Source organism: Dryobates pubescens, chromosome 31 (genome assembly GCF_014839835.1).
Source record: "Dryobates pubescens isolate bDryPub1 chromosome 31, bDryPub1.pri, whole genome shotgun sequence".
In the NCBI taxonomy this organism is placed as follows: domain Eukaryota; kingdom Metazoa; phylum Chordata; class Aves; order Piciformes; family Picidae; genus Dryobates; species Dryobates pubescens.
In genome coordinates this window covers 1,702,262-1,768,573 of record NC_071642.1, presented here as the reverse complement: position 1 = coordinate 1,768,573, position 66,312 = coordinate 1,702,262, and the positions used below count along the sequence as shown (strand labels likewise).

The 66,312-nt window shown below is 56.8% G+C and overlaps 1 protein-coding gene across 2 annotated transcripts; it reads left to right on the top strand.

Moving 5' to 3' along the window:
* Positions 1-56,219: 56,219 nt before the first annotated feature.
* NRTN (neurturin) lies at positions 56,220-58,465 on the top strand. Of its 2 annotated transcripts, none has more exons than XM_054175187.1 (3): positions 56,220-56,448; positions 56,877-57,038; positions 57,685-58,465. In XM_054175187.1, the coding sequence occupies exons 2-3, from the start codon at positions 56,888-56,890 to the stop codon at positions 58,131-58,133; spliced, it is 600 nt and encodes a 199-aa protein (XP_054031162.1). In that variant the 5' UTR covers positions 56,220-56,448; positions 56,877-56,887; the 3' UTR covers positions 58,134-58,465. The 2 variants fall into 2 exon arrangements, with proteins under 2 accessions (XP_054031162.1, XP_009909109.2); XM_009910807.2 differs by having other exon boundaries at positions 56,786-57,038.
* The last annotated feature ends 7,847 nt before the right edge of the window (positions 58,466-66,312 follow it).

Below are 66,312 nucleotides of genomic sequence, written 5' to 3'. Positions count from 1 at the left end.
CTTCTTTTGGGGCACCTCCTGGGTGCCATCCTATGAGGGATTCGGGATGAACAGGGGCTACGAGCAGCCCCTGGACTGCTTTTGAGCAGAAGCAGGGCTGGTTTGCAGGAGAAGCGGGGGGGTAGGGGGGCACCCTCCATGGGTTTCTGCTTTCTGAGAGGGTCTGTTGATGCTGGGGAGAGGGTCTGGCTCCTCTGCCTCTCCCCAGCTGTCACCAGGAGGAGATGCAGCTCTCTGCAAACCTGCAGGGTGCTTGGTGTGGGCTTTTTATACGTTTGGGGTTTTAGCTTAGCAGTAAACGCAGGGCTGGGCTGCGCTGCTCTGCCTGCCCTCCAGGGACTGAGCCATCTCCTGCTGCCACAGAGCTGTAAATCTGCCTCGGAGCTGGCCCCGGGGCAGAAATGTTGTTGCCGTTCCACTGGCAACAAGATTTTCCATGCTAGCCTTTGGAAACTGTTTCAGGTTCAACCCAGCTGCGGCACAGGAAGGCTTTGCCTTTCCATTGCTGGTGGCCCATGGGAAGCGCTGGTACAGCCTGGTACAGCCTTCCTTGCAGCTGTCTGTGTGCCATTGTGCCTCCTTCCTCCTGTGGGCAGGCTGTGGGGTGGATGATGGGGCCATGAGACAAGGCTACCTTGTCTGTGGGGGCTGGGGGTGTCCCCTGACGTTGGCTGTGGCCAGCATGAAGCTGACTCCACCTCCGAGGGGCTGCCACACATCCCGGATGGCTGCCTTGAGGCTGTCCTGCTGATGCCCCTGAGACTGGCTGGAGGGTAAAGTCTGCCCTTGTGTTTGCTCTGTGGGTGGGAGGCCAGGCTGAAAACAGGCTAGATGTGCCAAATGCGGTGTGTTTGTCAGGAGATGGAACACACAGAGCCCCTGCTCCCTCCTCTGGAGCCACCACATCTTCCCCAGGTGTCTGGGACACTGATTTCAGCTGGTCCATAGTCCCAGCGTGCCAGGAAGGGTCAGAGCCTTGCCTGTGATCTCTGAGCCCCTGCCTGGCGTGCGTGGGCCTTCAGCAAGAGAGGTCTTGCGGCGAGGGGCTTTGGTGTCTCGTGGGGTGTGATGTGTTCAGAGCTCTCCTGGATGAGGTTTTCCTTTCCAGCTCAGCCTCCCAGCCCTTCCTTTGCAGCTACACTCCGTCATCTGCACAGCTTTGTTTGACTCACTCTTGGCCTGGGCTACCAAGAGGGTGAGAAACAGCTGCCCAAATGGAGCCAGACCTGTGCTCCATCTTCTTTCCTGTCCCCCCCACCCTGCCTGAGCTGTGTCTGAGGACCTTTGCCAGGCCCTTTTAGCCAAATGAAAAAATGACCTCTTTGTTTCCAGGAGCCAAATGAAGGAGGCTGGAGAGGCAGTTTTCAGCCCTGCAGTGTGCTAAAGGATGCATGTGAGGGGAGTCAGGAAGTCTGAGGTTGAGACTGGATGTTAGACAGAAATCCTTAACAGTGAGGGTGGGGAGACACTGGAACAGGCTGCCCAGGGAGGTTGTGGATGCCCTTTCCCTAGGGGTGTTCAAGGCCAGGCTGGGTAAAGCCCTGAGCACCCTGGGCTGCTGGGAGGTGTCCCTGCCCCTGGCAGGGGGCTTGGGACTGGATGATCTTGAAGGTCCCTTCCAACCCAAACAGCTCTCTGAATCTTTGCAGGTACCGACAAGAGGAGGCAGAGAGGAACTTAGGAGCTTTACCTTTAGGGGCTGCTAGAAGCTGGTGAAGGAGCTGTGCTTGTGGTGCTGGGGAGTTATGGTGGTGCTGAGCTTGGTTGTGGCCATTCAGGGGTGAGGCTGCACATGGGGCAGGGTAAGGTTGCATGTGGGGCTTTGATTTTGGTGCTTTCCTGTTTTCTCGTTGCTTTCCTGCTGTCCTCTCCAGCTGCTCCACCAGAAATGTCCTTTGGGAGCAGCTGGGAGCCCCATGGGGGTTGCTTTGGGGTTTCTTTGCCGTTGCCAAGGGTGGGCAGGTTGTAAGACCAGGCCAGGCTGCTGTGAGAAGAGCTCTTGGCTGATTGGGTGTTAATTAGTTTTGGAGTGAAATATGAGGAATGCAAAATACTATTTTAAGCTTCAGCTTGGCTGAGGGAAGGAAGGAAGGAAGGAAAGGAGGCCCTGGGGATTCATGAAATGATTTCACTGATGTGTTTTGAGGGGCAACAAGCCTGAAGCCAGAGTGCTTTTGACTCGCTCTGCTCAGCTGAGGTCACAGGCTTTTGCATCTAATCCCTTCTCAGGGCACTGCCTCAGCAGCTTTATGAGGCTGTGCCTCAGGCAAGCTTCCCAAAGATCCCAGCAAAGGGGCTGGAAGTGGAGCAGGAAGCCCCTGGGTGCCTCTTGGGCACCGAATGGGAGCCAGCCGCAGGCTGCATGTCCTGCCCGAGGTGCTGAGCAGCTTGATGATGTTCATCACTGGCTGCCAAAGGATGGATGTGAAGGGAGTCAGGAAATCTGAGGCTGGAGGTGAGGAGGGAATGCCTTAGGGTGAGGGTGGGGAGACACTGGAACAGGTTGCCCAGGGAGGTTGTGGATGCCCAGGCTGGATAAAGCCTTGGGCAACCTGGGCTGGTGGGAAGTGTCCCTGCCCATGGCAGGGGGTCGGAACTGGATGATCTTGAAGGTCCCTTCCAACCCAAACAGCTCTCTGGATCTGTGCTAGGGACAGAGAGGTGCTGCTCTTGGCTGCTTTAGCTGCTTCACCCCTTGCTGTAGTCAGGTTGTGCTGGGGTTGGAAGTGGGGCCAGGGGGAGGCTGCACTGCAGCTGCCTGAGCCGGATGCCTTCCGCTGGCGAGAGCAGAGCCTGGATCTCCAGAGCTGTCACTTCCACATCCTCCAGCAGCACTAAAGCAGCTTTGAAGAAAATTGATCCCCAAGAACTCACTGGGAAAGGCCAAGTCAGGAAAGGTTGGTTACAGGAAAGTGTGAGAGAGATACAGAGGGAGAGCTAAGTCAGACAAAGTTCAGCTACTCCCAGGTCCAAGCTAAACAAGGCAAAGGCATTGATGAAAGTGCCCCAGGCAGTCAGATGTGTCAAGCCCCTGGTTCTGGCTACCACACCTGGGTGTTAGCTGAGATACGAAGCTCTGCAGCAGCCCCAAAGGTCACCTGCAGGGCTGTGGCAGGGAGAGTGCTCTGGGCAGGTCACCTTTGCTTGGATGCCTTTCAGAGCAGCTCTCTGCTGCTGCTTAATGCCACAGAAAGCAGGTGTGGGATCTGCCACTGATGGATGGGCAGGGGAGCTGGAGCTGGAAGTGAGCCCTCAGGTCCTATCCATCTTCTGGGCAAAGCAAAATCCATTCCTCCTGTCTGTTGTCTGCTCTTTTATCCAGTCTTGTTTTTAAAGCCCTCTGCAAAGGAGACAATTCCCACTGCTCATAAATCTACTATCAGGAAGCTGTTTCCAAGATTAAAGCTTAAATGTTTCCCCTCTCTGGTTTCATGCCCCAGCTCCCACTTCCCTCCCTGCTGTAACCACCAGGTCTCAGCTTCCTTCCCAGCAGCTGATGGTTCATGTGGACCTAGGCTGTGGGGGTCTCTGTAGCCCACCCCAAGCCCATGAGCAAGCCTCTGTGCCATGCTAAGCTCAAGGAGAGCAGTGCTGGGACACTCTGCCAATGGCTTGTGCTCCTCAGATGCTTGGAGATGGCTGAGCCAGGCTGTGTGAGGGGGTTTGGAAGGTTCTCTCTTGCTGCAGTTCCCTCTTGGCTGGTTTAGGAGCTGTGCAGAGAGCTGACTCAGCGTTTGGCCCATGGATGGAGCACTTAAAGGTCATTAGCTGGGCAAGGCCCCTGTGGTTTTGGGACAAGCTTTCAGTGCACTGAAGCAGGCTGGGGGTCAGGGTCTGTGGTGGCTATTGTACCTCCTAGGGCAGGAGTGGTTGTTCCTGACAAACCATGGTGCTGAGCCCTTTGGACCTGCAAGGTCTACGTGGTGTATGGGGAGGGATTTCTAATGGAGGAGGAGAGGAAGCATCCAGGCCATCTGGGCTCGTGTGGGAGTGAGGGAGCAGCGTGGGATGCTGAGATTCTTGGCTGTGGCACTCAACCCTTCATTAGTGAAGCTTGGAGAAGACCCCAGGTCTTTCCATTAGACCCTAAAATAAGACAAAGCCAAGGCACCAGCCACAGGAGAGGCTCTTTTCTTGGCAGAGGCTGCTCAGCGTGACACAAGAGGCAGGATGTGGCTTTCTCCAGCAGCCCTGGGTATGCAAGTGGGGGATGGCCCCAGTTCTTCTCTTCTGGGGGGGACTTTTCCCACCAGCCTTTGGTGTTCATCACCCTCAGCTCTCCCACTGCTGCGGCTGTTTTGGGGCAGCTCCTTGGCTTGGTAGGGTGAGAGGTTCCCGGGAGGGACATCAGTCTTCTGCCCTGTCCTGTCACTTCTGAGGTCACCTTGTCACTTCTCTGTGCAGATTGGTGAGTGCCTCGTGGCTCAGACCTCTCTTAAGAGGACTTGAGGGGAGCCAAGGAGTCCCCCATGGCTCAGAGCTCTGCTAGGACTTGAGGGGAGCCAAGGAGTCCCCCATGGCTCAGACCTCTCTTAGGACTGCAAGGGAGCTGAAGAGTCCTCCAAGGCTCAGTCTTCTCTTGGGACTTGAGGGGAGCTGAGGAGTCCCCCATGGCTCAGAGCTCTGTCAGGACTTCAGGTGAGGTGAGGAGTCCCCCATGGCTCAGAGCTCTGCTAGGACTGCAAGGGAGCTGAAGAGTCCTCCAAGGCTCAGTCTTCTCTTAGGACTTAAGGGGAGCCAAGGAGTCCCCCATGGCTCAGAGCTCTGTCAGGACTTCAGGGTTGTCTAGGAGTCCTCCAAGGCTCAGTCCTCTGCTAGGACTTGAGGGGAGCTGAGGCTGTGGCCAGGGAAGGTGCCTGCCTTGCAGCCAGCCTCTTGTAAAAGCTTTTTTTACCACCAGCTGAAAAAAAAAAAGGGGGAAAAGAAAGAAAATAAAGAGAAAAAAAAAACCCTCTTTAGTAAGTCTTTCTTTTTAGTTTTTACATGGAGGGGAAAAAAAAAAGAGGGGAAAAAAAAAGGCAACTCTGAGGTTTCCTTTTGACATTTAACTCAGGCAGTAAGTGACAAACCCAATAAACAATTCCTGCTTCCCAGGGACAGAGGCTCCAAGGTCCTGCTGCGACTCCAAGGCTTCATCATTTCCGAAGTGAAATCTTTCAGGGAGAGAAAATGCACTGAAAAAAAAAAAGGGAAAAGACCTAAAAATGACACTTTTCAATGTTTTTCTAATTATTTTCTCTCTCTCTCTCTCCTGGCTGAAGCCATTAGTCAAATTTGGCCTTGTTTGACAAACGCTTCTGGAACCTTCCACAACTTCTATTTTTGGGGTCTTCCTCCCCTCCCCCCCCCTTCTTTTTCCTCCCCCCTCCCCCAGTCATTGATGAATAAGAGCTTGATCCCTGTCCCCCCTCCCCCCCTTGCCAGCATGCTCCCTCCATGCCCCCCAGGTGTTTTCCTCTCAGCTCTGCTGCTGGCACCTGCGTTGGCACCCCAGCACCATGCCTGTCCCAGGCGGGCTGGGGGCTGTCTCTGCCCTTCCCCCTGCTGGGTGGACGTCAGGAGGCAGCTGTGGGCACCTTGGGTGTTCTTTGCGTGCTCAGGCTACAAACTCTTCCTCCCCTGTGTGTCTTTCAGATGGGGATGGAGCCCCTGTGCCCCCCAGAGCGGGACTGGATGCCACGGCAGCCTTGGCAGCTGCCCCCTGTGGCATACCTAGGCCAATGCTCTGTGCCAGGTTCCTCCCTGTCTCTGGCAGGCTCTGTTTGTTGGCTTCCAGGTGAGTGATGTTTTTCTGCCCACAACCTGGCTGCAGCTCAGCAGCAGTCCTGGAAGTGAGCTGGAGAGCAAGGCTTGGGGGGGGCCATTTCTCCCCCCCACAATCTTTCCCTCTCCTTCCTCCAGCCCCAGGAGGTGCTCTGCACCAGGCAGTGTTTGGCTCCAGAGATTCTGTCTCCCTGCAGCTGCCTTTTTAATGCTGCATCTCTGCAGGTCACCAACATTCAGAGGCTTCAGCAGCCTCTGGAAGGGCTCTGGGAACCCAGAGCAGCAAAACCTTTCCCTGTGTGGGGCGAGGGAGCAGCGGGGCTGAGTGTTTGCCACGAGAGGGGGGTATGAGCCTGCTAGAGCCAGCAGCAGTGGGTGCTGAGGGTGCTGGGGCACAGGGCAGGGTGCTGGCCGGGATGAGCATCACCCTCCCGCTGCACCGAGCAGCCTTCAGCCTTCTGGGGCCACCCCAGCCTGCGATGTTGCCGCGGGGATGGGCTGGGGAAGAAGCTTTCATCTCCTGCTGCAGCTCCATCCCACTTGCCCTGCGATGAAGGTGGATTGAGAGGAGGTCCTGCTGCATGCTGCTGGCTGGCAGAGTGGGCCGGGGGTGCTGTGCCCGCAGGAGCAGGGGGCTGGGGGTGCTGTGCCTGCAGCAGGGGGGTGCTGGTGGTGCTGTGCCCGCAGCAGGGGGGGTCACCTGCCACGAAGGGAGTGCTGAGGCACACTGACTGTCACAGAATCATTGTGGCTGGGAAGCCCTCCATGAGCTGTAGTTGTGGCCTCCCTAGGGCCGAGGAGAGGAGGAGGAGACCCTCCCCCAGCCTGCTGGCTGCACCCCGGGAGCCCACTGGCCTGGGCAGCCCGGGCTGGTGGAGGCTGTCCCTGCTCACGGCACAGGGAGGTGGATTCCCCTCCAGCCCACCCCCTGCTGTGGTCATGGCCACAAGGGCACTCTGCTGGCTCGTGGTGAACTTCTTGTCCCCCAGCACTCCCAGGCCCTTCTCTGCAGGTCCCCCCTCACCTGTGCTGGTGCAGGGAGTGCTTCCTCCCCAGGTGCAGGACCCTGCTCTTGCCCTCCTTGGACTTGATGAGGTTCCCTCCAGCCAGCTCTGCAGCCTGTTTGGGTGGCACTCAGGGGCAGCACAGCCTGCTGAGGTGTCAGCCACTCCTCCCAGTCTGCTGTCATCAGCAAACTGGCTGAGCACAGCCTGTTCCTTCAGCCAGGGCACTGAGGAAGAGGCTGAGCAAGACAACAGCACTCAGGATGACACAGCTGGAGCTGAGCAATTCTTCCATTCCAATACCTGGGTTTTTTTTTTTCCCCTCCACTTCTGTGCTGCAGCTTCTGTGCTCTTCTGGCTTCTGTTTCATTTGCTCCTGCTCCATCCATTGCCTCCAGCAATGGTTTACTCTGTGGCCCTGCAGTTCCTTCCCCAGCAAGGTCCTGGGCTCATGCTGGATGCCAGGCCATGGATTTGATGTTTACCTTCCCCACTCTGTGGCCTTTTGCTCAGCATTTGGAGCCTGGGGAGCTGTGGAGGTGCTGGGTCTGTGGAGCTGGGCTGGGAACATGCTGTGCAGCTGCTGCTCTTGCAGTTGAATTCTTCCTCTGTGAAGTATCCTTTATGGTCTGTCTGCTGCCCTGAGCTGAGTAATAGCCTCCAGTCCTCATCCATCAAGTGTAATTAGGTCCATTTCCTAATGAACCTTTGGGCTGCTCAAGTGGGAGCTGAGGGGGAGGCTGAGTTCCTTGTCAAGGGGCATCACTTGCAGGGAAGAGAAGAACCAATGGTGCTGGGGCTGGCTCCAGGGTGGGTTCCAAAATCCCAGCTGGGCTGCAGCCAGAGCAGGGTGGGCAGCAGGGCAGGAGAGGGGATTCTGCCCCTGGGCTCTGCTCTGCTGAGACCTCACCTCCAATCCTGCCTCCAGCTCTGGTGTCCCCAGCAGGAGAAGGACACAGAGCTGCTGGAGAGAGCTCAGAGATGATCCAAAGCTGGAGGAGCTCTGCTGTGAGGACAGGCTGAGGGAGCTGGGGCTGTGCAGCCTGGAGAAGAGAAGACTCCAGGAGGACCTGGAGCTGCCTTCCAGTCCCTGAAGGGATCCTGCAGGAAGGCTGCAGAGAGACTTCTTCTGAGGGTGTCTGGAGACAGGACAAGGGGGAATGGTTTGAAGCTGAGGCAGAGCAGGGTTGGACTGGAGCTGAGGAAGAAGTTCTGCAGTACCAGGGTGGTTCAGCACAGGGTGCAGGGACCAGGGTGGATGTCCAGCCAAGAGGACAGGGCTGGGCCAGCAGCTCTACTGGTGCAGGCTTCCAGGGAAGCTGTTTAGGTTGGAGCACCCTGCTTAGACCAATCTGTGTGCCCAGAGAACAGACAAACTGATGCCACCAGAGAGCCCTGCTCCTCCAAGTGCTGCTTCTTTCTCAGGGGAAGTTATTGTGGAGCCTGACTTTCCTCTTTGGCTTTGCTGCCCTGGGCTGCTGGCTGGCAGGCAGAATTAACAAGGGCCAGGGTTTGTAATTCCTGGCACAGAAACAGCTCTAATGGATTTGTTCAGTTCCCTTTTATCAGCCTTTCCAGCCTGCCTCTTATCTCATTACTTTAGGGAGGGCTGGAGATGGGATTAAAAGAACCTCAATGCCTGATAAGTGGAGATAGAAGCCCAAGACCTGGGGCAGATCAATGCAGGTCCAGAGTGAAGGCTGCTGGGGCTGAGTGGTTGGATGGATCCAAGCAGAAGGGGAATGAGGCTGCTGTGGTATGGTGCCAGAGCTGGGGGACCCCAGGGGAATGTGTCACAGCAGTCATGGAACCTGTTGGGCTGGGTGAAAGTGGAGCACATGTGAAGGCATCTGGCACTTTGCTTCCTGCTCATCAATCCTGTGCTGCTGTTCTCCTGACTCAGCAGTTTGCTGGAGGGCTGATTGCCATCTCTGCTGCATGAAACTTTCCCAGGCAGGCTTCACAGCGCTGCAGAGAGCTGCTCCTGCCTCCTGCCTCTGAAGAAGCCACTTGAGGGGAGGTTATTTGTGCTCTCTGCCCTCTCAGAGGTGAGCTGGGATATGGGGGCTGGGACCATCTTAGTCCCTGTGAAAGGATGAGGCTGAGATCTGGAGGGAAAAGAGGCAGATGGAATCCTCCTGTTTGGTGTGGAAATAAGGCTGCAAGGTTTGGAAACTTCTCCAAGCCATCTAACACGAAGTGAGGTTAGCAAGGGAGTGGAGAACAGGTCTTGTGGGAGCAGGTTTCTCTGCACCTGGAGCAACAGCATGAGGGTGACCTTTCTCCTGAATGCTGGGCAGGCTGATGCCATCCTTCTGCATCCTTCCAGGCTGGAGTGGAGTAGCTGTTTGTGGTAGGCTTTGGAGGCAGCCTTCTTGTCCTCTGGAGGCAAGGAGCAAGTCTCCCTGTCTGGCAAGGAGCCACCCCCCTGAGCTTCAGCAGCCTGCTGCCAGCCTGGCCACTGGCACAGCCTGGCCACTGGCACAGCCTGGCCACTGACCCAGCCTGGCTTGTCCTCCACCAGCAGGAGAGGGCTGGAAGCTCCCTGCCCTGCAGGGGTGCTCTGGGTCTTGCTTTGTGTGGGTTTGGGAGGCTCCCAGTCTGTAGGAAGGGTGTGGGGAAGGCAGTCCTGTGCTTCATGCCTGTTGGGTCAGGGTGGGGAGGACCTTGTGGTGGCTGTGGACACTGACACTGCTGGGTTCCAGCTGAGCTTTGCCCCAAACCAGCCAGGAGCCCAGGTCCAGCTTCTCCAGCTGGCTCCTGGAGCACAGCCCTTGTCCCTCCTCCAAACTGGTTCCTTCACTTCTGCTTGGAAGCTCTGAAAAGCATCCCAGGACCCTTCTGGGAACTCCTCCTCTTGAGGCCAGCTCTGCCATCCTTCATTCCTTTCTCCACACACTTTCTCAGGCTCCTGTGTCCCCAGCAAGAACCTGGGAAGAGCTTTCTCTTCACCTGGCATTGGTCACAGATCTTTGCCCAGTCTCTTCCTCCTCCCTGCTGTCTTCCCCTCCCCCTGGCTCTCTCCTTTAATTTGCCTTTGCTTATTTTGAATACAAAGCTCCTCCACTGCAGTGTTTATAGTTTGCAAAGCCTTGGGCCCAGTGCTTATTCCCCTTCTTATATCCCTGCTTAACCACCCTGGCTCCCTGTGCCCTTTCCCTGCTTCCAGAGTATCCAGGATGAATCACAGTCCCTGTCCCCAGCTGTCTGCTGCATAGTTCCCATATCCCAGGACCCTGGTTCCCAGACACTGCAGCAACTCAGTCTCACAAAGTCCTCCTCATTCTCAGCCCTTAAAAATTGCTGTCTCTGGAGCCAGCAGCAGACATCTTCACCTCTCTCATGAGCTTCCCGAGCTGGGAGCAGCCTGCAGGAGATCTTTCTCCTCTGCATGATGCCCAGTAGGGGCTGGGAGAGCTGGGGTTGTTCAGCCTGGAGAAGAGAAGGCTCCAGGGAGACCTTAGAGCTGCGTTTCAGTATCTGAAGGGGACCTACAGGAGGGTTAGAAGGGCCTGGGGTGGCAGGATGATGGTTTGAAACTGGAGCAGGGTGGAGGCCATCAGGAGGAAGTTCTGCACAGTGAGGGTGGGGAGATGCTGCAAGAGTTTGCCCAGGGATGTGGTGGAGGCATTCAAGGTCAAACCTGGTGTGGACCTGAGCAACCTGCCCTAGCTGAAGTCCCTGCTGACTGCAGGGGGGTTGGACAAAATGAGCCTCAGAGGTCCCTTCCAACCTGCTGTGGTTGTGTGTGGGCATCCCCCTGCTCAGCTGCTGCTTGGAGCCATCCCCTTGGAAGCTGCTGAGCCTGGTGCTGGCTGGCACGTGCTGGCTCTGGGCTTCTTTCCCTGGCAGCAAGTAAATGTCATCAGCTTGCTCTGTGGCCACTTTTCCATATCAGCTTCTCTCATGGTTTCCCTTTGGCTCTTCCCAAAATAGGTTGGTCTGCTCCAGAGCACAAACACCCAGGTTCCCTGCCCTGCCAGGGTGTGGTGAGGAAGGAGAGCTGGGCACTGCCCAGCTCTGTTCCCCTCCAGCAGCTCCTGGACCAGGGGCTTTAAGTGAACTGAATCTTCAAGCCCTGTTTTGTGTCCAAACAAGCAAGGTGAAGCCAATGTGCTCAGACCAAAGTCTGAGACCGAGTCAGAGCAAACCACGAAGCTCAGAGCCACAGAGCTGTAGGCTCAGAATGGGTTGGGTGGGAAGGGACCTTTGAAGCTCATCCAGTTCAACTCTCTTGCACTCAGCAGGGACATCCCCAACCAGAGCAGGCTGCTCAGAGCCCCAGACAACCTGAGCTGGGATGGGGATGGGGCAGCTCCTGCCTCTCTGGGCAACCTGGGGCATCAGAGATCTCCTTCCCTTCTCTGCGGTCTGAATCTCCCTCTTTAGGTTTTTAAGCCATCCCCTCCTTGTCCTGTCCCACCAGGCCCTGCTCAAAAGTCTGTCTGGGAGCAGCTTGTGGTGAGGTGAAGGCTGCAGAGCCAGCAGTGCACAGCCCCTGCCCAGCTCGGGATGCTTTGCCTGGGTGGAAACATTCCCACGTCCCCCGGAGCCTGCTGCTGCTGCCTGCCTTTGCCTCCTCTCTCCCCTGGCCTGTCCTCCAGAGACACAAGGTCTGGCTCATCCCATGCCTGTGCACAAGGAGCAGAGCCAGCAGGCAGCAGGAAGAAGCAAGCCAGGCCAGCTGAAAATAGATTGCAGTCGGAGTTTTCCATGAGACCTTGGAGACTTCTTATCTGCCTGCTGCCGTTCTGGCGCAGGACGAGTTGCAGATGGAGCAGCCTCCAGCAGCAGCTTTACCTCAGCCACCCCCAGAAGGCTTCCTGCTGCCTGGGCAGGACACGAGGCCGTTGTCCCAGGGGATGCTGCCTGCTGCAGGGTGCAGCCTCTGGTTTGGCAGGGCTAAGGGAGGGCAGTTAGAGGGGAAGGGAGGGGGCAATCGCTTCTCTGGTCCTGCTCATCACACTCTGCCTGATTCGTGGACTGAGGACGTGGTTGTCCCCCTGTACTCACTCCAGGAAGGACACTGAAGGGCTGAAGTGTGTTCAGAGAAGATCAGTGAAGCTGGGGAAGGGTCTGGAGAACAGATCTGGTGAGGAGCAGCTGAGGGAGCTGGGGGTGTTCAGCCTGGAGAAGAGGAGGCTGAGGGAGACCACATTGCTCTCTACAGCTCCTTGAAAGGAGGCTGGAGCCAGGTGGGGTTGGGCTCTTCCCCCAAGGAAACAATCAACAGGACAAGAGGAAATGGCCTCAAGTTGTAGCAGTGGGGAGTTAGGTTGGACATTAGAAGAAACTTCTTCACTGAGTGGTTCTGAAGCCCTGGCCCAGGCTGCCCAGGGAGGTGGCTGAATCCCCACCCCTGGAGGTGTTTAAAAGCCACAGAGCTGTGGTGCTGGGGGCCATGGTTCAGCCCCAGCCTTGGCAGAGTCAGCTGATGGTTGGACTGGAGGTTCTTAAAGCTCTTTTCCAACCCAAATGATTCTGTGATTCTCCACACTGAAGTGGAGCCTGCCTGGGGACAGGGGACATGGAGGAGCCTGGCTTTGGTGCCAGCAGCTTTGGTGCCAGCAGCTTTGGCACAGAGCTGTTGGAGATGGCAGCAGTCAGAGGATGGTCTTGTACCTGCCCTGCTTCAAAGTCTGCTCCCAGCAGTGCAGGAGGCAGCAGGGGCAGCCCGAGCCACCCTCAGCTGTGTGATCCTCCTCCTCCTCCTCCTCCTCCTCCTCCATACCAAGTGTGGTCCTGCTGGGGAGCAGCCAGAGCTGCTGCTGTGCTTGAGGGCAGGCTGTGGGGCTTGCCAGGCTCCCCTGCCCCGTGCTCAGGTGTCCCCAAGCTGCAGACATGTTTGTAGCCCCGGGGAAGGTTTGGCAGTGTGACCTCCTGGTGCTTTCCACAAGTGCTTTCCTGACCCTGGAAGGATTTTCCTGGGGCCTTAATGAGCCAGCTGGGGGCAATTAGTTTCCTGGTTTCCGACCTGCCTGGCTTTCCTCATGGGCTGTGGCACGCCGGTGGGGCTCTGCTGGTTCTCCAGCCGCATCTGGGGAGAAGGGAGGGCAGGCAGGAGGTGCTGAGCCAAGCTTTGCACCCATCCTTCCCCTCCCTGCTGCTCGTTGCTGCCCTGTGTGCCTGCAGCAGAGGCCAGGTCCAAGGTAATCCCTCAGGAGCTCTGGCGATGGAGGATCAGCCCTGCCCTGACCTCTTGCTCTCATGCAAGTCCTGAGATTAAAGTTGATCCTGCTTCCCACCCACAGCATCCTGAAGTTTCCTAGAGTAAGAGATTACAGAGGGGATTAGATCTAAACCTTTGCTGCTGCACTAAATCATCTCTTTCACTGCTGCCAACTATGCAGAGAGGAGAGACAGCCTTGGGCTGGCGTTTCCCCTGGCAGGGCTGCTGGCTCCACTCCTTTCAGGGTGACAAACCACCCCTTGTCCCTGAGCTCTCATCAACTGCTCCCTTGGATGGGCAGCCAAGCAGGTTAAAGAGGAAATAACAAACATCCTTCTTCTTCTCACTGCTTTTCAGGCTTTAGGGGGGTTAGGGCCATGTTTCAGAGGTGGTTTCCTCCATAACTCAAATGTCTTCACCTCGAGGTTTGGGATCAGTGCCCCCAAGGGCTGGAGCAGCTCTGCTGTGAGGAGAGGCTGAGGGAGCTGGGGGTGTGCAGCCTGGAGAAGGGAAGACTCTGGGGGGGACCTTAGATCTGCCTTGCAATACTTGGAAGGCTGCAGAGGGACTTCTGCTGGGGGTGTCTGGAGCCAGGCCAAGGGGGAATGGTTTGAAGCTGAGGGAGAGCAGGGTTGGACTGGAGCTGAGAGAGAAGTTCTTCAGTAGGAGGGTGGTGAGAGCCTGGCACAGGCTGCCCAGGGAGGCTGTGGATGGCTCCTCCCTGGGGGTGTTCAAGGCCAGGTTGGATTTGGTCTTGAGCAAGTTGGGCTGGTGGGAGGTGTCCCTGCCCATGGCAGGGGGGCTGGAACTGGGTGATCTCGAAGGTCCCTTCCAACCTCATGTATCTTGGATGTCTTGCCTTGTTGAGCAGTGCTTGCAAGATGTTTTCCTAAAGCCAGACTTGGTTCACCCAAAGAGAGAAGCCTGCTTGGATCTTCACTTCAGACAGGGTTGAAGGCAGATTTCAGCATCCCAAACTGCTGTGAGAAAGGAGTAAATCAATACAGGCAGCAAAAGGGGTGCAAAGGAGAGGGGGATTAACTCTGTGGGCAGGGAGGAACACACAGAAAGCAAGAGCCAGCAGTCACCAAGGTGGTGCTGAGCCCTTTCTCTTCAGTCAGTGACTTCTGATGAGCAGCAGAGTGAGAGATACTGGAGCTGGGTCCTGCCAACAGCTCAGGGAGGTGGTGGTGGGGGATGTGGCAGCTCTGGTGCTCCACAAATCCTCTCCCTCACCCAGCTGGGGCTGTTCCACACATTGCAGTGAGCTGTGCTGGGGCTGCTTCCAGCCCTGGGGAGAGCTGCTGGAGTGCTCTGCCCCTCAGCTCGTTAAACAGATGAGATCTCTGGCTGGAAAAAACCCCAAACCCAACCAATAAATCAATAACAAATAACAATAATTAGGTCCATTGCTAGCCTTGAGTGCCTTTGCTCATTGCTAGCCTTGAGTGCCTTTGCTCATTGCTAGCCTTGAGTGCCTTTGCTCATTGCTAACCTTGAGTGCCTTTGCTCATTGCTAACCTTGAGTGCCTTTGCTCATTGCTAACCTTGAGTGCCTTTGCTCTCTGCTTTTGCCATTCTCCTCTTGATGACTCCCAGAGCTGAGATGCCAAGAGAGGAATTAGTATTCAGGTTTGCTCCTTCAGAGCTTGATTTTGATTTTCAGAGGTTGATTTTGGTTGGTTTTTTTCCATTGGAGGCAGGAGTAAAGGTTTCTGGTCTTTTTCAAGCCCAGGGCGAGTGTGTTCAGGCTGCTAAATACCTGTCAGCAAGAGCCAGCAGCCAAGGGAGTGACAGCCAGGCCGTGGTGGAACAGCTCAGGGCAGCTCAGTGACCTTCTCCTCCAGGCAGGACTTCCAACAGAGTGGCTTCTGCTGATGTGTTGGACCTGTTCAGGGGCTGAATCATCACAACCTGCCTCAAATCCACAGATCTGCTTGGAAGAGACCTCCAACATCGTCCTCTGGGCTCTCTCCATCAGCTCTGTGCCCTTCTTCTGCTGAGGACACCACACCTGGCTGCAGCATTCAAGGTAGGGTCTCTTCCTTATGTATTTTTTCCCCCCTCCCTTTCTGAACCCTTTGACAGTTCTGAAAGTCCCTGAAGTGAATTTTTCCAACCAGTGCCTGCTGCTTGGTGGCTTTTGCACAGCTTGGAGGGGAGGGGTGGGGAGGTTGCAAGCAGGTTTGTGAAAGCTCTTTTGCTCTCTGTGTCTGTGAGTGGCTGGAGAGCCAGATGTGAGCATTTCTCTCTGCTGTATGTGTCTGTTAAGGGCTGAAAGGAAATCAGCTCAGTTCTGGTGCTCAGGGCTGGGATCTGCACATTCTCTTTGGAATGTTTCATGCCAGACATTAGCTGGGAGTTGGATTTTTTGAGAGCTATATGTATTTTCAATCAAAGTTTTAATTAAATGGGTGTCTGTGAGCTGCTGGCTGGGGGTGAGGGCAGCTTTGGCCACTGTCTTGCTCAGGAAATCAAAATGACCTCATGTGGGGGAGTTGCAGGGTGAAGGGAAGCAGCTTCCATCCTTGTTGGGTAGGGGAAGGAGGTTCCCAGGGGAGAGGGATGGTTTGAGTGGGAAGAAGTAGCCCCAGAGTTCCTGGATGCCAGAGGGATGGCCTGGACCAGGTATGGACCAGCACAAGGCTTTGTAGACCTCTCCAGCGTGCTGAGCAGCTTTAACCTTGGTCTGGTGCAGTGGCTTTGGGAGCATCCTGAGCTGGGAAGCCTCTGGTGAGGCTTTGCTCAAAGCAGCCTGGCTTTGGCTGTGAAGCTTCAATTGTGGTTTGGGAGGGCTGGGCTGAGATTATTGCGTTTAAATTCAAGGCAGATTTCGCTCCCTCCTGGGGAATGAATGCGAGAGTCTGCTGGGAAATAAGCTCTGGATGCACAGACCTGCACAGAGGCCCTGGCCCCAGGTCACCTGGCTGCTCTGCTGCTGCTCAGACAGCTGCTCTGCCCCTCAGCTGGGCAGCTGCTCGCTCCAGGAGCCTGCTGAGCTGCTGACATGTGGCACTTGCAGTCCCTTCTGGAGATGGGAGAAGGGCAGGAGCCTGCTGAGGGGAGGCAGAGCTAAGGAGAGGGTTGTGCCTTGTGCAAGTGGCCTCTGGGTTTGGTAGGGTGCTGAAGGTCCGAGCCTCAGCAGAGGGAATCAGCACAAAGTCTGCTCCCTGCCCCTGCTGTCTGCATGCTCAGCATGAGGCTGGCTGAGGGGGGTCTCATCAATGCTGATCAATACTTCAGGGGTGGGTGGCAGGAGGGTGGTGCCCAGTGGCAGGACCAGGGGTGACTGGCACAAACTGGGCCATCAGAAGCTCCATCTACACATGAGGAGGATCTTCTTTGATGCAAGGGTGAGGCAGCCCTGGAGCAGGCTGCCTGGAGAGGTGATGCAGTCTCCATCTCTGGAGACATTCCCAACCCACCTGGATGTGTTCCTGTGCGACCTGCTCTAGGTGAAGCTGCCTTGGCAGTGGGGCTGGACATAGAATCATAGAGTCAATAAGGCTGGAAAAGACCTCTGAGCAGCAGCAGGGCTGGGCAGGGGCCGATGCCACTCACGGCAGCAGCTGTCAGAAGAGGACAGAGCCCTGCAGCCCTCCCTGGTGCCTTCTGCTTTGGTTTCTGTTGACAAACCGCTGCGGCTCCTCGCCCGCACTGCACAGCCGGAGCCGGAGGCTTCCAAGCCAAGACAAATAGCCCTGGGGGCTGGCTGGGGCTCCGGGAAAGCAGCAAGCCAGCCAGGGCTGTGGTTGATGGGGCTCAGACACAGCCCTTCCCCTGCAGGGCTTCCTGCGAGGGAGGCTCAGGCAGAGCCGGCTGCAGCGCGGCAGGGGAGGCACAACCGGCACGGCTGAGCCCCCCCGGCCCCGGGCTGAGCCCCCCCGGCCCCGGGCTCAGCCGCCCCGGAGCCAGCTGTGGTGGGGATGGGAAGGCAGAACCCCTGCCTTGCCTTTGCTCCAGGGACAGGGATGGTTCACGGCAGCCTGAGGCTGTGCCCACTCCTCTTGCCAGTTTCCCACTTGCCTGTGCAGCCTCATCCACTGGAGAGCAGGGAACCATGGAACTGTTTGGGCTGGCAAAGCCTCTGAGACCACCCAGTCCAACCAGCAGCCTAAGCCCACCATGGCCACTGAATCATGTCCCAAACCGTGGCCCCAGGTGCCATGGCCACAGGTTTCCTGAACACCTCCAGGGCTGGGGATTCCACCACCTCCCTGGGCAGCCTGTGGCAACCTCTGACCACTCCTGCAGCAGAGAAATTTTCCCTCATCTCCAACCTAACCCTCCCCTGGTGTCCTTGTCCCTGCACCCAGGCATCCTGCAAGGCTGTGACTTTCAGTGTGGGTCTGAGGGTGCAAGAGCTCTGTCAGTCCTTGGAGCTGGAGCTTGTGCTGAGCAGGAAAGCCAAACAATCTGCCAGCCCCTTGAGAAGCAGAGCCTGAAGCCTTCAGCCCCTTCGATTGCCTCCTTTTGGCCCAGCAGAGGGTGGATGTGTGAGCAGCTGCCCCTACCCACACCAGGGGCTTCCCCCAGCTGCACCCAGGGCTTTGCTTCTGCCCCTCTTGCTCCAAGAGCAGCTCCAGTCCCTGAGCCCTGTCCTGGCATCCAGACCACCACACTCCAAGGGTGGCTGCCAGGAGGGATGGAGGCCAGCAGCACGGAGGAGAGCCTGGCACATCACAAACCCTAAGCAGCAGCCAAGCCACCACCTGCAGCGGATCACCAACCTGCACTGGGTCCATCTCCATGGAGATTAAACCCTGCTGCCACTCCAGGGGATCAGCAGGAGGGCTCTGCTGGCTGCAGGGCACGTGGGGATAAGGGGAAGTTTCTCTGGTGCTGCCTGCCAAGCCTGATCTGGATCTTTCCACACCAGCTTCCATCTCTTGGCTTCTCTCTGGGAGCCACCAGACCTGTTCTGCTCTTCCTCTTGTGCCTCCAGCAGCCAGAAACCGTCTCCTGCACTGATCTTTAGAGGAGAGCAAACCTGGGAGGGTGACCTGCAGTCTCCTGGAGAAGAGGAGATTCTGGGAGCAGCTTGGTGCCCACCTGGAGTTCCTTCAGTCTGGAGCCACTCACTCAGGTGCAGGAGCTTGTCCAGAGAAGGGCAACCAAGCTCCATCTCCAGAGATGGAGACTCCACCACCTCTCTGGACCCTTCTCTTTCCAGTCCCAATCTGTGCTGCCTCAGGAAGGATCTGGGAAGCAGAAAGTTCGAGTCAGGACCTCTGTGAAGTTCTGGCTGCTGTGAGATTTTCCCACACGTTCCTCAGCCAGGCAGCTCCAGCTCCTTCCCCTTGGCTCCCAGAGGTTGAAAGGCTCCTTGTGTCTTGTCTGCCCTGACACCCACGTCCTGCAGGGGCTTCAACCTGTGCTGTGCAAAGCAGAGGGGCACTAACCCCCCTGCCACCACCTCCTTAGGGACTATTCATCCCAGTTTAGAGGGGCAGGAGGCAGCAGAAGGGCAGAGCCACCATGGAGCTCTCAGTGGAGAGATGCCTGCCCTGTGCTGCATCCTGCAAGGATGCTTCTGAGCTGAGGGATCCGTCTGTGCAGCCAGAGCCAGCACCGAGGCAGAGCTGAGCTGTGCTGGCAGCCGGCAGGGTCCCCAGGTCCCCCGAGGCTGCTCAGGCTGGTGGGAACAGGGAGGTTATCAGAGCCGGGTGGCTCCTCTCTAAGATGGAAATTTCTCCCCTGGCCAGAGGCAGGGATCTTGGCTGGTGTCCCTGCTCCCTGTCACTGAGCCTCGCCACCTTCCAGGGTTCACTTTGTTCACAAAGAGCCTCAGATAAGCTTCTTGGCAGGGGTGCTCTGTTCTGCCTCGGCATTAGCATGGCTCAAGACAGGGAGGGGAAGGGGGGGGCGAGGGGGGGTCGGTAACATTAACCTCTTGTATCCCTGAGAAGATGCAGCTGAGACACAGCTCCTGAAGCTCTGCATCAGTGGGAAGCAGCAGCAGCATCTCTGGAGGGACTGAAAAGATGTGGTGCTGAGGGATGTGGTTCAGTGGTGACCTTGGCAGTGCTGGGCTGGTGGTTGGACTCCATGATCCCAAAGGTCTCCTCCAACCAAAAGGATTCCATCCATCCATGCTTTTGTTCCAAGGCAGCACAGGCAAAGCCTCTGCACTCTCTGAGGAACCCATTCCATTGCCATGGCCATGCAGGGTGGGGAAGTCACCTGCTGGGGAGCTGGCAGTGCTGGACTCAATCCTAAAGGGTCTTCTCCAACCTAAATGATTCTTTGCTTCTGTCATCACTGCAGGGTTTGCTCTCTCCTGACAGCCATCATGGACCAAGGAGATGTCAGCCTCCCTGGATGAGCAAGCTGGAGGTGATGGCAGGGCCTCACCCATGGGCTGGGAGCACTTGGCAAGTCCTGGTGAGTAGGAGGCACCTTCTGCCTGCTGAGAACAGGGCTTGAACCCTCTCTGGTCACAGCCACAGGAACTCCTGCCGTGGGCCTCAGGACAGGCTGCCCAGGGATGTAGTTGAGGCCCCATCCCTGGAGACATTCAAGATCAGGCTGGATGTGGCCCTGGGCAGCCTGCTCTGGTTGGAGCTGTCCCTGCTGCCTGCAGGGGGGTTGGAGAAGATGCCCTTGGAAGATCCCTTCCAACCCAATGCAGTCTGTGGATCTGTGACACGTCCCTGGGGCTGGCTCTGTGCAGTGCCTCAGGAATGGCTGCAACTCAGGGAACACTTTCCCCCCCTGCCCCGAGTTGGAGCATTTAGTGGTTTTCTCTGTGAGTGAATTTCTTTTTGCCAGCCTGAAAGATGGCCTCAAACCCTTCAGAAACCTGCTCCTGACCTTAAACCCTTCAGAAACCTGCTCCTGACCTTAAACCCTTCAGAAACCTGCTCGTGGTCCTAACCCAAGCAGTGGGTGACTGGGGTGGGGAGGAGGGGGTGAGGTGCTCCAAGGCATCTCCTCGAGCATCTGGTGGGATGCTGTGGTCCTCCAGCTAAAGTGTGACCCCCAGAGCCCTGCCCTGTGCCCTGATTCACAGGGAAGGGCTGGCAGGCAGCCCATGTGCTGCCCTCCCCTGCCACTCAGCCTCATTTATCTCTGCTGCTTGGGCTGTTTACGCAAGCAGGAGCTGGCCAGAGGCAGCCAGCCGCCGCCTGCCAGGGGAGGAAGCAGGCACCAGCACAAGCTCTTGTGGCTGGCACCCGATTTGCCTGCACGCTCTCCCTGCAGAACAAAAGGCCAGGATGCAGCCTCCGGGGCCCGGGGCAGCTCTGGCCCCTCCATGGCTTGTGCTGGAGCCACCACCTGGGGTCTGTGCTGGTGGCCTGAGGGCATCCGACCAGCAGAGATGCTCAGACCCCTCCAGACAAAGCCCCTGGGGGCAGAGCTCCCGAATTCCTTTGCTCCCAAAGCCAGAGAGTGCTGTCCCTGGTTTAGTCCTCACTTAACCCTTTGTGGTGTGGGAGCTGCTTCTAAGACTGTGGTCAGAGGGAGAAGGCTTAGCAGCCAGGCAGCAATCTCCGGTGTCTTAGAACCATGGAATCATTTAGGCTGGAAAAGACCTTCGAGAGCATTAAAGACCTTCGAGGGCATTGTCTTCCTTCCCACTTTGCTTTCTCTTGTTCAGGCAGCTCCTAGAAATCTCAGCCTGCTGCAGAGAGAGCAGCATCCTCCCCTGTCGACAGGGCTGGAGCAGCCCTGGGGCTGCAGTTGAGCACCCTTGGAGAGCTGCCACCAGGGGATCTTCACCAGCCCGGAGCTCAGGGCTGGAGCTCAGATGAATGCCAAGCTGCTGACAGCCAGCTGCCCCTCAAAGGGGGAAAAAAGAGAGCTCAGAGCACTTCCAGAGCGTTTGACAGGATTTCTGTCTGGAAAAAACCAAAAGCCCAACCCTGCTTCCTTTTTGTCTGCTCCAGCAGGGCCAGGGAGGGGATTCTGCCCCTCTGCTCTGCTCTGCTGAGACCACAGCTGGAGTACTGCATCCAGATCTGGAGCCTCTACCACAGGAAGGATCTGGAGGTGCTGGAAGGTGTCCAGAGAAGGGCCACGAGGAGGAGCAGAGGGCTGGAGCTGCTCTGCTGTGAGGACAGACTGAGGGAGTTGGGGTTGTGCAGGCTGGAGAGGAGAAGGCTCCCAGGAGACCTCATTGTGGCCTTCCAGGATCTGAAGGGGGCTCCAAGAAAGCTGGGGAGGGACTTCTGAGGGTGTCAGGGAGGGATGGGGGGGATGGAGCAAAACTAGAAGTGGAGAGATTGAGATTGGATGTGAGGAAGAAGTTGTTCCCCATGAGGTTGGTAAGAGCCTGGCACAGGCTGCCCAGGGAGGTGGTGGAAGCCTCATCCCTGGAGGTGTTTGCAGCCAGGCTGGATGAGGCTGTGAGCAACCTGCTGTGGTGTGAGGTGTCCCTGCCCATGGCAGGGGGGTTGGGACTGGCTGAGCCTTGGGGTCCCTTCCAACCCTGACAGTTCTGTGATTCTCTGATGGCAAACAGCTGGTGGCAAAACCTCTCTTGCTGCTGCACCTCTCAGGAAGGAAGAACACCCCAGGAAGGTCCAAGGCCAGGGTCACTGTGGCAGGTTTAAGCTGTGCCCAGGAACAACATTTTTCCACAGCCTGAGCTGGAGAGTTGTAAATAAAGAATAAACACCTAAACAGGAAGGAAATCAACTGGAAAGAAATCAATAGGAAAGAAATTGGAAATGAAAGAAATACATTGGAAAGAAATCAATTGGAAAGAGGAAATAAATAGATAGGGAATAAATAGGGAATAAATATATAGGAAATAAATTCCCATTGGATGTAAAAAAAAAAAGGGGGGAGGGGGGAAGAATGAATAAGGTCTAAATAATTCCTCTGGGCTGATTACTAACAGAGAGCTTGAGTACTGCATTCAGGTTTGGGCTCCCCAGTTCAGGAGGGACAGGGATCTGCTGGAGAGGGTCCAGCAGAGGCTGTGAGGATGATGAAGGGACTGGAGCACTGCCCTGAGGAGAGGCTGAGGGACCTGGGGCTGTTCAGTCTGGAAAAGAGAAGACTTGGAAGGGATTTAATCAATGTTTATCAATAGCTGAGGCCTGGGGGTCAGGAGGCAGGGGACAGGGACAGGCTCTGCTCAGCTGCACCCTGTGGTAGGACAAGGGGCAGTGGATAGAAACTCCAGCACAGGAGGCTCCACCTCAGCATGAGGAGGAACTTCTGCACTGTGAGGCTCACAGAGCCCTGGAGCAGGCTGCCCAGAGAGGTTGTGGAGCCTCCTGCTCTGGAGACTTTCAATCCCCATCTGGATGTGTTCCTGTGTGACCTGAGCTAGACTGCATGCTCCTGCTCTGGCAGCGGGGGGTTGGACTGGATGATCTCCGGAGGTCCCTTCCAACCTCTAACGTGCTGTGATGCTGTGACTCCTGCCTGGAGGTAGCCAAGACTCCCCCCTCCACACCACCACCACCACCCCCCTCCCCACGGCCCCCTCCCCCCGTGGCAGCAGCTTCCCGTGGTGGGCGGCGGTGCCAGCGGGCGCCGGGTGCCAAGAGGATGTGCGAGACAGAGCCTGCTTTGTGGCACGCCTGGCCCGGGCTTGCCTGCCCAGGAGAAAGGCAGCAGAAGTATGCTGGGCTCTGACACACACCCCCCAAAGGCTGCTGCTGCTCCTCCTTGGGCTTTTTTGGCCCACCCCCGGGCTTTGGTGAGGAGCTGTGCTGCAGTCTCAGGACCGGTGGGAGTCTGTTCCCCACCTTTTGGTTTTGGGGGCTGGGTGTTCGGTTGCAGCTCTGAGGCTCAGCCCTCGTGGGGCATCGGGAAAGGTTTCTTGTCAAGCTCTGGAACAGGCTGCCCAGGCAAGTGGTTGAGTCATCAGCCCTGGAGGGGTTTAAAAGCTGCGGAGATGCGGCGCTGAGGGATGTGGTTTAGCAGCAGGCTTGGTGGTGTTGGGTTAATGGTTGAGCTGCATGCTCCTTAAAGGCCTTTTCCAGCCTAAATGGTTGTCTGACTCTGAGGAGGGATGATAAATGGTAAATGATCTCCACCCTGACTGTGGTCCTGGCCTCTGCTGTCCATCCATCACGCAGGGGAGAAGATCAAACAGAGAGCAGGAGGCGACAGCAGCGCCCGGGCTGGTCACAGCTTCATTCAGCGCAGCCTGGATGCCTCCGGGCTACTTCTGGCTCCTTCCAAAGCCACAGAGGTGGCTGCAGAGTCATCTGGGGACACTGAGTGTTCTCACACCTACTTTCCAGGTGCCGGGAAACAAAAGAACCCAAGATATTTAAAAGCAGGAAGCCAGATTCTGTAAACTGTCTAAAAATGTATCCTCCGGAGATGAGATTTGGCTCTGGCTGCCAGCCCAAAGGAAAGCTCAGCTCCAGTGAAAGCCAGGGAGCAAGGCAGGGATGGTGTGAGGGGCTAGGGGGGAGCAAGCTGCTCTCCCCTCCTGGGACACCCCAGGAGGGACAGGCACAGAGACCTTAGGCTGCTGCCTGGGAGCTGGGATTAAATCATCTTAAACTCAGTGCCCCTGCGTGGGTTTGGCTTTAGCCCCAGGGAGCAGTAAGTGCTTGCTCTCATACCTGTGGGTTCACAGCTGCTGCTGCTGGCACTCAGGACACCAGGAGCCCCAAGGTGCCTGGGCAGCCCAGGGCTCTGCTGGCAGGAGTCCTCGCTTTGTAGCTTTGCCTTACTCAACCCCTCGCACGGAGCAGCTCTGTGCCACGGCTGCTGCCCTCCTGACTGATCGCTGGTAGCTGGGGATTGCAGGAGTCAGTGAAGCTCAGCTGCTTTTGTTTCCCAGCCCTTGTTTCCTTGACACATAATCAATGAATCCACAGCCCTGGAGTGGTTCATCACACGTGGCTGCTTTCTGCACCTCCTCTGCCCCCTCCCAGCAGGCTCTGACTGATCCGTAACAGCCTCTGTGGTGCCAACAGCTCATGCCAAGCCCATCCCTGCCAGCTATTTGCTAACTCCTCTTGGACTTGAAGCCCTCTGACAAGGCCCTGTCCAGCTTTGGAGGCGTGATGGAGCAGAGCAGCAATGCACACCCAGAAAGTTCAACCTCAAGAACCTCCTGGAGTTCAACAGGGCCAAGTGCAAGGAGCTGCACCTGGGCTGGGGCAGCCCCAAGCACAAACACAGGCTGGGCAGAGAAGGGCTTGAGAGAAGTGCTGAGGAGGAGGGCTTGGGGGTGTTGGTCCATGGGAAAACTCAGCATGAGCTGGCAACGTGTGCCCAGGGGCCAGACTCTTCTCAATGGTGCCCAGCAAGGGGCACAAAGTGGACCCCAGGAGGTTCGATCTGAACAGGAGGAGAAACTGCTTTGCTGTGAGGCTGCTGGAGGCCTGGAGCAGGCTGCCCAGAGAGGTTGTGGAGTCTCCTTCTCTGCAGAGCTTCCAACCCCCCCTGGGCACTGTGCTGCTGGGCAGCTGCTGTGGGAGCCCTGCTGGAGCAGGAGGGCTTGGACTGGATGAGCTCCTTCCAGCCTCCACCACTCTGGGATTGTGCAAATGCTGATTTTAAACCCCACTTTCCTTTTGGAGCTGCTGGCTTTGCTCTCAGCCAGGCAGCTTAGGAAGGGCTCAGTTTGCTTTTGGATTCTTTTTTAACCCCCCCCCTTAAAGATTCCCCAAAAAAGCTGACTTGAAAAGAACTAACTGATTTCTTTTCTTCTCCCAAGCAAGCCTTGAAAGCCCAGAGGAAGACAATGCAAAAGATTTTCATCCCCAGGCCCTCTGGATGGAGAGGTTTTTCCCTTTGCTGCCTTCAGCAGCCCTGCACTGAGCTTACTCCAAAACCTGGGTCTGATTTAAAGGGCTCAGAGGGGAAACTGTTTTCCAAACCAGCCTAATGCTTACAGACTTCTCTTTGATTTCTCAGGAGTAAAGCCAGGAGTCAGCCTGCTGCGGGGAGGAAAGGAAACCCAGGATGAGCTCTCGCCCCTGGACTCCTTTTCCTCCTTAACCTGTCCTTAGCTGACACCTTCGGGTGCTCACAGGAGGTGAGTTTTGACCCTGCCCAGAGGCTTCACCCCACCCCAGCTTGTTGGGGTTTTATAGGGAGTGAGGAGCAAGCCCCCACCAGTCCCTACAAACCCTTTAATGGCTGGGATGGAGCTGGCTGGCCCTTAACCGGCAATAAACCAGGGGGCAGGGTAGCTTCCCCCTGCCAGCACCTGGGAGCACCGCAGCGCTCCCCCTCCAGAGGGGCTCCCCCTCCTTCCCTTCCCTTCCCCATCTCCCTGGAGCCAGTGTCACATTCATTCCTGCCCTCCCGAGGTTTGTCTTGGCCCATCAGAGCTGCTGATGATAATTAGGCTGCTTTAATTGCCGCTGAGCAAACAAAGGCTGAAGGGCAGCAGCATCCCCGGAGGCACGCAGGGGCTTTGTGCAACCTCTGCAAAACCCCGGGAGCAGATCCCTGTGAGTCCTCCCTGGGGATCCCAGAGGACAGGATGGACTTGGAGCAAATCCTTCATCTGATGGTGTCCTGCTCTGGTGACACAGGAGCAGCCTGAGGACACAGGGAGGGGAGGAAGTGAAGCATCTCTGTGTGAGCCTCGCAGAGTGAGGGCACCTTTGCACTAGGATAAAGTCTTCTGTACTCTCTTTCTGGGTTGTTTGGATCTAAGTGGACCTGCCAAGGGATCTCCAAACGTGCTGGTGGAGCAGGCAGTGAGTTTCTGATCCCACAGAACCAGGCAGTGAGTTTCTGATCCCACAGAACCAGCCAGCTCTGCCCTTTGCCTGCAAGGATCCCAGAGCTGCTCTGGCAGTGCTGCCCACGGCGGTCCTTAGAAGGCAGAGAGCATTTGGCAGGTGCCTCTCAGCATGCACCAGTACAGGGGAGCAGCTCCATGGAGGAGGACCTGGCTCACCATGAGCCAGCAATGTGCCCTCCTGGCCAAGAAGGCCAACAGTCACCTGGGGTGCAGGAAGAAAAGTGTGGCCAGCAGGTCAAGGAAGGTTCTCCTTCCCCTCTGCTCTGCCCTAGGAAGGCCACATCTGAAATGCTAGGTCCTATTCTGGGCTTTCCAGTCCAAGAGAGACAGGGAACTGCTGGAGAGAGTCCAGCACAGGCTAGAAAGCTGCTGAGGGGCCTGGAGCAGCTCTGTGAGGAGCAAAGGCTGAGAGCCCTGGGGCTGAGAGCCTGGAGAAGAGCAGCCCCAGAGGGGAGCTGAGCAATGCTCAGCAAGAGCTGCAGGAGCTGTGGGGGGCAAGAGGCTGGGGCCAGACTCTGCTCAGTGGTGCCCAGGGACAGGACAAGGGGCAGGGGGCACAAACTGTAAGCCAGGAGGTTCCATCTGAACAGGAGGAGAAACTTCTTCATCATGTCCAGCTTGTCCTTGCCTGCAAGCTGGGCAGGATTCCCCACTCCTCTCCACCCATCCCAGTTTCCCCTTTGTTTTTTGTTGAGCATGAATGACCTCAACTGTTCCCCCCTGAACCTTCCCAAGGCCTCCAGTCCCAGTTCTCCTGCTGCTCTTTCCTGCTGAGCAGGTCTGTACCTGCAGCAGCCTCCGGTCCTCCCTCCCTGCCTGCACAGCTGCCTCCAGTGGCACGCAGCTGGAGCTGGGTCCTGTGCAGGAGCAGAGTGCGAGCACCAAACCCTGCCCGGGACACCTTGGTGGAGCTGGGAACACCTCCCTTGGCCCTGAGTGACAGCCCAGCGCCCTGAGCTGCAGCTACCCCTCCGGCCACCGCCTGCTCTGATTGCTTCCAGCCTGCCAATAGCGTTTCAGGGGCAGCTGCTTGGTGGGACGCAGGTTTTGTCCCCCCTGGCTGGCTGGGAATGCACCACCTCGTAACTAAGAGCCAGGGAGTTGTGGGGGCTGGAGTCAGCAGGGCTGGAGGCCGGGGGTCGCACCAGCTCCCTGCTCTGCTGTGCTTCACACAACCTTCTGTAATGAAATCTGACTTCCAGTGCTAGCAAACCATCTGCTGCTGCTTCCCCACGGTCTGCAAGGGCATCAGCTCCCTGGGTTACCCTCTGCCAACCTCCTGCCACCGTCCCAGATGGCTTCCTGGTGGAAGGTTTGAGGCTTTCAGCTCTTGCAGCTCTTGTTCCCCCAGGAGAACATTTTAGGCTTTGGAATCCTCTCCCAAGGGACCTCCTGCTCTTGTTGGTGCCACTCTGTGGCTGCCTGTCCCAAGCTGCAGAGCCAAGGTGGATGTTTGCTGCTCTCAGAGGGACTTTCCTCTTCCTATGGGGTCTGGGGCCCGTGGGGGCAGCCCCAAAACCCTTCCCTCCCCGTGGCACTGCTCTGCAGCCTCTGTAATTCATTCTGCAGACTACAAAGCCTCCCCCCCCGCCCCCACCAAGGCCACTGAGCAGTCCCCCAGCAGCACTGCAGCCTCTCCTAATGACATTTCCCTTGTGGTTTTGGTTTGGAATCTCTCTCTCAAAGGAAGAAAGAAGTCCTCCCTCTTGGGCTGAAGTGGTTTGACTTCAGCCCTTCCTTTCCTCTGATTTCTCCTCCCTCTTGGGCTGAAGTGGTTTGACTTCAGCCCTTCCTTTTCTTCTCTCGTTCCTGAATGCTCAGCTCCAGCACCTGGGGCTCAGCAGGAGTTTTAGATGGGCCCTGGCAGGATGCTGACCTCTTTACCTGTTTCCTTCTGGCCATCTGTGGAATCATCTCCCCGGGGAAGTGGTGGATTCCTCTGCAGGGGACAGTTTGAGGCCCCAGCTTGGCAGGGTGCTGGGCCAGCTCTGTTACCTACAAATCTTGGAGCAGATGATCCCTGGGGCCCCTTCCGAGCTGGCATTCGGCGATTCCGAGTTCTGCCTTTAGCAGGAGGTCGGTGGAGCACCAAACCCCCGGGGAGATGCTCAGCAGTGGGAAGTCTGAGCTGTGGGAGGGGAAGAGCATCAGCACCGAGGAAACATCTCCTCCCCCTCCCCTCTGCCCAGCCCTGCTCCTCTGCAGGGTGCCTCCCTCTGCGGTGCTCAGGAGCCATCTCCGAGTGACAGGGGTGAGCGGATCCATTAATCTGCCTGTCAGCACCTGGCGGCTGCCAGCGCTGCCCTGCCAGCTCTAATTAAGCCACACAAAACCTGCCTTTATCTCCCAAGCCTGCCCCGGGCTGGGATCAGGCAGGAGGCCACCGGCAGCTGAACTCAGGCAGCTTCATCACACCCAAGAGCCCTGGCACCCCCCCTCAGCTTCTCACTGAGCTGGGGAAGGTGTACCCCACAGTGCTGCCCTGAAAGGTGCCAGGAGAGGGAAGGGGGTTGGGCTGGGGTGCTGCAGCCCCTCCAGGGCCCATGGGAGCTCTCAGCCCTGTGGTCTTATGCCCAAGGTGGGGGGTTCCACTTCATCAGGCTCCAGTGCTTCTAGCACACCCTCAGGTGGGACCACTGGTGGTCTGTTGGAGGTGTCCTGGCTGAAACCTGCTGCCTGTTCTCACTCTCTGCAACTCCCTGAAAGGGGCTTGGAGCCTGGGGGGTGTCTGTCTCTTCTCCCAAGGAACAAGCAATGATCAGAGAATGATCAGAGCTCCTGCCTGCAGCGATGCAGAAGCATCAAGCAAGAGCAAAAATCTTGTGAGGAGCAGCTCAGGGAGCTGAGGTTGTTCAGTCTGCAGGAAAAGAGGCTGAGGGGAGGCCCTGTTGCTCTCTGCAGCTCCCTGAGAGGAGGCTGGAGCCAGGTTGGGATTGGTCTCTTCTGCATGCAACAACTGATAGGACAAGAGGAAAAGGCTTCAGGTTGCCCCAGGGGAGGTTTAGGTTGGCCATGAGGAACAATTTCTTCCCCAAAAGGGTGGCCAAGCCCTGGCCCAGGCTGCCCAGGGCAGTGCTGGAGCCTCCATCCCTGGAGGGGTTTCAAAGCTGTGCAGCTGTGGTGCTGAGGGACATGGATTGGTGGTGCCCTGGCAGCACTGGGGTGAGGCTTGGACTGGGTGTTCCCAAAGACCTTCCAACCCAAATGTTTCTGTGGTTCTATGCTGATGCTGCCAGTGGCTGCAAAGCAATATTTGAATCAGAACTGAAAGAAGGTAGAGAGAAGACGACCTGCTGGGAGGCCGCACAAGCTGCAGCTGCTTCCAGCTCCCCGGCCCTGGAGCTGCCCAAACCCGGCAGGGGTGACCCTGCTGGGCACCCCCAGCCCCAGTTTCCCTGCTGGGCCCTGGGGAAGGCCTTTCTGTTTCTCCTAGCAGAGGAGAAGTGATCTGCCTTAGCTGAGGGAGGCAGATAAGAGCATTAGCTGGAGGCACAGCTGGGATGAAGCTGTCGTTCCCTGGCTCCCCTGAGCAAGGGCTAAGCCCAGGGTGGGTGTTGCACAAATCCATGGACTCTGGGAGCTTTCAGCAGCTCCTTTTACCTGGGTGAGCATCCTCCACAATCCCTGCCAGTGCTCCTGGCCTTCTGGGAGGTTATTGTAGCTCCACACTTTGGGGGATTTCAATTGCTCCATGATTAAGTGACTTTTCATTTCCCCTCTCATCAAATGCAATCCCATTTGCTCCTTCTTCTTTTCCTTCCTTTCCTTCCCCCCTCCTTCTCCCCTTTCTTCCCCACCCCCTGGAAATTCAATTAAATTAACATTCCATCTAATTACTCAGCCACTTCTCTAATTGCTGAGGGGACTGTGGTTGTTGTTGCTCCTTTTTAATTAATTGAGACCTGTGATGTTTAATGCAGAGGAAGATTTATTGGCTGCAGAGCTGGTGGGCAAGGCTCATCTGGCAGCAGCAGCAGCTCCATGGAGAGGGAGGCTGATGCCAGCCCAGAGGGTTGGGAAGGGCTGGATCTGAAAGGGTTTTGGATCCTTGTGGGTTTTTTTGGAGGATAAACGTGGAGCAAATTGCTTTCCTGGCTGGCTCAGCTGCCTTTCTGGCTGCCTCCTTTGTAGTGGTATTTTAAAGCACATCATGGCCAGAGACCTTCCTGCAGCCAGCAGAGATTTGTCCTCCAAAGGTGACCTTGGGGATGCTCCTCTGTTCCTACTACATCACCAGCAATCCCAAGGGCTCCTGACCAGCTCCCAGCAGGAGCAGTGGTGGCCAAAAGCCAAGGAGCAGGATGGAGAAGGAAAGGCTAAAAGCTGAGGAGAAGGAAAGGCTAAAAGCTGAGGAGAAGGAGCAGGAGCAGCTAGAAGCTGAGCAGCAGGATGGAGCAGCTAGAAGCTGAGGAGCAGCAGCAGGATGGAGCAGGAGCAGCTAGAAGCTGAGCAGCAGGATGGAGCAGCTAGAAGCTGAGGAGCAGCAGCAGGATGGAGCAGGAGCAGCTAGAAGCTGAGGAGCAGGATGGAGCAGGAGCATCTAGAAGCTGAGGAGCAGGATGGAGCAGGAGCAGCTAGAAGCTGAGCAGCAGGATGGAGCAGCTAGAAGCTGAGCAGCAGCAGCAGGATGGCCTTGCCTGTGTGTCAGGAGCAGGAAGCAGAGGACTGGTGGACCCTGGGGGAAGCCTCTGCTGGGAACAGAGGCACATTCAGGAAGGGAGAGAAAGGCTCCTGCTGTGTTTCTCCTGGGGGCAGGTTGCTTTGGCTGTGGCCTGTGAGAGGGATTTAAGCAAATCCGTTGTGTGCAGCCTGCTCCATGGCTCTGCTAAGGGCAGGCAGAGCTCCCAGCACCACATTTCTGCTGGCCTTGGGGTTTTGCTTTCCCACAGCTTGCCCCAGGTCACTGCCTGTGGCTTCCTCTCCAGCTTTTGGTTCAGGGCTGACCCCCAGCACCGCTCCAAGCACCACAGCCAGGCTGTGACTTGGTTCAGCTCCAAGGTTTGGTTATTTCCCCCAAGGTTCTTCTCTCCAACTGCTTCCCATCTCTTTAGGGGCCAAACCTGCCTGTGTGAGTGCAGGGCAGGGCTCTGCTCCCAGCTGATGCTTCCATATGTCACCAGCAGATCAATACTCAAAAGCAGCCAACTGCTCAGAGTGTTTTATGTGCAGACCTGCCAGGCATCTGCACATTCCAGGCATCCCCCATTTCCGTGGCAGGGAATTTTATAAGAGGCAGAACAGCTTTGAAGTGAAGCTCCCTCTGCCCCAGCAGCTCTCCCAGCGCTGGCAGCAGGGTGGGGAAGCCTGGAAGCTCCAGCTGCAAACCCTCAGCCAGGGCTGCAGCTACAGAATGGGTCCATAGAGCTGGACACAGGCTGAGACCAGCTATGGCCTCTGAAAGGATTATACCCAGCTGGAAGGTAAAGGGGAGGGAGGAAAGGGCAGAGCTCCTGGGCTGAGCCCTCCTGAGCAGGGCCACCAGCACCCAGGGGCAGGTGAGAGCAAGGCTGACAGAGTCCTCCTTGGAGGGCACATTTCCTGGGCAAGGACTCGGAGGATCCCAGACTGGTTTGGGTCAAAAGGACCTTTCAAGGTCACCCAGTCCACCCCCCCTGCACTCAGCAGGGACAGCCCCAACCAGAGCAGGCTGCTCAGAGCCCCAAACAGCCTGAGCTGGGATGGTGCCAGGGATGGGGCAGCTCCAACCTCTCTGGGCAGCCTGGGCCAGGACCTCACCACCTTCTTTCTGAATCTCCCTCTTTTAGTTCCAAAGCATCCTCCCTTGTCCTGTCACAACAGGCCCTGATCAAAACTCTGTCCTCAGCTTTCTGCTCACTCCTTCAAGCACTGAAAGGCCACCAGAAGGATCCTTCTCCTCTCCAGGCTGCCCAACCCAAACTCTCTCAGCCTGGCCTCACAGCAGAGCCCTTCCAGCCCTCCCATCACTGCTGTGGCCTCTCTGGACCTGCTCCAACAGGTCCCTGTCTGTGCTGAGGGCTCCAGAGCTGCCCCAGCACTGCAGGGGGGATCTCAGCAGAGGGGCAGAATCCCCTCCCTGCCCCTGCTGCCCACTCACAGTCCCCAGGACCCCAAGGTGGGTTCAGAATCCCAGGTGACACCAGGCTCTTCCAAAGCCAGGCACCTCTGGCTGCCAGCAGTTATTTTGGAAGAGAGCTTGGGAAAGGAGGCTCTGCTCTGTATCCCAAGGATCACTCTCCTTGTGCATCAGCCTTCCTCTCCTCCCCAGCCAAAATCCAGCTCCAAGAACAAGCATCACTTGCCTCTGAGAAGCTGAAGGCAATTTGACTGCAGGGCTCAAATCCGGTGTGAAACGTTGTAGGATCTGAGTGCTGATGGGGAACATCTGGTCTGTGACCTTCACACCCCAGGAGGTGTGAAACAACTCTTTGGAGATAGCTCTGCAGCAGGCAGGATGCTTTACAGTGGCTCATTACTGCTCTGGAGCAGAGCCCTGGGCAAGCTCCTCCGGGGGCTGCTGGGGGCTGCCCACTGCAGCTTGGCTGTGATTGAGGTGGTCCAAGCTCAGGTGGAGGGGGCAGAAATGGAGAGGTCTGGGACAAGCCTGCTGCCAGGCACCGAGACAGAGCCCACAGAAGCACCTGGGACAGGGGCCCACTTCTTGCTTCACTTCTTGCTTCTCTCCTCAGCAGCCCTGCTCAGCCCCTGGGGAGCAACCCACATTAGGCTGTGTCCAGAGAAGGGAAACAGAGCTGGGGAAGGGTCTGGAGAACAGGGCTGGGGAGGAGCAGCTGAGGGAGCTCTGGGGGCGTTGAGTGTGGAGAAGAGGAGGCTGAGGGGAGACCTCCTTGCTCTCTGCAGCTCCCTGAGAGGAGGCTGCAGCCAGGTGGGGTTTTGGTCTCTTCTCCCTAGGATCAGGTGATGGAAGGAGAGGAAGTAGCCTGAAATTGTGCCAGGGGAGGGTCAGCTTGGAGAGGAGGAAATATTTCTCTGCTGCCAGAGTGGTCAGGGATCAGCAGAGGCTGCCCAGGGAGGCAGTGGAGTCCCCAGCCCTGGAGGGGTTCAAGCAATGTGTGGCCATGGCACTGGTGGCCATGGTGGGGTTGGGTTGCTGCTTGGACTGGGTGATCTCAGAGGGCTTCTCCAGCTCAGTGATTCTGCCACAGCTCCACATCCCAGTCCCTTCCAAGCATTCCCATCTGGCCCACGTTCCAGAGAGAAGCTGAGGGACACATGCTGCTGGGACTCACATCTGTGCTGCCTGCTGCCTGCCCACCACTGCCCAGCCCAGAGCTGCAGCCCAGGGTTGGGGGTTTTTTTTTTGGGGGGGGAGGGAATTCTCCTTTACTCCAGCTTGAACTTTTTTAATCTGGTAATGCTCTGAGCTGCCACTCAGCGAAGAAGATGGAGATGGAAAAAGGCAAAGCTCCTCTGCTGCTCAGCATGGGCCCAGAGCTCAGCCTGGGGTGGGGGGAGGGAAAGGGGCTCATAAAAACCTGATGAGATTTACTCTGCCTCATTTCAACCCAGGGCTTGCTCATAACTCATGGTGACAGAGGAGGGGGTCGCCAGGCAGGGTCCTCACCAATCCACAGCTCAGGAACCACTTTCAATTAGGACTTTCTTGGCAGCTTCCCAACTTTCTGTCAAACTCTTCTGGGGCTGCCTTGCCTCTTTTTTTTTCTTTGGCCAGGTCAATTTGATCTCTGTAATTGAGTCCCTGCCCAGCAGCCAGGAGGGAGCTGCTGGGAAGGTGGAGAGGTGGCCCTGAGGTGCAGTCAGAGGATTGCTTCGGTTGGAGAAGACCTCAAAGATCATCACAACCATCAGCAGCCTGAGGCCATCGTGGGCATGAAGCCATCCTGTGCAGGAGCACTTCCCACCCAGAGGAGAAAATTGCCTCTGCCTGAATTATTCCATGGTAAATAAAAGAGGGGGGGTTGGGGAAGAGTGGATTTGGGTTCAAGAGAAAAGAGGTTTGCAGGAGGTAGCCAGGTTAGAAAAAAAATAGAATGAATCCAAGGAGTCTCTCTCCCTCCTGCCCAGGGGAGCACCCAAGGTCCAACCAGCCTCAGGGTGGGGTGGCTGAGGTAGGACAGCTCCAGAGCAGGGAATGGCAGATCCATGCCACCCCTCCTGGCAGATCCATGCCATCCCACCTGGCACAAGCCCAAGCCCATGGCTCTCTCAGCTCTCCCTGGCTGCAGGCTGGGCTGTGGCTGAGCTGCTGCAGGCTCCACTGAGGAGCTGCTGTAGGCAGGGAGGATTTCACAGGTTCATAGAATGGGTCAGAAGAGACTTGGAAGATCATCCAGAGCCAATCCCCTGCCATGGGCAGGGACACCTCCCTCCAGCCCAGGCTGCTCAAGGCCTCATCCAGCCTGGCCTTGAGCAGCTCCAGGCAGGAGCCAACCACAGCTGTTTCAGTGTCTCCTTACCCTCACTGTCAAGAATTTCTTCCTCATCTCCAGTCTCCATCTCCCTTCTCCCAGCTCAAAGCCATTGCCCTTCCCTTTCACTCCCAACCCTTGTCAAAAGTCCCTCCCCATCCCTCCTGGAGCCCCTTCAGGTACTGGAAGGCTGCTCTAAAGCCTCCCTGGAGCCTTCTCCTCTCCCTCCTGAATAACCCCAACTCTCCCAGCCCAAGGGACTGCAAAGCTGCTCTAAAGCCTCCCTGGAGCCTTCTCCTCTCCCTCCTGAACACCCCCACCTCTCCCAGCCCATGCCCACAGGGGAGGTTCTCCAGCCAGCCCTCTGCTCATCTTCTTAGCTTTACCCCACCTCAAGCCGGGTGGTGGCACTCCCATTCACCAGCACTCCCCAGGTGCCACCTTGGCACCACCTGCTGCAGGAGAGGTGCCTTCCCCAGCACGGGCTGCAGGAGGCAGCCCCAGGCGCTGCTCCTTCCCTGGGCCATCCCAAGCTCCTTCCAGTTGGTTGTATTTCATCCGGAAGGCTTTGGTTCCGTCACGCTGGAATTTTTATGACTCCTTTGTGTGTACATAATGGGATTGCCCTGGAACAGGGAGAGATTCATCATCCTTCCTCTGCTAGGCTGCAAGGAATTCTCCTTCTTCTCCTTCTTCTTCTTCTTCTTTTCCCATGCCTGTGTTTCTGTTCATCTCTCAGGGCTTGGCTGCGGGCTCCAAGGGCAGCTTGACATCACAGAGGACTTCAGTGCTGAGGTTTTCCCTCCCACTCTTGTTCCCAGTGGATTTGGTCTGTGACATTGTGTGCCACACACTTGGGTTGAGGGCTTTGGGCTTTGGTTGGTTGGTTGGTTTTTCCCCCCCTGCCTGGTTCCAGTTTTCCTTCACTCCATCCCAGTGGTTCACAGCCAGGTGCAGCACTGCAGCCACAACAGCCCCAGGCAGTGCTGCAGGCTGGGGACAGAGTGGCTGAGAGCAGCCAGGCAGGAAGGGACCCAGGGGTACTGGTGGACAGCAGCTGAAGAGGAGCCAGCAGTGTGCCCAGGTGGCCAAGAAGGCCAAGGGCATCCTGGCCTGCATCAGGATCAGTGTGGCCAGCAGGAGCAGGGAGGTCATTCTGCCCTGGGCTCAGCACTGGTTAGGCCACACCTTGAGTCCTGTGTCCAGTTCTGGGCTCCTCAGTTTAGGAAAGCTGCTGGAAGGTGTCCAGAGAAGGGCAATGAGGCTGGGGAGGGGTCTGGAGCACAGCCCCGGGAGGAGAGGCTGAGGGAGCTGGGGTTGCTTAGCCTGCAGAAGAGGAGGCTCAGGGGAGACCTTCTTGCTCTCTCCAACTCCCTGAAGGGAGGCTGTAGCCAGGTGGGGGTTGGTCTCTCCTCCCAGGCAAGCAGCACCAGAACAAGAGGACACAGTCTCAAGCTGTGCCAGGGGAAGTTTAGGCTGGAGGGGAGGAGAAAGTTCTTCCCAGAAAGAGGAATTGGCCCTTGGGATGTGCTGCCCAGGGAGGTGGTGGAGTCCCCATCCCTGGAGGTGTTCAAGAGGGGATTGGATGTGGCCCTTGGAGCCATGGTTTAGTTGTCAGGAGGTGTTGGGTGCTAGGTTGGACTTGATGATCTCTGAGGTCTTTTCCAACCTTATTGATTCTATGATTCTGTGATTCTCCTCTTGCTACAGCTCATGGCCCTCAACTCTGTCACCTCCCAAGGGGTGGATGAGGGTTGGCAAGGCTTGGGAGAGGTAGCCTAGAGTGACATCAACCCTGTGGTGAGTGGTGTGGGAGTCCAGGGCTGTTAATGGCACCTCTGAGGTAGAATCATGGACTCAAGGAATGGTTCGGGTGGGGAAGGGACCTGAAAAGCTCATCTGGACCAAACCTGCTGCAGTCAGCAGGGACAGCAGAGCAGGTGCTCAGAGCCTGCTCCCAGGCTTAGAGCTGGAACCAGGCTGCCACCAGGTATCATGGGCACCCAGCCCTGCTCCCACATGGCATCTGCATCCCAGCTGGAGGACAGGGACCAGGCACTGCAAGGAGATCTTGGCTGCTTCACCACAGTGAAGCCTTCACCTCCACAGGGCCACAACAGCATGGCCAGCTTTGATCAGGAGAGACCTGAGGTCCTTTCTCACCTTCTCAAGGCTGCACAGCAGGCTGGGAGGCCAAGGCCATGTTGAATATGGTCTGGCTTAATCTTCCAATGGAGAAAATGCAGAGCTGAGCTGCTGTGAGGCCAGAGCTGGATGGTTGCCCAACCATTCCCTGTGTCCATCATCACCTCCTGTTTACTCAGCTCCAAGGCAGCAGTGAAAGCTTCCCAGCTCATGCTGCTGCAGGCAACAGTTTCAGTAGCATCCCTCCTGGTCCTGGCACTTCCTGGGAGATGCCTGAGCGGGCATCCATCTCAGGAACCCAGATGTGCACCCAGCTGGAAGAGCACAGGGGAGTCTCCAAGCTGCGCTCACAGCTTGCTGTCAGCCTGCAAGACATCAGCTTGGGGCCAGGCTTAAGCCCTGATGAATCAAGAGCAGCTTGACTGGTCAAGAGGAGGTAGCCAAGCCAAATACAAGCAAATCCCAAAGCTCCTCCAGGAGCCAGAGGCTCCCTGCTGCCTTCTGGATTTCACTGCTCCACGATTTGAGGCAGAAGGTGCTGGTATCAACCCTGCTAGATGCTGGCTGTGGGGCCAGCTGCACAGACTGGCACTGGGGCTCTTGGCAAGCACTGTGGGAGAGGTGGAAAGGAGATATTGATGCCCACATCAGACGCATCAGTAGGAGCAGGTCGGTTAAAGGCTGCAGGTTCTACCAGGCTGCTCCTCCCGAGCTCTGTGCAGAGCCCTGGCGACGTCCTGCGCCTCCGCTGCGGCTTGGTAATGGCTTTGATGCTTCCTTGGGCACGTTTGCTCCTGCTCCTCTGAGGCTGTTTTGCATTACATTGTTTGTTTAGCAGCTACTGGGGTTTTGGCAGGGCAGCTGCTGCCTTCTGCGGGCTGCAGGGAGGGAGGCTGCCCTGCGACGCTGCTTCGCGGAACAGCCGAGAACGGCAAGGTGAAGCCTCCTGCTGTCAAAGAGGAGACCCAGCACCCACCCCTGCTGCCTGCTCCACTGCTCCCACCGGCTCACAGCACCCTGTGGGCTCGGGCTGGGTGGCCTTTGTGGTGGGGACACCTCTGTGGCTCCCACCAGCACTGCTGGGACCCAGGGTAACCATGGACCAGGCTCCGCAGACCTCTCTGGAGAAGCTCTCCCAACGGGTCAAGGTGTAATGGGTTGGGGCAGGTCCCCTCCCCACCACAGGCAGAAATAACGACTCAGGCAAACGGATTGCAAAAGTGTTTAAATAGAAAGCAGTGAATGTTACAGACAACCCAAAGCGCAGTGACAAAGAAAGATCCCATCCCCACCTGAGGGTGCATGCAAAACCCCCAGGGCTCCTTCTTCCCCCTCCCTCTGCTGGGCTAGTCTCAGCTGGCCAGGCCTGAGACTGCCCATCCCCCTGTGGCCTTGGGCCTAATCAGGCCCATGGCCGGGAGATCTCTCCCCCAGTTACCAAGTCTCGGAGAGGGAAGGAAAGAGGAAGTGCCAGACTCCGCACTGGATCTTATAGTGGTGCAAAGAATTATGGTAGGAAATACACAATTTCCTGTGTCCATCCCTCTGGGCTGGACTTCTGGACACAGGAAGTGAATGCACCAGGGGGGCACCCAGCTCAAACTACAACACAAGGTCACTCAGATCCCAGACCCCCAGAGAAACCCTCCAGCCCCTGATGTGTGCTAAAGAAAACAGCCCCAGTGTATTAATACTTGCAAAAACAAACACTGGGAAGGCAGGAGAAGGAAGGAGCCAACCATCAGGGGAGTGCTGAGCCTCTCCTCCAGCCCTCCAACCCCTCCTGTCCTATGGCTGCTGCCTTTCTGACCACCCCACAACATCAGCAGCCTCTGCAGATGTCTTCAGCTGTGCCCTAGCAGGTCTGGCCCAGCATGGCCACTCTCAAAGGGGCACCTACCCCTCCTCCCAGGACCAGCTTTGCCTCTTTTTCCTGCCTTTTCAGTGCCTCCCATTGCCACACAGCATCCTGATTTCCAGCAGGGTGAAGCTGTGCTCCGACAGGAGGTTGTGGAAAGGTGTTCCAGGTCCAGCCCCAAAGCTGTCCCAAGGGATGGGGGGGAAGTTATCATCGAATCATGAAGGTTGGAGAAGCTCTCTAAGAGCATCCAGTCCAACCAGCAACCCAACCCCACCATGGCCACCAAACCATGGCCCCAGGTGCATGGCCACAGGGTTCTTGGACACCTCCAGAGATGGAGACTCCACCACCTGCTCTGGGCTGGCTCAGATCTGCCACTCCCCAAATGGGAGCCACCAACCCCAGCAGGCAGTGGCCTGGCTTTAGCCTGTCCCCACACCAAGCAAGTCTCCCTCATCCAAGTCTCCCTCATCCAAGCCTCTTCCCCACCTGCCAATCAATTCACTTTGTTCCTTGTTGCCTTCCTGCTGCTTTTCCTGTCTAAACAGGATTTCTTTTCCAGTCAGAACTGCTTTATTTTGGGATCTTGAGTTGTTTGTTTTCTCTGTGACATCTTGAGTGGTTTCCAGGGGAGCTGAAACCCCTCCAGCCTGCAGCACGGTGCCTGGGGGTGCCCCAGCTGGGCTGCAGGCTCCTGCCTCCCCTTGGCATCCCGGGGGGCACACACTGCCTGCCCCGACCTGCAGCCCTGGGGCTTACACAACAGCGAAGGGAAGCACATGGATCATGTTTCCTCCCAAACCTGCCACAGAACAAACCTGGTGCCACTTCCAGGGAGCTGCAGAGAGGGAGGGTTGGCGCAAACCCTTTGTGCAGGATGGAGAGAAGCGGCTGAGCGATGTCTGTCTGCACCTCTGGCTGATTTCCCACCTCACAAAGCTTCACCCAGCTCTAAACCTGGGACTGCAGCGTCTGCTGGTTCCCCGGGGAGAGGCTGAAGCAGGAGCAGAGAGGGAGAAGGTCTGGCTGTAGCCAGCGGCTGGCTGCTAACTCTGCAGAGTGATGATGTCAGGGGGACCAGCAGCAAGGACTAACCGAGCCCACGGGAAGGAGTGATCACAGGATCCTGGAATCCCAGGCTGGTTTGGGTGGGAAGGGACCTTGAAAGGCACTCAGCAGGGACAGCTGCAACCGGAGCAGGTTGCTCAGAGCTCCAAACAACCTGACCTGGAATGGTTCCGGGGATGGGGCAGCTCCCTCCTCTCTGGGCATCCCGTGATGATATTTTCCACTTCATTTTGTAAACTGAAGTGCCTCTCTGCGGTCACCCCTGAGGTGACAGCTGCGAGGAGCTCGGTGGGATACTCAAATCAGCCCCAGGGTGGAGGATGTGGGGCTGAAGGAGGCTGGGGAGGGGTTTGTGCCGTTAGGAGACAGCTGACCGGTGGAAGAGCTTAATTAGGGAGATGTCCCTGGCTCTCCTCAAGCGTCCCCACCAAAGCCCTGAGGTGCACAAGCGTCACGTGTGGGTGCTGCCATGCTCCTTCCCACCGAGTGGGTCAGTCCCCCCCAAGACAGAGCCGCTGTGGGGCAGCCAGAACAGCCCCTTGGATCTCAGCTCGCTTGAGGGACAACTCCAACTGTACAGATTTGCCCTAAAGTGCAAGTCCTTGATGGTCCGGGGGAAGAGGAGATTGTGAGGGGCAGCACTGAGGGGTCCAGGGGAAGGGAACTGGGGGAGCGGGGTGATGCAGGGGGCAGGACCGGGGCTCCGGGGCAGCACCGGGGGCTCGGTCTGAGTCGGGCGGGGCGGGGCGGGCCGGGGCGGTCCCGGGCGGTTCCGGGGCGAGACGCGGCCGGTGCCTCCTCTGGGAGAGCCGCGGACGCGCCGGGCTGCGGGAGGCACCGGGACCCGCACCGGGAGCGCTGGGGCTTGCACCGGCACCGGCAGCGGAGCGCAGCCCGGCTCGGGCCCGGGCGGGGCGGGGGCATCGGCCAGCTCCAAACCCGCCCCCCGCCGCGGGGAGGAGGCGGTAGCCGAGCCCCCCCCGCTGTGCCGAGCCGAGCTCCAGCCGAGCCAGAGCTGAGCCGAGCCCAGCCCAGCCGTTACAGAACCGAGCCCAGCCCAGCCGTGCCGAGCCGTTACAGAACCGAGCCCAGCTCAGCCGCTCCGTGCCAGAGCCCAGTCGTACCAAGCCGAGCCGAGCCGCCTCTCGCCCATGGCTGTCCCCGGTCCCACGCGTGTCCCGGCCGCACCACGGAGCCGCCTCTGAGCCCCGAGCCCCGACCCGGCCTCCAGGTAAGAGCCGCGGGCAGCCCTGGGCACCTGCCCGCAGGCGGGACCGATCCTGCCCCTCGTCCGGCGGTGCGGGACCGGGGGATGGCTCCGGGGGTCCTCGCGGAGCCTCTTTCCTCACTCCCACCCTCCGCCCTCCCTCCAACCTTGCGGTGCCCGAGCCGGGGCTGCGCTGCTTTTCGTCTGCCCCCGGCGTGGCTGGCGGCCGGATGGAGACACCCCAGAAATGAGGCAAAATCGGATCCTCTGGGGCACCCCACGGGTGGAGCAAACCCGGATCCTTTGGGCATCCTCGGAGGATGGTGAGGGTGAGGGGAGAGGCAGGATCAGGCCCCTTCTTGGTGTCCGGGTTGCTGGAGGAGTTTGCTTCATACTTGGAGAGGATCCCGCCAGGAACACAAACAGCGCTCAGGGTGCAGCCTGTTCGCAGGAGCTGGGGAGGAGCGGGGGGAAATTTGTGTCCTGTCTAAATATTAGTGTAAGGAACGGAAGAATCTCCGGCCGGGCTCTGTCGGCATCTGCGACCCCATCACCTTCTCCCCCACCCCCAGGCTCCCACCGCCAGCCTGGAGCCCAGCTCTGCTTGTCCTCATCCAGAGCTTTGCGAGGGATTTGGGAGGCAAAAATCTCAGCCCCCGGTGTCACGGGAGGGGAATTTCCCACTCTCGCTGCGGTTTGCACGGAGGCTTTACCCAAACAGCCCAGACCTCGGGTGCCTTTATTGCTCATATATGGTAGCTTGGAGCCGGCACCCGCTTAAATCCCATTGTTGCCTCGGGAGCCAATCCGCAATTCGGCGCTGGGTCGAGGGCTCGCCTTAGCCCAGCGGGAGAGGGGACGGACGGCTGTCGGAAGCGGCGTGCTGAAATCCCAGGTCTGAAGCCAAGGACCGTCCTCGTAATCCCCAGTCTCGCGTTCGTGGGTGCTCCCAGCTGGAACGGCAGGAGCAGCCGAGATGCTGTGTGGCACAGGGTAGAGAATTCCAAGCTGGGTGGGGGCTCCGTGCAGGTTTTTAGGTGCCTTGGGTGGCTCCGTGCAGCATTTTAGGTGGCTTGGGCACTTGGTTTTGTTTTTCTAGCTGCTGGCTTTAACTGGGCCCTTGGTTCGGAGGCAAACCTACCTACCAGAGCAGAGGTAGTGATGCTGTGCCCGAGATCTGCTCCGGGACGTGGCAGTGTCCCACTGGGAGCATCCTCAGCGCCACCAGCAGCAGGCTGCCGGCTCCTCCTGCCTCCCTGTCCCCAGCAGGTCCGGGGCTGGGATGGAGGAAGGAAACCAGGCTGTCCCACGTTTCTACACCTCCAATTACACTGCTGGATCTCAAAGGGCTTATTCAGTCCTGGTCCAGCTCACGTCTTGCCTGGGGGAAGGAGCAGAGGAGGGTGAAGCACATCCCGATGCTAGCCGTGGCCACCCCCAGGGCGCTGAGCTGTCGCGTCTGCTTTGCCATCCCTCTGTGCACGGTTGCAGCTACTTCACAGCAGGATGTGGCCCCAGGGCCGCGCTCCTCCTGGGCTGCATGGCCACAGGATTTGCAAGGGCAAAGGGAGAGCTCAGCACCCTCCAGGTCCTGTGGCACCCAGCCCCTGGGATGTAAATAAGAGCTGGACCGGTCTGCTGTGACACAGCCGGGGGGTGTCCCTTATCACCGCGAGGCTGGCACCTCTGGGTGATGCTGGGTGCTGGAGCAGGCTGGACTGAGGCAGTACTGGGTGCCCTCCCACGGTGCAGCCGTGAATCACAGCTCTGGCTCCACCATCTCCCTCCTCTCCCGGTGCAAAGCCCATCCGGGGCTGCCCGTGGGTTGCTCTCCTGCAGTGTGCCAGGCCTGGGGGCTCCAGGACATGCTTTTGAGGTTCACTTCTGCCTTTGGGGGGCTGCAGGATTTGCTCTATCCACTTTTTGAGGTCCAGGCACCTCTCATGTTGCCCTAAACACAGCCCAGCCAGTAGAGTGGCCAGGGCAGGTGTCCCCTTGGCTGTCCCCAGCTGAGCCATGTGAATGGTGTGGTGGCATTCAACACGGGGCAAGCAGGGCCCCATCCTGGGAGATGCTGAGCCACGCTGTGCACACGCAGGGGTGGGCCTGGGGGGGCACAAGGAGCTGGCAGCAGCCTGTTGATGTCAGCCCCCACCCGCAGAGCATCTCAGGGTACCCAGTGGGGCTGAGCCTCGGTGGAGAGGGAGATGCTGAGAGGGGGAGGGAGGGTTCAGGACCCATCACAGGAGATGCAGTAACAGGTCAGGACTGGTGTGGGGTTTACTGGTGTGGGTTTTTTACCCCTGGTGCCACAGACAATTTCATTGCTGGCCTAAGCTAGAGCACATCTGCATGATCCTGCTTCCAGGACCTCCCAGCCTGGGTGGGTTAGCAGCACGTGGTCCTGCTCTGCCAGCTCCCAGGGCTCCATGTGTGTGGGGAGGGGGTGAGGACCTAGGTATCAACTGGCTTCTCCACTCCCACTGTGCCAGGGATCATCTGGCATCCCAGGAGTGCTGCTGCAGCAATGCAGCCATGGGCTGGGCCAGTCCCTTGCTCAGGGTGCACCACCTGCTCCAGCTCCACCATTGGCTGGATTGGAGGAATCCCATTCAGCTCAGCTTTTGCTGGGATTTGGCCAGTTTGGAGTAATATTTCCACGTTAAACTTGGAGCAGAGGAAAAGAAACTCAGGCTTGCTCCCTCCTGGCTGTGCTGGGCACGGTACAGGCATTGGAACAAGCTGCCCAGGGAGGTGGCAGAGTCACCATCTCTGGAGGTGTTTGAGAAACATGGACATGGCACTTTGGGACACATGGCCATGGTGGTGTTGGGTTGGTGGTTGGATTCATACAATCATGGGCTCATGGAATGGTTTAGGTTAGAAGGGACCTTCAAGATCATCTAGTCCAGCTCCCTGCCATGGGCAGGGACACCTCCCCCCAGCCCAGCTTGCTCCAGGCCTCACCCAAAGTGGCCTTGAACAGCTCCAGGAAGGGGCATCCACAACCTCCCTGGGCAGCCTGCTCCAGTGTCTCCCCACCACCCACACTGTCAAGAGTCTCACAGAAACATAGAATCAGTAAGGTTGGAAAAGACCTCAAAGATCATCAAGCACCCAACACCTCCTGACAACTCAACCATGGCTCCAGGTGCCACATCCAGTCCCTTCTTGAACACCTCCAGGGATGGGGACTCCACCACCTCCCTGGGCAGCACACCCCAATGACCAATTCCTCTTTCTGGGAAGAATTTTCTCCTCACCTCCAGCCTAAACTTCCCCTGGCACAGCTTGAGACTGTGTCCTCTTGTTCTGGTGCTGCTTGCCTGGGAGGAGAGACCAACCCCCACCTGGCTACAACCTCCCTTCAGGGAGCTGCAGAGAGCAAGAAGGTCTCCCCTGAGCCTCCTCTTCTGCAGGCTAAGCAACCCCAGCTCCCTCAGCCTCTCCTCGCAGGGCTGTGCTCCAGACCCCTCCCCAGCTTTGTTGCCCTTCTCTGGACACCTTCAAGTCTCTCAATGTCCTTCTTAAACTGAGGAGCCCAGAAGTGGACACAGGACTCAAGGTGTGGCCTAACCAGTGCTGAGCCCAGGGCAGAATGACCTCCCTGCTCCTGCTGGCCACACTATTTCTCTTCCTAATCTCCAGCCTACATCTGCCCTCTTATGATCTTAGAGGTCTTTTCCAACCCAGACCATTCTCTGTTTTTATGCCCTCGTTTGAAGGAGCATCCCAGGACCATAGCAGCCACACGACCCCCGCTGCCCCCAGCCCTGGGCAGGGAAATGCCAGAATCGATTTGATTCCTCTTGCTCCTTCAGCACAAAACGAGTTCAGCTCCACTTTGGAGCTCGACATCCAAAGAGCTCAACTGAAGCAATCTGTTTGCCACCGAGTTGCTCTTGAAGGACGACAGAAAAAAAACCCCTTCTGTTTCCTTCCTCTGCCGTTCAAAAGGCACATCGGCCCCGTGTCAGCCCCTGACTCACCACGGCAGCGCCATCAGCGCTGATGTTCCTGAAGTGTTTTGATTTAAGGGAACCACGGTGGGAGTTGTTTGGTGGTGGTGGTTGGTGTTTTGTGGTGGTGGTTTGGTGTTTTTGTTTCGTTGCATTTCTCCGGCAGAGGAGGTTTCCTTTGAACTTTCTCCAAGCCAAGTGGCTGTGAGGATGGCTGCCGGCTGCCGGCAGGGAGGCAGCGCAGCCCAGCCCTTGGGGCTGGCATCCCCCACGCCGCTCCGGCACAGCAGGAGATCTCCCAGGAGGGGAATTTCCTCCTTTAGCACTGCTCCCAGGCTGCAGTAATCCAAGGCAGGAGCTGAGTTTTTCTCCGTTTCAGCAGCTTGCTTTGCAGTTGAAGGGTCTGTCGGTGCAGTGCTCGGGGCAGGGTGATAAATCCCCTGCCAGAGCTCTCCTGAGTGATGCTCGGTGCTGAGCACGGAGGAAGAATGCTCACGAGCAAGGCCTGGGCTGCAATGAGGCTCCAGGATATAAGGAGCCTTCCATTTCCTCTTGCCTTGGGGTTTTTTTCCCAGGCAGCAGTGGAGGGGTGAGGGGGTTGGAAGGCTAAGCCCACTCCTAGTGCTTCCCAGGGAGAAAGGTTCCCCAAAGGGCCCAAGTGAATGACAGCTTTTGAAGCCTGCTTGAAGCATCCCGGATTTGGGGGAGGGATGCAGCAAAGAGCCATCACTGGGGGCTCTCAGGGGCCGTCTCCCTTGCTGCCTCCAGGCCATGGCAGCTCCAAGGCATTGACAGTAGTGTTTTGAATCACAGAATGAGCTGGGTTGGAAGGGACCCTCAAAGGTCATCTTGTCCTAGCCAGCAGGGACATCTCCACCTAGAGCAGGTTGCTCAGGGCCCCATCAAGTTTGGCCTTGAATGTCTCCAGGGATGGGGACTCAACCACCTCTCTGAGCACCTTCTTGCAGTATTTCTGCCCCCTCATGGTGCAGAACTTCCTCCTAAACTGAATCCACCTTGCTGTGGTTTCAAGCCATTGCCTCTTGTGGTGGTTGAGTCCTGGGGATGAGGAACCTCTTTTGCCTCACCTTTGCTGTCTCTGGGTCTCTCTTGTGATGGACAAGGTTCTGTGTGACCTTCTTGGCAGGGGGGTTGGCCTCAATGATCTCCAGAGGTCCCTTCCAACCCCTACCATGCTGTGATTCTGTGGACAGCACCAAGAGCTCATGTCAGTGGCCAGGCCATGGGCTCCTGCATGGCTGGAAGTGGCTTTTCTGCCTTTCCTGATGCTGGGTTTGGCTGTGCTGGGGCTGACAGGGCTCGCTGGGAGCCATGGGCTCTATTTATTGCCAGCTGTTGTTGCTCCCTGACCCTCCCCTATAAAACACCAGGGCTGCTGGACTTGGTGATGGCTGCTGGTGGCCAAGGACCTCTTGGCACCATAAAACAGGGCAGAGCCCCCAGCCCTGCTGCCCTGAGCAGCCTTGTGTTGGGCTCCTGGAGCAGAGCAGAGGCAGCTCATCCCTGTGCCACTGACCACAGGGCTGCAAGCCAAAAGCCCAAATCCCTGTGGGGCCCATCCCAGTGGTTCTGGTCCCTGAGCAGAGCTCTGGGCTGCAGCCAGAGGAGTCTTGTCAGGAAGAACAGGCAGGAGATGGTCCCAGCAAGTGGTGGTTTGGATTCTCCCTGTGCTGATGTTGTGCAACACAAGGGGGGAGCAGAGCCAGCTAAACCTTGGGTATGAACCAAAACATCTTCATCCCCTCCAGCAGGTGCTGCAGCCCACCCGGGGTCACCAGCCCTGTCCCTCCAGGGTGTCCCTGAGGAAAGGCCTCCCTCTGATTTAACAGGGCAGCTGTTGTCTTCATTAAGTGCTGCTGGCTTATTAAGAGCACATTTTTGAGGCTTAGCAGCTCCACCAAGCCATCTGGGAGGGACAATGCCAGCAGTGGAGCCACTGCACGTGGCAGGAGGACGCAGGCAGCAGCTGCTGGCTGTGGTGTGTCACCAAGCCAGGATGGGCTGGCTGCTGGTGGCACTGCCCCACGGGTCCAGCCTGGGGTGGGATGTGCCTGTTCAGTGCCCAAGCTGGTGAGGGGGAAAAGGAGAGCCTGGAGGGACCCAGCCAAGGATTTGGGTGGCATGAGCCCTCTGAGCATGGACAGAGGGGCATGAGGGGACAGTGATGTGCTGCTGTGCCCTGGCAAAGCATCACCCAGCAGGGGACCAGCAGGGAGGAGAGGGGGGTCTGGCCCTCTGCCTGCCTCCAAGGGCAGATCCAGAGAGGTTTGACCTTTTGCATCCCCCAACACTGGCTCAGGAGCTGTGGTGGGATGGACTACACCAGCTGTGGGAGATGAAGGAGAGGTGGCATCAGCACAGGGCTCCCTGCTGGGATGGGCACGAAGCCAGGGCATAGGTCTTGGCTGTGTCTGCCAGCTCTGCTCCCACAGGTGGTGGAAGAGGACAGGCACCACCTCCAGCTCCCTGCTGGAGCTCCTGCCCTGGCCATGCCATCCTCCTCCAGCAGCTCTGAGCAGTGCCAGCTGGCCCTGCTGCAGCATCTGGGCTGGGAAGGGTGGCAAAGTGGCAGGAGAGGGGCAGATTGTCCCTGCCTGTGTCACCTCACAGTCCTGCTGCTGTTGGCTTCTCCACAGGAGCACAGGCAGGATTTGGGGGGCATCATGGTGTCAGATGGGGACAGGAGCTCAAACAGATCCCAGCCAGACTTATGGAGAGGGGCAGGGAGGGCACTGCCACTGCAGCTCTCCCATGCCAACACCCTGGGACTGTTCAGAGGGCAAAACTGGGGTTTTTGCAAGCTGTGTGGCTTTTCCATACAGGAAATTCTTGGTAGGGCTGTGAGCAACCTGCTCCAGGTGCAGATGTCCCTGCAGACTTCAAGGGGTGGTTGGGCTGGATGAGCTCTAAAGGTCCCTTCCAACCCAGCCCTGTGATTCTGTGAAACCCTGGGGGCATCCCAAGGAGTTTTTCCCTACAGTGACAGGGAAGCTTGAGGGATGTGTCCACCTGGGCAGGGACACCTTCCCATGGCCATCTGGGACATGTTCCTCAAGGATCTGGGAAGGTGTCCCTGCCCATGGAGGGGGGAGCCAGGACCAGATGATCTTTAAGGTCCCTTCCAACCCTTTCTATGATTCTGTGATCTGTGCTGGCACCTTCAGCAACCTGCTCTGGAGGAAGGTGTCCCTGGGGTCTAGGATGATCTTCAAGCTCTAGGAAATTGAAGGTCTTCTAGATCTAGGATCTGGATGATCCTCAAGGTCCCTTCCAACCCAAACCATGAACCTACGGTGCTGTGCCACCACATCAGCACCTCTGCCTGCAAACAGCCAGGTGACTCTGCCTTGCTGCCTTTGGGAGCCCCTCCAGCTGTCCCTCTCACCCCCAGCCCTGTTTATCTCCCAGTTTTGAGCCCTTTCCACCCAACATTTCTGTTCCCAGCCCCACTGCTTGGTGCTGTCTGGGGGAGGAATTTCTCCTCCGAGGAGCAGCACTAAGTGCTTCAATCTGTCTGCCAGTTGCTGCTGGAGTCAGGCACTAAATGCTGATGGGATCTTGGTCTGTGCAGCATCCAAAACCCACTGGAAGGGTTTAGTGCAAATTGGATTTGCAGACCTCTCCTGGGTCTCTCTCTGCCCTTTGCAAAGCGTCATAATCCCCGGCGGGCACCTTGGCAGGCCAGCTCCTGCCGTGCCAGGGGAAATGCCCTGGGCACAGGGATGAGGGGAGAGAGGAAGCTGGGGCATTGCCCCGTGCCAGGCTGGGGGTGACATCCTGTGGCACCCACACTGCTTGAGCAGGATGTTCTTGAGAGGTGCAGATGGGTGCTGCTGAGGGGCAGGATGTGTACTGCTGAGGGGCACAGATGGGTGCTGCTGAGGGGCACAGATGGGTACTGCTGAGGGGCAGGATGGATGCTGTAGAGGGGCACAGATGGGTGCTGCTGAGGGGCAGGATGTGTATTGCTGAAGGGCAGGATGGGTGCTGTTGAGGGGCAGGATGGATGCTACTGAAGGACACTGATGAATGCTGTTGAAGGATGATGTTGAGGGATGCACATAGGTGCTGTTGATGGACAGAGGTGGGTGCTGTTGAGGGGCAGGATAGGTGCTTCTGAGGGATGCAGAAGGATGCTGTTGAAGAATGATGTTGAAGGGCAGGATGGGTGCTGCTGAGGGGCAGGATGGGTGCTGTTGAGGGATATGGATCAGTGCTCTTGGAGAATGGTGTTGAGGGGCACAGATGGGTGCTGATGAGGGATGTAGCTGGGTGCTTATCCCTCGTGGGCCACCCCAGGGCTGCAGCTCCCACCTCCTGCCCCCCGCACAGCTTGTTTCTGGCTCAACCTGCCCTGCTTGCAGCGCTGCTGGCTTAGGGCAGGATCAGTTCCTCTGGAGGTGAGCACAGGAGTTGCTAAGGTGGGAGCTGAAGGTGCCACAGCAGACACATGGAAAAGCCAGAGGTGGCCTCACTGCTCCTTGGGAAAAGAAAACAACAACAGGGAATTCCTACATGGAGCCCTTCAAGGGCATTTTTGCAAGGGGGAAACTGAGGCACACTGCAGCACAGTGACCCCACTGAGGCTCTGGGGAGGGCTGGAGCAGGCCACAGCTCCATCCAAACCCACAAAGAAGATGAAAGTGGTGAAAGCCTCTGTGTGGGAGCAGCTGATGCTTTCATGGCAGCCCCCTTGCTCTCCTCTGCCTCCCTTGGGATTTTCCCCTCCTGGATCCCACTGAGGGCTTTTCCTTGCTTGGGAAAAACAAAAAGGGGGAATTTTTGACACCCCCCCCAGCACACCCTCTGCAGCTCACAGATACCAGCAGTGTTGCAACCAGCCCAGAGGAAAGCACATCTGGGACCTGGGCTCTGTCTCAGTGCCAAAATTGAAGCTTTTAACCCCATTTCCCCAGGCACTGGGGTTGTTCAAACAAGCCACAGTAATTAGTTTCCTCCAACTAAACCGCCCTGGTTTGGCACCATGCAGTCTTTGGGTGCTTGGAGCGGGGGAGCTGTGCAAGGGGTGGTGGTTTATCACCCCCCCCAGAAAAAAACCCTCAATCACTGATGTTCAACCTTCAGGGTTCAGCAGGAGGAGGAAATTCTCAGCTGGTGAACTGTGTGTTTGCCATCATAGAGCACCCATGGGTGCCCAGCACTGGGAGGGTCTTGCTTGCAAGGGTGGCTTCAGGTGAAGGAAAGAGCTTTTGGGTGGTGTAGGCTGGCACAGGCTGCCCAGGGAGGCTGTGGCTGCCCCCTTCCTGGAGGTCTTCAAGGCCAGGTTGGATGAGGAGTTGAGCAGCCTGGGCTGGTGGGAGCTGTCCCTGCCCACGGCAGGGGGTTGGAACTGGATGGTCTTCAAGGTCCCTTCTGACCTTAACCAATCTCTGAATCTATAAGGTGGTTGTTTGCCGCCACAGCAACACCCATGGGTGCCCAGCACTGGGAGGGCCTTGCTTGTAGAGGTGTTTTTAGTGGAGCAACAGCTGCTCTAGGTGGTTCATAAAGCCGCTACCACAGCACCCATGGGTGCCCAGCACTGGGAGGGTCTTGCTTGTAGGGCTGGGTTTGGTGGGGAAAGTGATGGGTGGCTCATAAAGCCACCACAGTGCACCCATGGGTGCTCAGAACTGGGAGAGTCTTGCTTGTAGAGATGTTTTTGGTGGAGCAACAGCGTTGGGTGTTGCATAAAGCCACCACAGAGCACCCATGGGTGCCCAGCACTGGGAGGGGCCTGCTTGTAGGGATGTTTCTGACTGGAGTTCTCTCTGCTTTCCCTCAAGGCTACATCCTGGGTTTGGGGGGATGCCAAACGATCTGTTTGTGTTTTCCCTGCCCACCAGCAGAAGGGATTTGGCTGCAGCAGGGAGTGGTTTGGAGCAGTTTTTGTTCCCACCTGGTTCCCCCCTTCTGGAGTCCTTTTGCGTCACTCCAGAGGCCACACTCCCTGCTCCAGCTGAGTGATCCCATCCCCGAGCTCTTTATTGCCATCCTCTCTCTACTGACTCATCTCTAACCGTCAAGGGTGGCTCTTGGGATCCTGCAGTCGTGCAGTCATGAAGCCTGGAAGAGCCCTTCAAGGGTTATCCAGTCCAACCCTTAGCCCCCAGCACTGCCAGGGTACCACCACAGCTTTGAAACCCCTCCAGGGATGGAGACTCCAGCACCGCCCTGGGCAGCCTGGGCCAGGCCTTGGCAATGCTTTGGGGGAAGAAATTGTTGCTCACGTCCACAGGGCTGAACCCCAACCTTGCTGCTCACATTGAGGAGCACGTAGTGAGGTGGAGGTTGGCCTCTTCTCCCTAGGATCAGGTGATAATAGGAGAGGAAATGGCCTCAAGTTGTGCCAGGGGAAGGTTAGGTTGGACATGAGGAACAATTTCTTTGCTGCAAGAGTGGTCAGGGACTGGCACAGGCTGCCCAGGGAGGTGGTGGAGTCCCCAGCCCTGGAGGTATCCAAGAAACCTTTGGCCACGGCACATGGGGCCATGGTTTGGTGGCCATGGTGGGGTTAGGCTGCTGGTTGGACTCAGAGATCTTTTCCAACCCAAACAACTCTCCTCTTCTGTGCTCTGCCTTCTGCAGCCACAACCTGGAGCATGGCATCACCCCTGGCACCGTGCCCCTAGCAAACCTTGCCGCCTCGTCGCGGGGGCTTGGGGAGGAACTTCTTTTTCTGATTAGTTTTATTGTGCTGCTGGGGCTGTGGGTTTGCTTGGCCTGGGCTGTTGGGGTGTTTTGTTGGGTGGGTTTTTTTCAACCCCAGCTGTTTGGAGAGATGCAAACCAAAGCCTCTGTAACTCAGCCCGAATGTAAATGTCACAGCAGCGTGGGAACGCCGCCGCTGGCTCCCCGCGCCGCCGGGAACCCCACCACGGCCCCCTCGCCTCCTCCACCATCCCATGGGTCCAGGATTGCTGCTGGTTCCTTGCCAGGGCTGTGCCAAGAGGCTGCAGCAAGGAGGGATTTTGGTGCTGCAGTGAGGAGGGATTTTGGGGGTGGCCCCAAAAGTTTCTCCCCACAAAGGAAAAAGGCTGCGGCGGGGAGCCCGGGGACAAGGATCTGGCTTGGCTGTGGTCAGCCCTTTGTGAGGGGGGACCAGGGGGAAGCCTGGGGGCTTTGGGAAGAGCTTTGGAGTTTCCTGCATTGGGCTGGTTTTCACTTAGGCAAAACAGAACCATGTGTCCCCTCTTCAGCTCTGGTTTTGCTTATGGGGGAGCTGGGGAGGAGGGAAGACGGCGCCAGGGACGAGCCAGAGCTGCAGGGCTGTGGGATGTGCTGTGGTCGTCATCACTTTTGGCATCCAAAGGACAAGGCTGTGCCAGGGGGGGAGAGCTGCTGGTGAGGTGTCCCCAGCCAAGGGGATGTCTGCACTGAGATGGTGGCACTCAGGGGTACAGGGGCACAGAATGGTAAGGGGTGGAAGGGACCTCTGGAGACCACCTAGGCCAAGCTCCAGAGCAGACCTGGAGATAGAGACATTCTCTTTCCTGCCCTCCTTTGTGCACCCAGTTAGGGTCAAAAGAGCAGGAAAATCCAACAGTTCAACTCAGATCGAGGTTTAGGGCTTGCTTTCCTTTTAACACTCCTCATTTTGGGGCCAGATTTGCCATTTTGGGGGCTGGTTTGATGCTAGGGCTTTGGCCATCCTGCTGCAGGCACTCAGTGCAGCATCCACCCCGGCTGGGGTTGCCAGGCACTGAAGTGCTCCTCAGGGAGGTTCAGGTCCCAAAGACCACATCAGGAGCTTGTGATAGGTATTCATAGAATGGGTTGGGTTGGAAGGGATCTTCGAAATCACCCAGTTCCCACCCCTCCAGCATGGGCAAGGACACCTTCCACTAGATCAGGCTGCTCAAGGCCCCATCCAGCCTGGCCTTGAGCACCTTCCTGGGCATCCTGTCCCAGTGCCTCACCACCTTCACCCTAAAGAATTTCTTCCTAATCTCCACCTTCCATCTCCCCTCTTCCAGTTTGATCTAAGCTTTGCCCAGGCTGCTCTCCTCAACATCCCCATCCCCTCCAGGACCAAGCTGATGGTTCTCCAAGCAGGACCAGGAGTTGAAGTGGAGGCTGCTGCTGGAGGAGCTGCTTTTCAGCAGCCCTTGGAGCTGCTTCACCGTGAGCCTGGATGGAAATTGTTTAATTCCTGTGGGGTGAGTCATGAGGATCCAGGATTTCAAAGCAGCTTGGCTCCCATGTAAGGCACTAAAATAAACAGTGTGTGGCAGGTGGAAGCTCTCTCTGATGTCCCATCAAGGCCTCCTTCTTTCCAAGTGCTTTGTGTTGCCAAAAAAACCCTCAGCCACTCCATGGCCTCATCCATTCTTGCAGCCTGGCTCAGCCCAAGAGCTCCAAACTAATGAATCAATGCCTGGAAGCATGAATTGACTGCACATCTATGACACAATTACAATATCCTTTCTTTTGGATTCTTGGCATTCTGGGTGTGTGAAGAGGCAGGGCTGAAAGTTTTCACAACTCCTCCTCCATCTTCACCTCCCTCCCTCCAGCAAGGAGGATTTAGGGGCAAGAAAGGGAAAACAACCCCAAACTCTGCTTTTGGCCTTTTCATCTCATGGCTCCAGGAGCTGGGAGGCAGTGGAGGTTGGGATCAGATCCTGCTTGAAAAACTGGAAATGGGTTAGAAGGGGGAAAAAAAAAAGAGATAGGAGAAGAAAAATGAGAGTGTGGGAAGTGAGGGGAGTCTGAGGATGGAGAGCAATGGCTTTGAGCTGGGAGATTGAGACTGGAGATGAGGAAGAAATCTTTCCACTGAGGATGGGGACTCTGGCACAGGCTGCCCAGGGAGGCTGTGGCTGTCCCCTCCCTGGCCTCATCCAGCCTGGCCTTGAGCAACCTGGGCTGCTGGGAGGTGTCCCTACCCATGGCAAGGAGCTGGACTAGATGAGCTTGAAGGTTCCTTCCAACCCATTCCATGATTCTAGGATTTGTTGGATCCTCTCTGAGAAGATGAGAGGCACAAGGAGCTTGTGGAAGGTGTGTGAGGAGGATCTGCAGCAGCTGGGGGAGCTGAGATAACCAATTTGGTCCCTCCAGACCAAGCAAAGGGAGTGTTCTGTGCTGCTGTTTGTTGGTTTCCCTTAGGCTTTCCAGTTCTTTGGGATGCAGAGAGGCTTTTCCTCTGCCTGGAAAGAAGCAAACCCTGGCAGGAGCTGGTTGTAGTGGGCATGAGCTGGGCAGGTGGTGGCAGAAGAGGTGTCTGGTGGAAAGGCTTCATGCTGGAGAGGTTTTAATGCTGGACTCTTGCTGGTTTGGGGACTGTCCAGCAGGGAAGGGTCTAAGGGTCTTTTCCTACAGGCCTGAGTTTCCCACTTGGCAGCAGACACAGCAGGGAGAGACTGTTGTGATCACATTAATGGATTATCAGGAGAAAGCAGGAAAATAGGGAGCTGTCAGGCTGTTCTCCAGAAGAACATCTGAGCTCAAATCTTGGCCCTTCATCCAGCCAGGGAGTATCATCCAGCCAGGGAGGATCCCTGGGTCCATGCCCAGGATGTCAAATGGCTGCAGGCATCCAAACCCAACCAGGATCCAACCCAAGTTCTCTCTCGCAGCAAACTCAGGGCTTGGACCTGTGGCTCATCGGTGGGGTGGCTTCAGTGGGTGAGTTTGGGGGCTGAGATCAAAATGCACAGGCACAGGGTGGCAGAGGGTGACTTGTAAATGGGGTTTGGCTCCCAGACACACATGGTGAGAGCCAAGCAGGGTGCCCAGCGCTGCCACACTTGCCCAGCTGCCCTGTGGAGAGAGGGATTTTTGTGTGATTCCTGTGGTGTCCTCTTCCTTCCCCCCAGGCTGGCACTCGCAGTCTGTGGCTTTGTAGAGCAAGAAAAAGCCCAAAGGCAAAGGCTGGAATGATTGATTTATTTTTCAGTCTGTATTGGTTTGCACATTGGAGCTGAGCTTTGAGTCTCTTGAAAGGTCACCGCTGAGCGGCCAGGGGCCAGCACTGCTGGCTGCTGAAGCTGGAGGCTTTTTTTATGGGAGGTGCAGCAGTTCTGAAACCACTCTCCTCAAATTTTATGGGCTTGCAGTAAGCCAGAGGCCCTTCCTCAGGTGGATGGATCGAGTGTCACAGCCTTGCTCCATCCCAGCCTTTTCCTCCCTGGTGCAGGGCTGAGTCCCGCTGGGAGCAGCTCAGGAGGTAACGATGAAGGCTGAGGTCTAAGGTTTTGCGTGGTCCTGTTGCTGGTTGTCCTCTGTGGCATTCACCTCCCAAAACACTTCAACATCAGCCTCTTGTCCTCCAGGACAGCAAAGCATTCCATGGCTGGAGCATCTCTGTGAGGAGGAAAGGCTGAGAGCCCTGGGGCTGTTGAGCCTGGAGAAGAGCAGCCCCAGAGGGGATCTGAGCAATGCTCAGCAAGAGCGAAAGGGTGGGGAGCAAGAGGCTGGGGCACAAAGTGGACCCCAGGAGGTTCCATCTGAACAGGAGGAGAAACTCCTTTGGTGAGAGGCTGTTGGAGGCCTGCAGCAGGCTGCCCAGAGAGGTTGTGGAGCCTCCTTTATCTGCAGAGATGTGCTGAGGGCCATGATTTAGCCCCAGCCTTGGCAGAGTTAGAGAACAGTTGGACTTGATGATCTTAAAGCTCTTTTCCAACCAAATCAGTTCTGTGACTCTAACGATGCTGATGAACACAGGTGCAAACACTCCCAGCGCCTCCACTGCCCTCCCAGCGCCTCCACTGCCCTCCCAGCACCCCCAGGATGCAGGCAGCACCCCAGCCTCGCCTTTGCAGGAGGGGAAGCAGCAGCAGACAGTGAAACAGGGCTGAAGCTGGGGACAGCACCGTCCCCTTCCTAGCGCTCCCAGCCCTCCCACCAGCCGGCTGCAAGCTCTCAACCCAACAACACGTCCTGCTGCCGGTGCTTATCGGCGCCGTGTCGCGGCCAGCTCCGCCGCTCCGTACCCCGGCGGGATCCCACCAGCTCACCGCCTTATATGGCCAAACTATTCTTTTTCTAGCTTGGCATTGTTTATAGACCCGCTGAAAAATATTTAGACTCTGGCCGGGCTTCTACAATTATCCTGTAACCTACGGGCTGCATTAATTACCCTTAATGAAGGCGCAATTAGCTGCATCCCGCTCGGCGGCGTTCGCAGCCCTGCTTGTTTGCTGCGGGAAGAGGAAAAGCAAACCTGGCAAATTTCGGTTTTAAACAAACAGTTCCCCTCCTCCCTTCCCTCCCTTCCCCCCCGGCAAATGTCGTGAAATTAAAGCTAGGATCTTCTTGTTGATTTTTTTTTTTCTTCTCTTTCTTCTTTTTTTTTTTTCCTTTTTTTCTTCCATCTCTCTCTTCTTTTCCTTTTTTTTTTTTTTGTTTCTCTCTCTTCCCCCCACCCTTTTTTGGTTTTTTATTTTGTTTTCTTCATTTTTTCCTCCCCTTCTGTCTCTTTTTTTTGGTTTTCTTCTCATTTTTCAATTATTTTATTTTCCTGCTCTCTTTTTTCCCTTCTCTTTTCCCTCTTCTCTCTCCTCCTTTCCTCTTCTCTCTCCTCCTTTCCTCTTCTCTCTCCTCCTTTCCTCTTCTCTCTCCTCCTTTCCTCTTCTCTCTCCTCCTTTCCTCTTCTCTCTCCTTCTTTCCTCTTCTCTCTCCTTCTTTCCTCTTCTCTCTCCTCCTTTCCTCTTCTCTCTCCTCCTTTCCCCTTCTCCCTCTTTCCCCTTCTCCCTCTTTCCCCTTCTCCCTCTTTCCCCTTCTCCCTCTTTCCCCTTCTCCCTCTTTCCCCTTCTCCCTCTTTCCCCTTCTCCCTCTTTCCCCTTCTCCCTCTTTCCCCTTCTCCCTCTTTCCCCTTCTCCCTCTTTCCCCTTCTCCCTCTTTCCCCTTCTCCCTCTTTCCCCTTCTCCCTCTTTCCCCTTCTCCCTCTTTCCCCTTCTCCCTCTTTCCCCTTCTCCCTCTCTCTCTTTTTTATTTCCCCCCTGTGGAAAATATCTTTGAAAAGGAGAAATGTTTGGAGTTTGCAAGGAGCTGAAATAAAAAGAACCAAAAAGAAACGGGGGCCAGGAGGCAGCTTCGAGTCGGAGCCACTTCCCAGAGCCTGTCTTTGATGGGGGTTTGATGGCTGACAGCCTACTGACGAGAGCTCCGACCCCTGCTGCCCTGCCTGCCCCCAGGGGCAGCTGGAGCATCCCACCGGATCCGACCTGCTTTGGATGGAGAACGTGGAGTGGCGTCAGGTAAGGGCCCAGCTCAGCTTTGAGGCTCTGAGCACCCTGCTCTGGTTGCAGATGTCCCTGCTGACTGCAGGGGGGTTGGACTGGTTGAAGTTTAAAGGTGCCTTGAACCCAAACCAGTCTGGGTTTCTGGGATTCACCTGGCCAGCCAGGCTGCTGCTGTCAAGGATGCCCTTTATCTCCACGCCTCAGCTTCCCTGGAGCTTCCTCAGGAGGGTGGCAGGGCTGAGGCGGAGGCAAGGAGATGCTGGCGGTGCCCCAGGAGGCGGGAAGGGTGGGAGGGAAGGGGGCTGTGGGTGAAGGCCATGCATTAAGGATGTTTGTTTTGCCTGTTTTGCAGAGTTTCAATGTTCTGAGTTGCTCTAAGATGAAGGTATGGAAGTTGGCAGCCATTGCATCGATGCTCCTCAGTTCCATGTTATCCATTTTAGTTTGTAGAGACATGCTCAACGGGAGCCGGAAATACAGCCCCTTGCCTTCCTCGCCGTCTTCCTCACGGACATCCTTCTCCTTCTCTTCCTCCTCCTCACTGCTGGCAGCTCCACGGAGATCCCCACGGGCCCTGCAACGCCACAGCTCGCTGCTGTCCCAGTGTAAGCTCCTGCCCCTCCATCCCTCCTGAATCCCTGGGATCTGGCCCCAAAGCACCAGTGGGACACAGGTTTAGCTCCTGAGCAATGCCCAGTGTGGGCTGATTCCAGCTCACACAGAACTCCAGCATGGAAGGGACCTCTGGGGATGATCCGGTCCAACTCCCCTGCCAAAACAGGGGCACCCAGAGCAGCTTGCCCAGGGTCACAGCCACACATTGTCAGGCTGTGGGTTTGGAATTCGGTAGTTGCCACTGAGTGTAGAAGGAGCCAGGAGCCAGCACTGGAAAATGGCCACCAGCCTAGGGGACTTCCAGCCTGGGGAGCATCCACCTGTCCCAGGGGACCTCCATCCTGGGAGACATCCACTTTACCAGGGAGTCTGACATCCTATGGGATGTCCACCTGGCCTGGCAACCTCTATCCAGAGTGGGACAACCACCAAACCCAAAGGACCTCCATCCAGGAGCACATCCTCCTGGCTAGGGGGACCTCCACCCTGGAGCACATCTACCTGCCCAAGCAACCTCCATCCTAGGACACATCTACCAATCCCCAGGGACCTCCATCCTTGGGACCATCTACATGCCCCAGGGGAACATCCACCCCGCGGAGGGACCCTCCCTAACAGCCGCCCCTTCTCTTGCAGACAGCAGCTTGCTGGAGAGCTACACGGAGGGGGAGATCCGGCAGCTGATCTCGGCGCTGGTGGAGCGCTACAGCCAGGCCATGAACTCGGGGGGCCACGAGCTGCCCCTCTTCCCCAGGTCGGGCAGCCGCAGGAAGCGAGCCCGGGCCCGCCACAAACCCTGCGCCCTGAAGGAGCTGGAGGTGAGCGTCAGCGAGCTGGGGCTGGGCTACGAGTCGGACGAGACCGTCCTGTTCCGCTACTGCAGCGGCACCTGCGAGGCCGCCGTCCGCAGCTACGACCTCTCGCTCAAGAGCATGAGGAGCAAGAAGAGGATCAAGAAGGAGAAGGTCAGGGCTCGACCCTGCTGCCGGCCGCTGGCTTACGACGATGACGTCTCCTTCCTGGACGCCTACAATCGCTACTACACCGTCAACGAGCTCTCGGCCAAGGAGTGCGGCTGCGTGTGAAGGGAGCAGGTCCCCACCGTGGAGCGGGGTGGGAGAGGGGATGCGCCCCCGTCCCAAAATGCTGCTGGCCGCCAGGCGGAGGGACCAGGGGCTGCGGCGGGAGGAGAGGGACCGGCCCCAGACCTCTGGCTGGATGAGGAGAGACTGAGGAGCTGCTGCGTCCCTCAGCGCCGCTGTCCCGCTCGCCGCACGGGACCAGAGACGTGGCCGTCGGTGCCGGTGGATGCTGCGGTTGCTGGAGCGGTGACAGCGGCTCACAGCTGTTGTGTCCCCACCGGGGGTGGCCCAGGGGTCCCTGTCAGCCCCTGTTGGAGGGTGACAGCGAGCGTGTAACACGCTGTACTCTCGGCATGCGTGGGGACCGTTGAGTGGCACACCTAAGCGGTGGCACAAAGAGGCTGTCCCCTGGGCAGGATGTGCCACTGGCAGAGATGGGGAGGGCACAAAGAGGCTGTCCCCTGGGCAGGATGTGCCACTGGCAGAGGTGGGGAGGGCACAAAGAGGCTGTCCCCTGGGCAGGATGTGCCACTGGCAGAGGTGGGGAGAGCACAAAGAGGCTGTCCCCTGGGCAGGATGTGCCACTGGCAGAGGTGGGGAGAGCACAAAGAGGCTGTCCCCTGGGCAGGGTGTGCCACACGCTGCACACGTCGGCTGTGAGGTGTGGGGGTGCTGCACCCTCGGGTACGGTGTACTGGGGGAGGTGTGCTGGGAAGGAGTGTTGGATATGAGGTGGTGCCAGTGGGTGTGGACAGGGTGTGCTGCATGCACACACAGGGTGTGTTAGGGGTTGTGCTGCACACGTGATGTGTGTTGCACACACAGGGTGTGTTATGGAGTGTGTTTCACACATGAATGGTGTGTGTTGGTGTGCAGCACACAGGGGGTGTGTCCTGTGCACACAGAGGGTGTGTTATGGGGTGTCCTGTGCACACACAGGGTGTGTTATGGGGTGTCCTGTGCACACACAGGTGTGTTATATGGTGTGTTGCACACTCAGGGTGTGTTACAGGAGTTGTGTGTGGGGCTGCCTCTGGGTTGCATTGCAGCCGTGGGATGCTTCAGGTGGCTGTGGGTGTCCTGTGCTGCCCCAGGATGGGGACTGAGCCCTGTGGTTGTAGCTGCCCTGTGCGAGGGTTCCCTGACTGCCATGCTGGGGTCCCTGCACTGTCAGGGCAATCTGATCCCCTAAACCCCAGCGTTGGGCAGCAGAGATGCACCAATAGTGGTTGTGTTCGGGGGAGAGGCTCTGGCTCTGGTTTTGCCCCCTTTGCCATCTCCTTGCTCCCCACAGCCCTGGGCTTTCCTTCTTAAACCTCGCCCTAATCCGCAGTAATTGGATTAACCTCCCGTCCCCCAGCGCGGGCAGCTGGGCTGGAGCCCTGCCACCACCCGGGAGGTGACAGAGCCTCACCAGGCCACCAGCGAAGCCCTGGCGCTTTCCACCCTCTGCTGGCTTTGCCACACGGGGCAGGAGCGTCCGCGGTTCGGCCGTCCCCGAGGAGCCGGGCTGCTTCTCCCGGCCCTGGCAGGGAGAGCGCTGCCCAATGGCCTCGGCGGGGCTGGGACGGGGCAGGGAAGGGACCCTGGGGCCGGGGGTTGGCTCCGGTTCACATTTACAGCAGTGTCACTGCTGTTTACTCTGCGGAGAAATAAATGAGACCGCAGACTTTGGCATTCTCCAGGCGGGCCCTCGTTGCTGCCTGGGATTGATGGGTTTTCTCCCCTTGGCCTTCTTCCCAGGGAAAGGAAAAAAAGAAAAAGGCAAATCATAAACAGAAGGAGAATATTGGTGTCATGTCCTGGGCATCAACCAACGCCAGGGAAAAGGCTCTGCTCACACCCCCTCCCCCAGAGCGTGGCAGCTTCCCACATCCTCCATCCACAGCCTCACAGGATGTGAGGGGTTGGAAAAGGACCTCATGGAGTCCAACCCCCCCTTGCCAGAGCAGGACCAGCTAAACAGGGATAAAATAATCCCCAGGGAGGAGCAGTGCTGGGGCAGGTGACCACTGCAGCTGAGGGATGCTGCTGCAAGGTTCCAGGGAGCAGGTCGGCATCCCCCAGGATGGGACAGTTCAGTTTAGGGGTGGGAGGCAGCTGCCCATGAGCAAAGGTGGTCAAGGGTCCTGGCACAAGTCCTGTGAGGAGCAGCTGAGGAAGCTGGGGTTGCTCAGCCTGCAGAAAAGGAGGCTGAGGGGAGACCTCATTGCTCTCTACAGCTCCCTGCAAGGAGGCTGGAGCCAGCTGGGGTTTGGTCTCTTCTCTCTAGGAACAAGAGATAGGACAAGAGGAAATGGCCTCAAGTTATGCCAGGGGAGGTTTAGGTTGGACATGAGGAACAATTTCTTCCCCCAAAGGGTTGTCAAAGCCTTGCCCAGGCTGCCCAGGGCAGTGGTGGAGTCTCCATCCCTGGAGGGTTTCAAAGCTTTGTAGCTTGGTGCTGAGGGCCATGGTTCAGTGATGATCTGGCAGTGCTGGGTTAAGGGTTGGACTCAATGACCTTCAGGGTCTCTTCCAACCAAACCGATTCCATGATTCTCCCTGCTGCATCTCCTGTGGGTGAGCAGCAGCACTCCCAACCTCTGCAGAGGGCCAGGCTGGTGGAGAAGACTCTTTTTATTTGCTTTTGCTTTTCCTCCAAAGGCAGCTCTTGGCTGAGAGGAGCCAGGATGTAGTGGAGCAATATAAACATCATCCCTCAGCAGGGCTGGCCACGCAGCCAGCAACCCCACAGGAGCAGCCTGCGCTCTGTAACACAGAGTTTTTCCCCCTCACTGCTGGGAAAAGGAGAAGGCAACCCTGAGTGTGGGGGGTGAGACCCATCCAGGGGGCACTGCACAGCCTGCTGAATCAGCACAGCCTGCTGAAGCTGCCCCCCCCAGGGATGCAAAAGCTGCTGAGACCAAACTTGGGCTACCCTGCAGGTGCCTGGAGCTCCCAAAACAGCCTCACAAGGTGCTGCAGCACCACAGGGGAGAGTTTGCACTGCTGGATTGGGATGGAGATTAAAAAGGTGGTCCAAAACGAGCAGCTGAGGGAAGAGGAGGATGGAGGTGGCAGGTGAGCAGTGAGCTGTGCTGTGCTTACAGCAAATAAGTGGCTCACTCTTGGCTTTAAATAAAAGCAAGCACCCAGATATGATGATAATAATAACAATAACAATAACTGCACTCTCAAGGGCTTGGGTGCTTTCCAGTTCTCACTGCTATCAAACTAAAATTAGTTTTGTTGCTGAAGCCTCCAGTAAGGAGGAAAAAAAAAGAGCAATAAAGCTCAGGAAGGTGTTGCAGAGACACAGCAGGACCAGCACCACAGGATGAAGATTTGCAGCCCTCTTTCCCCAGAGCTGCCTCTGCTTGTGTCCTCCTGTGCCTGAGGAGGTGGCTGGGAGGTGTCAGAGCTGTGGCATTCCCCCAAGGGGCTCTTTGCACCCTGGTTTGGGATATTTTGGGGTGATATTTGAAGGTTCAGGGTGCTGTGATTTGCTGACACCTGGCTGAGTGTGTGAGCCATGGCTCTCCTGGCCCATGGGGACCCTGCTTTTGCCAGGGTCTTGCTGGGAGCAGGAAGAGGGAGCTTGGAGCAAGCAGAGGGAGCTTAGAGCAGGTGCAGAGGGCTCAGAGCAGGTGCTCAGAGCTAACAAGGATGCTCAGAGCAGGCCAAGGGGACTTGTGCACTCCAGACATTCCAGCTGCAGAAGCCACTCCAGTGCACCCCTGCACAGCACAAATCCAGCTTCCAACCCCGCAACCCAGGCCCACTGCAGGGGGGAGCAGGGAGGAAAACCCCAGTGTGTGCATTTCAAACCATCAGAATCAGCACAAATGAATCTTTTTTTTTTTCAAGTCTTTTTTTCCCCCTTTCACCCTTTGCCAGCCAAGCCCTGGCCTCTGCCAGGATGTGGGGGAAGCTCCTGTGCTCAGCCACTGCCAGCGTGGCGACCGAGCGCCTGTCTGTTTGTCTTGGGTGCAGCTGGGTCACAGCTGGGGTTTGCAACCACAAAACCCCTTTGACCAGCTTTTGGGGTCAGCTGGGGCACCGTGGCCATGGCCAAGGGATGGCTTTTTGCTTGAGTGTCGTCTTCCGTGCGTCTCATGCAGGGTCCACCTCCTGCAGGAGGCTCCTTCGGCTCCGCGCCGCCAGCGCCGCTCGACCCCTGTGCCGGCTCCGCCGCTGCCGGGGCGTGGAAATGTGGTTCCAATAGAAGGGCTGCTCCTTCCCTAATGCTTTCCATTTCTGCAGCCCTCTCTGCTGTAATAGGAGCTGGAGCTGTCCGGAAGAATGCCTACAATGCAGAAAGGGCAGGAGGGGGGGAAGAAAAGAAAAAGGATGGAAAAATTCCCTCCTCAAAGCAAAGCTGCAGCAAAATCTCATCTGGCTCCCTCCTCACCATCCCCTGTGCTATTTGATGTTAATGACAATACACAACATCTGCTGGGGTGTGTTGGGGGTGGGTTAAGCTGGGGTCTTGGGCTGGGGGATTTTTTTGCAGGTTGTCGACCTGTTGCTGCAGTTTTGCTGCCGGCCGCAGCGCTGCTCCCAGCTGAGGATGCTTCGGAGTGAAACCGGGAGGTTTGGAAACACGAGGAGATGTTTGAAAAGTCTCCTCAGGGCTGTGACTGCGCGAAAATACGAGTGTTTTGCTAGCCCGGCTCGGTGACAGTGAGTTATGGGCTGGTCGCTTGTGTTTTACTGCGCACATCTGTACAGGCAGGAGCCTCTGTTTGGGTAACGCCGGCCCGGGGCACGGCAGCCGGAGCTCCGCGGCTCCAGCTCACAGCCATTCATCACCCACGTCACTTGGGATCCTGGTTGTTGCTCTGCCTCCCAGTTTGGTCTTGCTGAGGGGGAAATGGATCCAACATCCTTGTTTTCACTCAATGAATGCGTCCGCAAAGGGAGCGGTTCCTTAGTTCAACAGCTCCCAGCCGCCCGCTGGGAAGGAATCTGTTTCCCGGTTGGGTTTCAAAGAGGTGGTCAGAAACCTGCTGCCCTTCGGCAGTGAAGCTGCCCTGGGGAGTCCTGCTGGGTTGAAGAAGGTGTAGCCTCGAAGTTGAGGACTGGAGGAGGGGGGGAGGAAGAAAGGGAAAAGGGGGGGAGGGGGGGGGGGGAAGGACAGTAAGGGAATAAAGGACAAAAAGTGGGGAAAGAAAAAAAAGGACAAAAATGAGGGGGGAAAAAGAAGAACCAAAAAGGGCTAAAAGGAGGAAGAAAAGAAAAAAAGAAGAAAAATGGGGAAAAAAATAACCAAGGTGGACAAAAAGGGCAAAAAGAACAAAAAGGGCAAAGGGGGCAAAAGGGACAAAAATTGCAAAAGGAATAAAAAGGGCAAAAGGGGCAGAAAGGGACAAAAAGGATAAAAAAGAACAAAAGGGGCAAAAAGGATTTAAAAGAAAAAAAGAGCAAAAAGGGCAAAAATAATAAAAATTAAAAATGGGGAAAAGGGGAAAAAAGAAGCAAAAAGGATTAAAAAAAATGAACAAAAAGGGCAAAAGGGATGAACAGGGCAAAAAGGATAAAAAAATTAAAAGGGAAATAAAATAACAAAACAAAAAGAAATGAAAAGGACAAAAAAGGCTAAAAAAATGAAGGAAAGGGGAAAAAGATTGAATAGCAAGAAAGAAACCTGAAAAAGACCCAAAAAAAGGACAAAAAAAAGACAAAAAGGACCAAAAAAGGCAAAAAAAAAAAAGGACAAGAAAGGCAAGAAAATGATGAAAAAAAGACCAAAAAAAAGATAAAAAGGACAAAAAAAGACAAAAAGAACAAAAAAAAAAGACAAAAAGGAGGGGAAAAAAAAGATAAAAAGGAGGAAAAAAAAAAGACAAAAAGGAGGGGGGAAAAAAAAAGACAAAAAGGACCAAAAAGACCCAAAAAAAGGCAAAAAATACCAAAAAAAAAAAAGGATAATAAAAGATAAAAAGGATAAAAAAGACCAAAAGGATAAAAAAGACCAAAAAAAGGCAAAATATCAAAAGAAAAGGATAAAAAAAGGATAAAAAAGGCAAAAAACAGGACAAAAAAGGCAAAAAAAAGGCCAAGAAGGGGACTTGTTTCACCAGCATTGGTGGGAGCAGGGTGGGAGCTTGGGGTCCTGTAGGCTGTGGCTCTGCTCAGCACCACTCAGCTCAACCCAGTTCCCCTCCAGTATGGCTGGGGCCTGCCTGCCCCTCTGCAGAAGTGGATGCAATGCATCTAATTTTTTACCTCTTCCTCTATTTATTCAAAGTAAATTATCTTATTTATTTAGAGCCCATAGTGTGCCATAGTTTCCCTTCCCTCTCCGCCTCTCTCTTCCTCTCTCTCTCTCTCTTTTCTTTTGTACTTTTATTTATTGACCCCCCCCCCCAGAATGGTGCCAAGTGCCGTTTACATGGATGATGTTTTTACCATTTATTCTAAACTCAAACAAACAAAAAGACCAAAAAAACAGACAAAAACCCCAAAAAGGGCAGTATGATATTATTATTATTATTTTTGTTTTAAGCAAGTGTAACCTCTGGTGGGAGGTGGTTCCATACTCACCACAAAGTGGAAATAAAAGGAGGATTCTGTGGATTTCTTGCTGGTTGTTGTCTGTCACTGCTGCCTGGAGCTTGTGGTGTCACAGCTGGGTCGAGGCTTGCTCAGCAGCTCCATCAAGGGACCTGAAAAGACCTCAGTCCAAGCCTCCCCTGCTCCAGCAGGGCAGCCACAGCAGCTTGCCCAGGAGCACAATGGCCAGGGGGGGGGTTGGAAGCTCTGCACAGAAGGAGACTCCACAACCTCTCTGGGCAGCCTGCACCAGGCCTCCAGCAGCCTCACAACAAAGAAGTTTCTCCTCCTGTTCAGATGGAACCTCCTGGGTTCCACTTTGTGCCCCTTGTCCTGACACAGGGAACCACTGAGCAGAGCCTGGCTGCATCCTCTTGCCCGCTGTGGGCCCTTTAGCTCTTGCTAAACACTGCTCAGCTCCCCTCTGGAGCTGCTCTTCTCCAGGCTCAACAGCCCCAGGGCTCAGCCTTTCCTCTTCAGAGATGTTCCAGGACCTTCAGCATCTTCTGGACTCTCCACTGGACTCTCTCCAGTAGTTTCTTCTTTCTCTTAAACTGAGCAGCCCAGATTCAGACCCAGGAGTCCAGATGTAGCCTCCCTAGGGCAGAGTAGAGGGGAAGGAGGACCTCCCTCAACCTGCTTTGGCCACACTCTTCTTCGTGCACCACTTTCTTGGCCATGAGGACAAGTTGGTAGCTCAGGGCCCTCTCAGTTCTCCCTTGTGGTTCCTTCTCAGCAGTGCAGCTTCCTGGCAGAGCTGCTTCTCGGCAGAGCTGCTTCCCAGCAGGTCAACCCCATTTAAGAGGAGTCTTATAAGCCTCATTTCGTGCCTTATCTGCAGTCAGCACACACCAGCCCTCCCAGTTAGCACACATCACCCACAGATGACCCAGATTACCCCAGCCTGAGGAACACTGCCTGCATTTAACACCCACCAGGGTGCACAGCACCAATGTCCCTGGAACAGTGAAGTCCAACCATCCTTCTCCTTTAAAGGCACCGCTCTGGTCTGGCCAGGAAAAGCTGCTCTGGGGTGGGTTGGTTGGTTGGGGTTTGGGTTTTTTTTCAGTGCAAAATCATAAAATCATTAAGGCTGGAAAAAGCCTCCAAGGTCCAACTGCCAACCCAACACCACCCATGCCCATCTGGACAAGATGACCCTTGAGGGTCCCTTCCTACCTTATGCAATTGGTGAATCTGTAAACCATGGCCCCAGGTTTCCCGACCACCTCCAGGGCTGGTGGCTCTGCCCTGCTCCTGCTGAATAACCAGGGGCAGGGAAGAGAAGCTCCAACGTTCATCTCTGGGTTTCTTGCAAGCTCCACCACCTCCCTGGGCAGGCTGTGCCAATCCCTGACCACCCCTGCAGCAAAGAAATTGTTCCTCATCTCCAGCTCTACCCCTCCCCTGCTGCAACTTGAGGCCATTTCTTCCCTATCACCTGATACGAGGGAGAAGAGAGGAACCCCACCTCACTCCAACCTCCTTTCAGGTCTCCCCTTAAAATAAGCTGCAGCTCTCTGGTGCCCATGGGGGGGGGGGGGGGGGCACAGGCTCCTGCTTTTGTCTCCCATTAGGAGCGAAGCCAACAAGCTGCACTGCCAGGCTTGGCACCAACCAGCGAGGACCAACTGAGGAGATTGGG

Excerpts from the sequence above, each read along its gene's own strand:
- NRTN (XM_009910807.2), top strand. The coding sequence starts at position 56,425 with ATGGAGAACGTGGAGTGGCGTCAG. Across the intron at positions 56,449-56,785 it reads AGAACGTGGAGTGGCGTCAG|AGTTTCAATGTTCTGAGTTG; the intron begins GTAAGGGCCCAG and ends CCTGTTTTGCAG. Across the intron at positions 57,039-57,684 it reads CAGCTCGCTGCTGTCCCAGT|ACAGCAGCTTGCTGGAGAGC; the intron begins GTAAGCTCCTGC and ends CTTCTCTTGCAG.